This window comes from Xyrauchen texanus, chromosome 27 (assembly GCF_025860055.1).
Source record: "Xyrauchen texanus isolate HMW12.3.18 chromosome 27, RBS_HiC_50CHRs, whole genome shotgun sequence".
Taxonomy (NCBI): Eukaryota; Metazoa; Chordata; class Actinopteri; order Cypriniformes; family Catostomidae; genus Xyrauchen; species Xyrauchen texanus.
Window position 1 is genome coordinate 29,959,175 of NC_068302.1, and position 72,089 is coordinate 30,031,263.

Here is a 72,089-nt window from a genome sequence, read left to right on the forward strand (position 1 = left end):
AGCATTCATTCAGTCCAACCAAACCACAAAGGTCAACAAAATCAAAAGAGTTTTGGCAATACCCAGGCATTTGTTTAATAAATACAATACTACTTTCTAGCTAGAAATGGAATCAAAAGTTGGAAAAAGTGGGAAAAAACTGCCTCTTCAGTCGACATTTTCTTTTTCATTTCATCGCTGTGTATCCGCATGCACAAGATTGTGGGACTAGATAGACAGCAAAGGATACATCTATGTTGAATTCAAAAACTGATCAGATGAAGGTATCTCTATATGCTTGCTTAAGTTGGTTACATTTTTGATTTGTTAAAAATGCATATGCACAAAATACAATGGAAACACACTTACCTAGTATATCCCATAGAAAAAGTTTACCTCGACATGCCATGCGAATACATAATTCACTCAGAGAATATCCTCAGAACCAAAGCCTGTCATGAAAATCTTAGGCTACAACTTCCCAGAACTGTCTTGCATGCTTTCATTCCCAGACATAAGGCATCTATCACTGAATGCTAGCAAACATTAAGTTCATCTGAGCGTTTTGTCTGCTCAAAACTGCAAGAAATGTATTACATTTAAAAAGACTTCAACTTCCATTGTCATTTGTATTTTGCACCAATTTCCCCAGAAGTGACGATATTGTTCTTGTAAATGCTGCTTTATGTGCAAATTGTTTTTGCGATATTCAGATTTTTCACAAAAATTAAATTAGTTACATTGATGGAAACTAATGATTAATGACATACCAAGGCCTATAACATCCATTTTTATGTCCCCAAATATTTTCCAGATCTGGAAATAGAACCTAATGATAAAAAACCTTATGGCTACTTGGATTTGATAAAAATCCTTCCTGTCTGAAGAGCGATGTCCTCGGGCAAGACAGTAAGGAGTTTCTATCATGCTGGCCACACCTCATTACCTGTGATTATTCAACTCTCTGAGAGCCCCCTCTGCCCCAACACTTTCAGCCCCAAAATAATATCTCATATATGCAATATCTAGCCCCCACGGCACCCCCCTCATTACTACAGATAATTCCAGAATTAGATTCCGTCCTTCCAATATTGGTTCCGAGAGCTGGTTCCTTTGTACTGTAGTCAAAGGTTAAAATACCAATCATGATAGCCTCGACTGATGTAGCCAGACATTTTAATATTCGCTTAGCTTGGTAATTGTGGAGGGACATAATATTGCTCTTTCTCCTTTTCTGTGTCCTAAAGGTAACATATCGTACAATGAGAGAACAGAAGTGAGGACCAGTATGTCTGTAGGGCTTTAGAAGGCATGAATATGTGAGGTTCTCAGGTGAAAAACACAGCATAATGACTTTTTCTTGTACGGTTCTCCTTCATTTGTGTTATTAAGCAATATAGTCACACATTTTACATCTTGTGCATTTTTATTTGTAGTCCCACCTGTAACAGTATCATATGCTCTATAAACACAATAACACTATGTAAGAAATTTGATCATGGGGGGAATCAATTATTAATGGCATATATGTGTTTTATGTTGGACAATCTTAAGCTTTCCTAAAATCTTTGGTACTTTTGGTGCATTACACTTAAAACCTTAGACCATTCTTTGGTAGTTCCTCTGTAGTGATGCTAGGGTCTTTGCTAATCACTGTTGACACAGTGAGGAGAAGAGACGACCGTTTGCGCTCAGGCTAAGAGTGTTTGTTGATAATTATTTTGGGAGTGTCATGTCAATGTCAGCCCTGTGGCGAGGAGAGACAGAGCTTACAGATGGAGCCATGGAGGAGGAGAAGGGTTGAAGGAGGAGGGAGTGGGTTGTGGTCTCAGCCTGTCATTGCTTCTCACTGTTACTCACTTCACAGCCCATACACTCCTGCTCAGCCCCCTAAGCTCTGTGTGCCCAGACTATTTTCCTTGACCAAACAGACACAAGAGGTTTTGCTATATGTCTTTGTCCTTTGAGAAACCGATATTGTTGATGTTATTCAAATGAGCAACATAGAAATCTATATAACAAAATGTTTGTTATATGTTCAAATGTTACTCGTAAATCCTTATCTGACGAGGGCGGCAACCATATAACAACCTGAGAAACATTTTCCCTGACAGTATTTTAGCAGTTATGTTGTGCATCCCATGTTTCGGTCGGTTGTTTATAATCAGAACTGGTGATATCTGATTTACAAATGAATCACTGTTTTGAGTCAGTTCTTTTCATTGAATTGGATTAGCTAAACCTGAGTTGGTGACTTGAACTGAATAGTCTGAATTGGTTTGCTGTTTAGTATAAATCATTCGGACAGTTGAATGATGCACTGAATCGTTTGGAATGTTATCTTACTCTGTAAAATAGTAACGGGATACTTCAGAACACAGAGAACAAAGTGCAAAAGTGCTTGATGATGTGATATATTTACCTGAGATCATTTAAAACAACTTCTAAGATAACTTCTAAATGCATTTTGCAGTTTGTCAGTGATGAAGAAGCACTTTATTCTACTCATGGAGCTTTTGAATAACTCTTTTGAAGACATTTTAAAATGAAAATACACTAACAGGTACATGAAAGCACCTAATTTTTTGGACATGTTCATACAAGTACCATGTAAATACCATATTAAAATCAAAAATGTCCCACTTTATATTAGGTGTCTTTAACTACAATGTACTAACATTAAAATACAAACAATACAATGTATTTATTGTGAAACTACGTGTTGTTCTGCAAAATTCTCACAAGATTCAAATTTGCTGCTACTGAGTTTGAGGTACGGGTAGGTTTAGGAATAGAGGTAGGGTTTAGATAAGGGTTAGCACACTGAAACAGCAATGTGATATTGTGAGCAGACATATAAAGCATTGGCTTACATGTGATTGGCTAGGAGTTACCTAGCTAATGGTATGATGATGTATAGCTGCTAGTCTTCCTGCTAGAACTACGCTGCACTTACATATCCAGGCATTGAAATGTTTGGTTTCAATGGGTTAAGACAGGTGTGGTTGCGGTCTGCCCTGAGTAAAAGAGAAAGCACAGTGAATTTGTAAACAGTGATGATACTGGGACACTGAGGAGGAGAGAACTTGGGAGTATCGTGTTTTAACCTTATGTTTCCTGGTAGCAGGCGCCAAGACTCCTGGGAGGAAGCGATCAATGATGGACACCATAATGTGTCTCGCTGTATTCCTTGTCACACTCATGCCTTCTGTCTGTGTTGGGAGTTCTCTATTTCACACTCTCTCTCTCTCTCTCTACACACACACACACACACACACACACACACACACACACACACACACACACACACACACATATGCATACAGATGGTGAGGCAGTGCAGACAGCTCATCACTTTAACACTCACTAAAGTTCTCCATCCTCTCCATCAATCTCTCTCTCTCTCTCTCTCTCTCTCTCTCTCTCTCTCTCTCTCTCTCTCTCTCTCTCTCTCTCTCTAAGTCTTTTGTGTTTTGAGTTCTCTTTGTATATATATATATACACAATATATACTCTACACATATTTACTCTAGAACTGAATATACAAAATGGAAATAAAGCTGCTTGTCATTGCATGACATTAAATGATGCATATTTACCCACCATGAAAGACTTCCTGCTTGTCCTGAAAACTTGAAAACAGCAATTAAACTCCAATTAAATTTTTGCCTTTTCAGAATTAACTCAAGTAATTTGATTTGCCACTGAAGGAATGAATTTCAAAAAGAAGGGTAAGACTCAGTATTCAAAAACATGCCTTCTAGCATTCAGATTTATTTATTTATTTTCATTTAAGGACTCCGATTATGAAGCAGACTTAAAATACTTTGTTAATCATCTTGGAAGTAATAATTAGCGAGTCAGGGACCTCTATTAAACTATGATTTAATTTACTTGAGCTAATATCTTAGTTCTTCATTAGAGAGTAACTTTATGGAGTTCCCTTTCCATATGAACAGTTTTACATGAGTCTTCAGTAAATGTATGTATGTGTAGGTGTATATTTGTCCTATATTGTCCTATTTAAATTATTTTTGTATTAGTAATACATACTGTATGTATATGAGAAAGAGATAGAAACGTGATATTACAATTTATCTAAAATTTGTCTCAATGTATTTATTATTCATAGACCACTGAATTCCAAATCAACAAGTGCACATTTTATATGAGGACTGAATGCTGTATGATAAAGATTTTGCTTGCGTTTGTGCGTTGTCTTATTTAAACACTGGATTTGTATACATGATTCATTTTTAACCAGAGCACAAGACTGTGCATCACGTCAAGAAAACCCTACCACCAAAGGTGCTATTTGATTTTTAGCCAGTAGATGGACACCGGTAGTAGCGTACATACCAAGCCTGTCCCAAGAAACACTAATACAGAGCGCCCGGCATCGTAAACATTAGGCACGTTTTTGGTTTTCGTTTAAATGCTGATCAACTAATATTATTTACTGTTGAGCCGCAGAATGTAAATTTAAAAGTGTTTGATAAAATATCTAAGTCGGATGGTAGGTGGAAGATGATAAATGTAAAGGTAACAGAGCGGGAAGCTAAGGAGAGAGAGAGAGAGAGAGAGAGAGAGAGAGAGAGAGAGAGAGAGAGAGAGAGAGAGAGAGAGAGAGAGAGAGAGAGAGAGAGAGAGAGAGAGAGAGAGAGAGAGAGAGAGAATGGCTGTAGCTACAGTAAGTGGCTCGCGCGCTCTAACAGATGTGCGCACGGATCGGATCTTGGCACACCACGCGCTTCTGCACAACCCCACAACACAAATCTTTAAACCTTCACGATTGTCTTCACAAAAAGCTTATTTTTTCGTCTTCAGTCTTCTGCTAACTCTTTTGACTGGCATCATCTGAGCTGCATGTGAACTCGTTCATGGATAAAACAAAAAGCAGTTTGACCTCCAATTTAGATGTTTGTTTGCGAAACTTTTGTAAGTATTACAATGTGTTTTTCTTTCTTATATTTTACGTATGTGTTTTTTTTTTATTGCATGTCTTCGTAAGTGCACGCTTTTCTAAACCGATTTTATGCTAGATGTGTACGTTTATCTAGGCTACTACGTTTTGTTGTTGTTTTAGTTTAAGTATTATGCGTTTACTTTTATGAGTTAAACGTTGAATGTAAGATGCTTAAAGGCAGTTTTCTGACATTAAACGACTTTTCTGCCAAAAATATCCCATTCAACTTGATAATTAATAACATAGCTTCTCACGTAAATTGAACATCTTGCAGACACTAAAATAAAAGATTTATTTAATTTTTGAACGACTTGCTACTCTGAATTTAGTCAAAGACTAACTTAGTTAATATTATGTCTTAAAAATAGCACGTGCCCTAGCACCACTTTTTCTCTCTCTCTCTCTCTCTCTCTCTCTCTCTCTCTCTCGTTTTTGCGCATATTTACGAACTGTCAAGAAATAACCTTGAAGTGATTCAGGCAATATTTTCGTAATAAGACTATATTAATTATGAGTATGATGTACACTGGAAATTTAATTTATTTTTATTTTTATAATTTGTATTTGAGTTCACGTAATCCAAAAGTCCATCTAGACCATTATTATTATTTGCCTATTCTTCTTCTTCTTCTTCTTCTTCTTCTTCTTCTTCTTCTTCTTCTTCTTCTTCTTATTATTATTATTATTATTATTTATTAATTAATTATAATGATTACTAACGTAATAAATACGTAATTATTTAATTTAGTTCCTCTTTAAAATATATTTAGCCTATTACATTTTTTAATTATTGCCGTAGTAACAACTAGTTATTTTTATGTGTAACCTAATGAAAACTGGCCGATAATAAGACCATTGCCCTTCAATCAAATTGTTTACAAACGCCAGAAAAATAAACTTAAACGAAACTTAAACAGAAAGAGTACATTTTTGAAGTGAATGGCTGAGAGCGAATTGTAGGCCAGTTTTAAATTGATGAACAGCAGTATTCACCTTTATGCCACATGAGAAACTTCAATAAAAATAAACGAAACATTTTATATGCTAGGTTAGAGTCAACGTCATTTTTGTACTTGAAAATAAATTTAGCAAATACGGAGGTAATTATTTTATTTGCGTTAAGCCCAACCTTAATTTTAATCCGTTTAATTTTCTACTTCATGGCAATATAATAGTCTATATGTGTTGTTGATATGTCCTATCACATACAATTTTGTATGCACTCACACTAGACATATCATGGGCTCGCGCCCTTTATTACGCATTTGTTAAGGACACGCATGTGGTCGAATTAATCAATCAACAACATGCTGTACCGTTTTAGTCATGTGACAATTATAAAGTAGGATTGAAATACAAACTATTAGGGGCTTTTTGTTATTTTGACCAACTACATTTTTGTTTTCAGACTCAGAATATTTACTTAATGTTTTTATTTTAACAGATTTCCATCAGAGAATGACTGGTCTCTAAGGCTTAAGCCTATAAGTATTTAGTCCAGCGCCCTTCAGGCCTTTTCAAAACATTACACAGAGTTTGGGTGGACACTACATTGCTCAAATGGACCTCCATCGGACTGCCTTTAAGATAGAAAACTCCTCCTACATGCCCAATCCGCTGACGTCCCCTGCTCTCATGGTCCTGGCCTCAACAGCTGAGGCTGGACGCAATGCCTCTGTACCTTGTCAGCCTCCCAGGCCCTTTGGAGTTCCAGTCACTCTGGAAAAAGACATGCACCTCCCGTTCCCCAGTGGTTCCTACACTTTCGCCTCCATGTACCACCGCCAAGGAGGTTTCCCTTCTCGAGACTTTCCCACCCCTCTTCTCCACCTTCACCCACAGTTTGCTCCACCCAATCTTGACTGTTCTCCACTCGGTATGCTCAACCATGGAAGGGTGGGGGCCTTTCGGCCGTTCTCCTCTCCACACGAGGAGCGTGACGGTGGGGGATACCAGTCTGCCTTCCTCCCTGCCAATTGCTTTAAGGGCTGTCTGGAACCAGAGGCAGCACCCCACCTCCGCTACACTGATGTGGAGGGGAAAGAATTTGACTTTGGGGGCACTCATGGTTCTCCAAGTGCCCTGAAGGTAACTGAGGATGTTGGGAAGAAGCTCTTTGGCTTGTCTGGGCTGTTGGCAGATGTGCAGGCTTCATCTGGCCCAGAGGAGCACAGAGAACCATGTAAGTTTCTCACAGTATCTTTGTCTCTTTATTCAAGCCAACAACATGATTGAATATCTGAATAAACTGTTATTTTACTGCACAGTGCATCGTTACATTCATATGATACAAACAATCAACCATACAAACCTTTGGCCTTCGAGATGAGGGAGGGTGTTCTATTTTCTTATTGAATAATTAACTGTGTTTTGAAGAGTTTAAAGCTTAAAATGTAAAAAAATAAATCAAGAGGCAGGTCAGCCAAAAAGGACACTAAGCACGACTCAACATAAAGATTTTTTTTCTGCTAGCTCAGTGAGGCCAGTAGTTCAGATTTTTACCTGCCCTATCATTATCCCCACCACAAATATGCTAAATTTTTTGTGATGTTTTTCAATATTTCCCATAAAAAAATTATAAAAAGAAAATATATATATTTTTCCATGAAAAAAAAGGAGACATTATGTAGCTCCATAATAGCTATAAATCCATAATTTTTTGCTTGAAAATGACGATACAGTGTGAAACATTACTGAAATTTTATACTGATGCTTCCAATACGTCAAGTCATTCTCGCAATTTCGGCAAGTCCTTGTCAATGTTACCCAGCTAGATAATGCTTCTATGGTGACATTTAAATCAGCATAATTTATCAGCGATTTTCAATACATTACAAAAAAGCACAACAATTCAAATGTCCTAAATTCTCTTACACATGCCATGGGCCATCATTATTATTGAGCCCTGCCAACTACCAAAACATAAAACTAAGTTATGTGTATCTTAAATCTAACTTACAGCCACTGATTTTGTTATATAAGTCTTGTTCACATGCAGTCCACAGACAAATGCCAAGAGTAGGCCTAGTCTTCCTGAGTAGGCTATAACAGTTAGGCTATGCATGGAATAAGTACCAAATCAGGAACCACTGATCATGAGATGACAAAGGCGGAGGATTCGCAAATCTCTCAGTGCCAGACAACTTGTCAGTGATAACGAGCAGGAGATGCTGCTCGGCAACCACGTCTCTGAGTGCGACACCTCCGGCTCAATATCGCCCCCCTGCCATCTATCCTGATTTGTTGACAAATGAGTGGGTGAGAGTGTCAATCTTGGCTGTAAGGAGAACGTGGCTGCTCATTACCTTGCTCTGTAATTGGCCGCCCAGGCGAAGGACCTACATTCGTGCACCTCGGCGGGGCGGGAAAAGAGGTGCTTGAGCTTAAATTCAGAGGACATCAGAACTTACCGAGGGGGCGTAGCAGAGAACCTGTGACATGAAAGACGCGACAGAGGTGCTGAAGAGCCACGCTATATCAGAGACGAATGTCAGCTGGAAAAATAATGACTGACTTTGACAAGTAGAGGAGAGATTGTAAGGAAAAAGAGTCCCACATCAAGGTTGTTTAAGAAAAGTTTGCGTTTCCGTTTTTGCCTCATCTAGGAGTGGGTTGTTGTCATGCTTCTTTGAGAGTGGCAAAGGATAGGCCGCATATCCATTCACCTCAAAACACCAAAGTATGTCTGGTTGTGTATGTGAGTGTGTGAATGTGTTTGCAGTTGGAGGCTGTGACAATTGTCCTTGTGGTTTAAAGATTGGATCTTAATTACAGTATATAAGAAAAACTATTGTTTTATTTTGGGTTATAGAGGGGTGTTTATGGCTGTGCTTGTAACATAATTAACACGTTAGTGTATTGAGCTTGAACAACCAAAAGTCTGGCTACACCTACTCATTCACTATTATCAAAAATGTTCACATTGTAGAATTGTAATTAAGTGTTCACAAATCTAAACTATCTCATATTTTTGATTCAACCAAGTCGCCTTTACAGTTCTCCACACTCTGGACATTCTCTCAGCCAACTTCATGAGGTGTCCACCTGGGATGCTTTTTTAAACAGTATGAAAGGAGCTCCCATGTATGCTGGGCACTTGTCAGCTTCTTTTCTATCACTATCTGGTCCAACTCATCCCAGAAACCTTTGACTGGTAATGTATAATTGAACTAAATGTGAAAATCAAAGTTCAGGTTCACATGGCATGATAACCTGTAAACAACCTCACACACATGCTGTTGTGTCATCAGAAAGAGATTTGTCATTTGTCTAATATCTGACCCTTGGGCCGTGACTCCAAGCACTGTGTTATTTCTGTGCTTGTCTCTCAAAATGTTCAAAAGCACAGAGTATCCTCACAGCTGTTTAAACAGTTAGATCTTTTATATTCGTTTCGAGGGACAGATGCCTTCACTGGGCCGAGTCATGTTTATTTTCCTTTGGGAGGCATTTTAAGTTTTTGGTCAAGACATGATGAGAAAGAAAGCTTAACAGTAACTATGGCTAAATGTCTTGTGTCCTGCTGCTTTCTGGGCTTATGCTGTGTGTGCTTGGCATAATCTTCCTCAGACAGCGTAATTGTTGAAATCTGCCAGTTCACACAACATTGTCAGGCTCAGACTGTAAAGGAACGTTCCAATTCACTGTTTACAAAGTTGTGCTTGGGTTTCCACAATGCTTTTCCATATGAACAATGTGTCTATGCTGGATTTTGTGGAAACTACAGGAAGAAAGCAGGTATTTTAAAATTGAGAAACACACTCTGCAACATGAGCCATGTTCCTACCTTATTACCATAATAATAAAATGAAAAGCCAGAAAATAAGACAAGGCAAGATCAACAGGAGGAAGAAAACTGTAAAGACAGGAATGGGAGCAGTTTTGATAGGCTGCCATGTATTACGGATAAACACTTGCTACCTGATAGATTGGGCTAACAAGCCAACAAACTCCAGAGAGTGAAAAGTGATAGTGGAAAACTTCTGTGATCATATGGAATCAATAGCACACAAATTCCTCCGTAGGTATTCAGAAGAAACCTTTGGTATTATAGGCTTGAAAAAGTGACTTTCACGTTCTTGCTATCAATTACCCCAAAGTTCAACATGTGTGGACGTTATGGGTTGATCTGATCCAGTCATATAGTTTAGAACAGGGCTATTCAGCTTCATTGACAAGTGGGCCAGATGGAAAAAATCTTTGGGCCATGCGATCTAAGCCAGAATATTTTGTTAATGAAAAATTTCTTTCAGATATCATGTTATAGTAGGCCTATTTATAGGCCTATAAAAACATCTGTGTTTATAGCTTTTATTTATTTATCATGAGAAAACATTTCCAGCATGATATTTTGAAAATAATTATAATAATAATAACACAGATAACCTGAGAAAAAATCAATGAATAAATCATCTAAAAAGTTTTGATGATTTAGTATTTAAATTTTCCCATTCTGTCGAAATGACGGATAATGATTATTTGTAGCGTAACATCTGAAAGTGTCTAAAAATGCTTTGCACAACACTGTAACATCGAGATGTGGCACAACGTCCATCCAGTGCAAGTTTACATAGGAAAACAATTGAAAAACAGTGCAAACAGACACAAAATACATTCAGTAAACAGCCACTAAGACAACTGACAACCTCAAGCGGGCCACTGAATAGGCCTGGTTTAGAATGTAATATATTATAATATATTGTTGGTCCTGTGGACATGAACACAATTACATCTAACACATATAGAAAATTATAGTTCTTTATTCAGTAATCTTGATTGCATCAGGGCATATGAAGCAAAACGGAATGTCCCTTCTTGCCAGTTGTCTACAGTTGCTCCACAATCTTCCTCCCAAGATGAATTTTCCTCTTCCACATGGCAAAAAAAGCAACCCACTTAAGTTGAAAATTTGCATTTAATTGCTGCCTTAAATTTGTAATAAAAGTTGAGGTGGTGCCAAATTTACAGGCTGTAGTTTGTTTGCACTTTCAACCATTTTAAATGTAATTACTGTAAAAAACATCAAGTAGAAAGTCTGAAATCTAAAAAAAAAATTAAAAAATATTTGTAATTATTAAAGGGGTCATGACATGAGAAACCAAATTTGCCTTGATCTTTTGGTATATAAGAGGTCTTTGTATCATTAAAACGTCCTGCAAGTTTAATATTTTAAGACGTCCTCCCCATTCTAAACGAATCATTTATTTAATCAAGCTCAAAATACAGCTCGTTCTGGATTCATGGTTAGAAGTGACGTGAGGGTTAGAAGTGACGTACCAGCGTTTGCATATGACCGCCTCCAGCACAAGATAACTACGCTTTAAGCGCCAAGACAACTACGCTCATTTCAGTATCGCCGTGCGCCTCACAAGTGTTCAGTCGATGGACAGCGAGCTCTGACAGAGACTACTTGTGCACAGGAAAATTACGATGCCACACAGATGTGCTGTTCCTGGCTGTGGTCAAACAAAACCTCTGAATAAGTTGCCGAAAGATCCAGACGTCAGGGAAAAATGGATGCAGTTTATTTTTTGCGGACGTCCCAGTCACGGCAGTGTTAACTTTGAAGCGTTTGTTCTGTACATTTTAAGGATGACTGTTTTGAGAACAAATCTCAATATGATGCTGGCTTTGCCAGAAAACTGTTGCTCAAAGATAAGTCCGTGCCGACTATTCTGGGAACAACGACGACGCAAACTGTAAGTAATCTATTTTAAACTTTAAACTACCTTTTAAAGCGCAATTTCATTCATTATGAATAATCACAGTGTTTTTACTTAGTTTACTTGCATATTGTTCTGGCTGGGGCGTCAATAATTGATACATAGGCACTGACGTTAGCCAATCATAACAGTGGGCGTTAACACTGAAGTCTTAAATGGAAAACGCTCCCAAAACAGACTGTTTGAATCAGAGGATGAGAAACAGGGTGGGAAAAGGTCATAAATCACTAGATTTTAAAAGTTTTTCTTAAAAAAAAATATATTAATACTATAATTGCACCTAAGGGAACATAATAATACAATAAAAAAACCCATGTCATGACCCCTTTAAACATTGATAACCATCTTTACAGTATATTCAACATGAAATAAGCAAACATGTTTGCTGACACAATGCCTTCAAAACTGTAAAAAATTATTTTGCATTTTTAGTTATCATAACTAAATGTAAAATAACGTAAAACATTTAAAGAAATTTGAGTTAGAATAACTGCCCTGGGTTAATCTTATTGAGAAAACTCAATTTTCCAAGTTTTTGTTGGTTGAACTTGAAATTAGTTATTCAACTAAAGAAATATAAGTCAAGAGTCAACTATAAGCCAACTATGCACATCACACTCACGTATTCAGATTCCCAGCATGCACTGCTGCATGAATATTATGCAAATTGCTGTATTACTGTCTACTTATTTTTTTATTTATTTTTTTTTTTACTGTTTGCAGTTTTTAATTATGCTGTTGGTGGTTGTTTAAATGAAAATATCAGAACTTGTAATTGAAATTCGCTAATCACTTAAAGTGAATTAAGTTGATTAAACTAAGAAAGTTACTTTACTTAAAGGAATAGTTCACCCAGATATGAAAATTCTCTCGTCATTTATTCACCCTCATGCAATCCCGAATGTTTATGACTTTCTTTCTTCTGCTAAACACAAATTAAGATTTTTAGAAGAATTCTCTGCCCTGTAGGTCCACACAATGCAAGTGAATGGTGGCCAGAACTCCGAAGATATAAAAAGCATATAAAGACAGCATTAAAGTACTACATATGACTCTAAATCCACACTCCCAGAAATGATATAATAGGTGTTGGGGAGAAACAGATATATATATATATTTTTTTTTTTTTACCATAAATATCCATCTTTGACAAGTCTTTCATTCATAGAGAGAGACAGAGGCAAACAAAAGTCAGAAGATATAAAGCTTATCAGTAAGACAGTGGCAGCTCTCCTGACTGGTGGTTAACAAGAGAATAATGTATCACAAGATAAATGGCTCCCTTTATTGCTGCTTATTACTAGACAAGCCAGAATAAGCCATCTAATCTACAGCCAAGTTAAAACTGAAAAAAAAAAGAAAAACAAAAAACGATTTTTATGTACATCACCCTTGTTGGCCTTACCCTGTTGTGGTTGACTTTATTGCTTTTGGTGTGTGTTGAATTTGCCATTGAAAATATCAAGTCTTTTGTTTCTTATCATAGAGCAGGTACTATCTCTGATCCCCATGGGGCGAGTAAAATTATAAATCTCTGTCCACAGCCTTAAAATGTTATCACTGCTTTGCCTGCTATCCTCTGTGTGTGTACCAAGATATGTTGATTGTTTTCTTTATGGCAGTAAGGTCTTTATGAAGCAAACTGACTGGGAATCATGGGCGGCCTAATTAAGGGGGGCTTGAGGGGACAAAATGAGCATATGTATGAGCTACAGCTGGCAGATGCTATAAAATGTGGCTCATTGTGAGAACTGCAGACGGACTGTATTTACCATAGAGATCATAAATCTGGGAAGATTGTCCAGCTGGCAACAGTCTTGTATTGATCTGCTGAATGTTCGTCTGATCCTCTCTCTGTCCTTAAGGTTAGAGGTTTGCTATGGGGCTGTTTCTGGTATTAAGTTGCGTTCTGAATAAGGACAACGTGTTTGCTAAGGGTCAAGATCAATATTTATTGGCTAGCAGGTTTTTTATGGCCTTACTGTGTGTAAACATGCATACATGCAGACACAAAGATGAATTTGAATAGACGCTCACACAAACATGCATGCATACCCCTTATTTAAACTGTAGTGGTACCTAGGAAACCCTAGAAAAAGTATAATTATAAATACTGTATATTGGGCTATACGTATAAGCTGTATGTAAATATATTTGTATTTGTTATTTATTCAAAACATCCATAAAATGTAATTTACTATCAATGATTCTATTTGATGTTAAATTAGACAAATGTGATATTTTGTCACCTGCTGCGAAAGTAGTTTACTCTCCTAATATTCTCTTAAATGGGAGAGCTTTCATCCTGGTCAGGGGGCTTGCTGTTCTTCTTTTGTTTTCCTCTTCATTCATCTTCTCTGGATGGAAGGAATGTGAATGAGAGTGGAGGTCTGTGTACCACCCATTTTGTTCATCACAGTGGACTTCAAACAAACGCCAATCAGCCCAGCTCAATTTTTCCTTAGTCACTATTTAGTTGATGTCAGCTTTCTTTGATAATACGTTTTTTTTTTAACTCAATAAATGTTATATCTAGTTTGCCGTAATGCCGTAATCCCTAAAACAACTATAAAAATTAATTTTTACAGCTCAAATAATACACAAGTTTTAACAGAAGATTTATGTAAGTGTTTTTATACAATTATTAGCTTCATACTTCTGGCTTTAAACCCTCCAAAAATGGACCCAATTCACTTCCATTGTAAGTGCCTCAATGTAACATCGATTTTTGTTTTTTAAAAGAATCGGAGAGATGAGACAAAATTATTTTTGTGGTAATCAACATTATGTATTAAGGTTCTCTTTTTTCCATTGATTGTGTATGGAAATGTAACCTGGACATGTTTCTGTTAGATTCACTCACAGCAATCTATTTTACTCAGCTAATTGTGTTAATCAGTGGCATCAATGGCAAACACACATTTTTATAGCTTACCACAAATTCTCATTCAGTCATAGTTGTATCCTTTTAAACCTTTGGCATAAAGAAATCTCACTTTGAGCTGTTGACTGTAGATTAGATGCATTAACAAGGGTCTTGTAGGCCCATTACTGGCAGGATCAGCATGCATGTCGTCTGAGGGCTTCACAGGCTATGGGGGCTCTCGTTAAAACAGCACTACTCCACCCTAGGCTTTTATGTGTTATTGGAAACGTGAGTCAAATAAAATAGGTTCTTTTCCCCTGGGGGCTCAACCAGATTTACGATAACAGTTTCTTGCACACCATTATGCAGAAATAAGTTTCAGAGTTTTTTTTCCCACTTTTCTATATAAGTAATCTGTACTCCAAACCAGATCAAATAAAGTTTCATTATGCTGTCATTGCAGTATATTTTTATGATATAATCCAATGGTTTGGCAGGAGAAATTAGAAATATGAAAAATTCTGTCATCATTCCATCACCCTCATTTTATTCCAAACTTGTATGACTTTCTTTCTTCCATAAAACACACAATTAGATGTTTAGCGGAATGACAGCCTTACTCAACATTTACTTGTATTGAAAAAAGATGCAATGAAAGTGAATGTTGACTGAGGCTAACACTGAGGTTTAGTGGATGATGATAAAATTTTCCTTTTTGGGTGAACTATTTCTTTAACCCTTAAACGCATGGTAATTTTTCCAAACCCTCTTACATATTAGGGTCTTTAGAGACCCAGAATTCACACCTATCAAAAATGGATTTACAAAATGTCCATATTTTTTCACATTTTCAAAATATTTTCAAGACAATTAGAAATGAATAAAAAAAGAAAATGATACAAGTGTGTTCACACTTGTAGTTTGGTTATCGTGGTCCTCTTGGTCCGGACCAAAAAAGAAAATGTTACATTTAGTCCTGGTTTGCTTACCATTCACACTGGCATTTTTAACACTGAACCTAAAGATACAAAACAAAAGGCATAAGGATAAGGTCACAACCTGATTGGACAGCTTTTATGACGTATATTTTGTGACAGAACTTGCCGAACATCCAAAACAATGCTGGTTGCTGGGCTAAATACGCTCATTGGATTTATGTATATATGGTGGTATTTTTACCAGCTAAGAACAAAGAAGGAGTCAAAACAGTGCCAGGAATTCCTCCGTTGCATACACAAATGAAGATATGCTGCAAGGAGGCAGTGGTTCGGATGTCTGTACCAAACAGTAATTGGCAACATAGCTCCTATGATGAGAAGAACCAGGTATGTTTGAGATCAGTATTAGGCAAATTACTTCCTGTTATTGGTCCGTTTAGATGTCTTTGGTCCATGCTGTGTTCATGTATCAGTCGAACCACACCAGAGTTCGTATGGAAGTGGACCAAGACCCTCTATTCAGAGGGTCTCGGTCTGCTTGTTGGTGCGCAGCAAGGTTCAGTTGGCAGTGTTCACACTTGTTCAAATGAACCGCACTAACAGAGCAATCGCACCAGAGTTCGTTTTATTCAAACTAAACCTGCCAAGTGTGAACACACTCTAAGCGTTAAATGCTACATAAAAGCAGTTTGGACATTTAGGCAATAGAAAGGTCTGAAGTACAATAGTACTGCACCTGATCGACCGGCATGGTGTGTTCCAAAACAGCCCTCTCTGATCTTTCATCAAATACAGCAGGAAAGAGACTGGAAACATGTGGGGTATGCCATGGTGGAGAGGGAGCAGTGGTGTCTCAGGGTTATTATTTAGTGTCGGGCACAAACAGTCACTTAACTATCAATTATTTGACGATCTTTGAAACATTGACAAATAATTCCAAATTCTGTCACATATGTGCTTCTTGTGTTTCACTTTATGTTCACATCAGGGACTATGAAGTTCTGTGAACTTGTGCATGTGTGTATGTGCTTTAACCGGCAAAGTTTAAAAACTTTGTTTTAGCACAGCGGTTGATTGACAGGTAGAAGTTTCACACTAGAACTCATAGGTTTCACAGGACTCAAACAAAGGGAGCCAAAACATCGCATAAAAGCCTATCTAGTGTCATTTATGTGTCATTATAATTGATGCTATGTCCCTCAATACCCTAGTACTTATAAAATGAAAACAAGTATGACTGATAAAAAAAATTATTTAGCTTGGTATTATTTAAAATTTCACAACTTAGTCCCGCTGTACACATATATGGACATACATTTTAAAGAAAACTCTTTGTCCTAGATTTGTATTTATTTTATTTATTTATTTTTGCATGTTTATTAGGTGCTACTACTTACAAATCAAAAAAGGAAATGGAAAATGCACACAGCAGTCACGCTCAGGTATCAGGAGGATAAGCTTACACTTTATATAACATAAATTAAATTGAGGAAAATGTTTTCATGCAATTAAATTAAGCTTTTTTTTACAAAAAGTTATTTGTTTGAATGGATTTGTTTTAGTCTTGTGGTATGAACTTGATTATGCAATGAAAATAAATACGACTGACAGATTCGAACTTGGGTCATACATATGCACCACCATGTAACATATCAGACCACTATAGAATCTTTTATGAAGTTTTTTTTTTCTTCTGGCATACATCAGAATTAAGGAAATGCAAATGGTCAAAAAAGTCAATTTAAGTTTTACACATTTAAATTTACTTCATGCAATGAAATCAATTTGTCTAAAAAATTAATAATTGTGTTGCATAAGCTCATTTTAATGAATTAAATCGAACAAGTAGCAAAAATCTCTTCTTTTTTTATTTGCACTGTGCATATAGCACCACAGCCTTGCATTCTGAGAGCAATTGAAAACATATTGTTAAATGTATTTAAAAAGGCAATTGGATTTTAATTGATACAACATCAGGTCTTTATTAAAATGTTTTATATTTGTTCATGACTGACTGACATGTTTCTGTTTAGAGAGGTCTGTAGAGAGCAACGATTTGGGCACAGTGGTGTTTCTGCGAATGACCCTTGAAACTTAGTCCACCTGTAGGGCCTCTAACATCTGGGACTGTCATTAGTGACTGATGCTTGGCTGATGTTTGCTTGTAATAATCTCCAAATGGCTATTCAGTCTTTTTGCACAAGTCACACTTAACACCTTGCTGTCTTACCACAAACCAAAGTTGATCTGGGGTTTAAAAGATTTTAGCTGGTGTTGAGAGCAGATGACCTATCATGAATGTATTTATCAGCACTTTTTCTGTGTGTATGTGTGTACTGGTTTCACTTGGTACGAGAGCATAAAAACATATAAAACAGCATAAAGTGATGTAGCCAAAGAGCCATAAGTATTTAGCATTGCAGGTTTTGAAGCTTAACTCATTTGATAGAAGAATACAATTATAGTTTTTATTTCCTATGGATGTTTTCAAGTACTTTGATTAAACATTGAATAAAAATCAATTTAGTCCAGTGTATCTTCCATTTGTGTTTTTATTGTATTGATTTTTTTAGTGGATTTCTTTCCCCCTTTTCATCCAATTTGGAATACCCAATTCCCAATGTGCTTTTAAGTCCTCATGGTCGCGTGGTGACTCGCCTCAATCCGGGTGGGTGGTGGAGGACAAATTCAAGCTGCCTCTGTGTCTGAGACCGTCAACCCACGCGTCTTATCATGTGGCCTGTTGAGCGCGTTGCCATGGAGACATAGAGCGTTATTGCCACAGAGACATATAGGCTTCACGCCATCCACCGCGGCATTCACGCTCAACTCACCACGTGCCCCACTGAGAAAGAACCACATTATTGCAACCACGAGGAGGTTACCCCATGTGACTCTACCCTCCCTAGCAACCAGGTCAATTTGGTTGCTTAGGAGATCTGGCTGGAGTCACTCAGCACACCCTGGGATTCAAACTAGCAAACTTCTGGGGTGGTAGCCAGCATCTTTACCACTGAGCATAATACCAATTTGTATTATGTATTTTACTGTACTCCAAAATCCATGTCAGAATATCATCAATTACATTCTGAAACACTCTGTTTTCAAAGTCATCTTAACATCAAATGCTTATTTCTGTGTTTTACAAAGTCTGCTCTGATATGGTTAATGTGACTTAAGATCAGGATCTGACCCTTCTGTGCCTTGTTTGTATTGGAGCGTGAAAGATCCTGGGGAAATGTAGTTCAAATCCTATTGGGAATAAATGTCATAACCATAAATCAATCTTTTGGTAATTGGTGGGACAACAACAGTCACACAGTATATAACGTTTTATGTGCCTCTTATGTTTTTTATTGCAGTATTAACGAGGGGCTGTATGTCACAGAGTGGACAGGGAATTTGCCCGAAAGATGGCTGCTGTCCATAAGCTTCAGTGTGTGGATGTGATTCAGCTTCTCTTGGTTGAGATCCCCTCATTTGCATGTGACAATTAGTATGCTAATTGCTCCTTATTAGCCCATGGGACCACACAAGCACTGTAGCATTAAAAGGTTCAGTCTTATTATGACTCAACAATTCCCACGAGTTTCCGTAATCAAAACACCATCAAACCCATCAGAGCATATCTGTGGTTTCTCCCACTAAAGATATTTTTTCCCCAAACTCTTGTAAATTACCCTTACAAAAATCGAGAGATCTGGCAAACTTGCCGCAATTTCACATGCAAATGAGCTTTGCGGCAAACACTTCATTGTCTCCAAAGGTGTGCTGCTTGTTCACCACTACCAGTAAAGAGCTGCAAACTTCTTGCAAACATTTGCAGCAAATCACAGGCTCATTGTATGTTAAAATAATGAGTGGGAAATTTGCAGCAAGTTTGTAGCAGGTTTGAGGGAAGTTTGTCAGAACTTTATTTATTTTTTGTTAAATCTGTGCCAGATTGATAAGTGTAGCCATAAATTCTGCTGGTCTGAAATGCATTTGAAAGTCTGAATTGAATAATGCACCCAAAAATGATAATTTTGTCATTATTAACCTATATATAAATAAATATATTAGGGCTGTCGATTTAATGGTGCTGTAAGCAATTTAATTTTTTTATGGAAACGTATGCAAAAAAATGTCCTACTCCCTGAGAGATATTACTGAAATAAGTGTTGTAAGATATCTCACCAGTCTCTTTGACAGCTACTCTGTAAACAGCAAACAAAAATGTGTCCATGGACAATGACGCTTTTGACCTGTCAGTCATTTTACACGTTCTCATTGTGGCAGCAAATTATTGAGACATGCTGCCATTTTTAAGCCATGATGTTCATAACAGTTGTCAGTTGAGGGCGCTATTTTAATGCATGATGTCTGTCTCAATAAAGCTCATTTGTTATCTTTGGAGTACAAGTTTTTGGAAAGATTGGGTGTGGTTAATCCAACGGTTCAGTCTTATGTAAATACAATGGCTAAAATTGCTGATAGAACCTTTATTAATGTGTTAATTTAATGAGTGAATAATTATATTTAAAAAAATGTGCGTAAAAAAAATTATAAAATAATTATGTCTCCAGACCATAATAAGGAATATTCCTACCATCTGAGCAATTCAAGCTTGAAGTACCACTTGTTTTTTCCAGGGGGCAGAAAGCGAAACTTTATAGGCAATGCGCAGCTTATACAGAGAACAACAAACCCACACTCATATACAGCATACAGCACAAGATGAGAACATGTCTTGTGTTCAAACACAGCTTTATGGAATGCAAATCTGAACAATTAGATCTCAAGACATGTTTTTCTAAGATTCAAACTACATTTAACTTGACACAGTAACCTTAAAACGGTATGTTGACAATGTGACGCAAACAAAGTGAGACGCTTTAAAAGCATCCATCTGACAAAGGTGTAAATTGATGCATCCTTAGACAAGACCTTAAAATAAATCTCGCACTGATTGACGAATTCAGTTGCAAAATGGATTGCTGTGAAATGTAGGCCAATGATTGGCTTATGTTCAATACTGTAATGTGGAAATAATCAAAACATTGACAATTTTTTTATTGAATATACATTCATTACTCATCTGCCACAGTAATGTAATGCATTTTAATTATGAATATATATATATATATATATATATATATATATATATATATATATATATATATATATATATATATATATATATATATATATTATTTATAATTATTTAAATAATACTATATATCATTATTTAATCATTGTTGAAGTATTGATATTTGAGGGGATATCACATCAAAATTTATATATGCAATTATTTAAGATAATTTTTGTAAATGTATAGCTTTTGATACTTTTTGTGAGGAACAGAGTGAAAACTTTGAGCCGTTTATCACTAATAATCTTTCCCACCACTGATTTACATTTAAGCATTTGGCAGACACTTTTATCCAAAGCGACTTAACAGTGCACTTATTACAGGGACAATCCCCCTGGAGCAACCTGGAGTTAAGTGCCTTGCTCAAGGACACAATGGTGGTGGCTGTGGGGATCGAACCGACAAACATCTGCTTAACAGTTTAGTGCTTTAGCCCACTATGCCATCACCACTCTGCTGATGCTCGCATCTAGCCTGTTTTTGCAGATTGTCAAATTGGTTTTTACATGTATAATAACCAAACATGATGTGCCATTACAATTTTGGACAGCAATGATACTGTATGTTGTCACAGAAAAACATACAGGTTAGAAACCACTCCTTTAAAAGTATATTATGCTCTGTTAATTTAGGCATCTGGGGAAGACCTTGTCCAAAAGGAGAGGAATTTAGCCTCATTAGCGAATGCTAAGCGGGCCTTCAAAAGCTGTGTCCTGAGCAGATGGGGAGACTGAACTTTTAGCTCAAAGTGCCCTTACTGCTGATTTGTTTTATGACCTAATTGAACAAGAATAGAGACCTGTGGATCTATATCAGCTCAGCCTCCAGTGGCCTTTGTTCCTCTATGCTTTCAGACATGGTGTATTGGCTCAAGGGATTGCTGGTGTATTGATTGGGAAATGATGAGGTGCGCACACACGTACACACCCAGAGAATGACTTTGGCAGGCTTGGCAGATGAGGAGCATCAACTATTGTATTTATCCAGGTCCGTGTGAAGGCTCTGTATGTTTGGTTATCCTTGGCTTTCTGGCCATGACCTGAAATAATGTCATCCATTGTCCAATATTTAAATAGAAGACAAACTGGATGCATAGTAAAATGACACAAATTTGCACACGTTACCATATATTAATAGTAAAATGTTTTATAATATATGCATTAGATCTCACCTGACTGCATCTGTAGCTTGTCAGTCTCTTTCACCTCAAACTTTTGGTGGTCCACATTTTTTGCTCCCTCCACGGCAAAGCACTGTGGCAGAAATCCCTGATTTTGTTGACTTTGGGTGAGAACACCCTCCCCACTTAGCGCTACTACCCTCCACTCATTAGCTGTGTAATTAGACTTTAGCTACTTAATGAGCTGAACAATGCAACGTAAGTGGAGCAAAAAGCTCAGGGCTTGTTAGAGGGCTGGGGTTACGGATGTTTGGATGTTGTGCTGAGCTGGTTGCCTAGTGGCTGTCTTTCCATTGGTAGCTTGAGTTATGTCTTGTTCTATGGTTTGTCTCAGAATTAAGTTTTATAGGGTGATGGTTTGTTACTCCTGAATTTGCTTTTGTCTGAGTTAAAATGGACACAAAAAGATTTGAACTGGCTTTTTAGACAATCCAAAGGCACACACACACATTCTAGTGATAAAAAGTCAGTTTCTTGTTATGAGAAAGGTTTCAGCATTAAATCTGGTCTAATTTTCACCTTATGTTGGCATTAATCACCTACTTAGACAGGAAGAGACTACTAGACCAAGATGTAAAGCAACCAACCTCAATTCCATTCGTTTTCAGTCATTGATGCCTAAAACTTTGTTTTCAGTTTTGTGGCTCTAGGATGACAATCTGCCAAAGCAGTGCCGACCTATAATGTCTTACGTAAACTGTCTGTTTGAGTTAAGAATCAAATTCCCAAGCACACATGGATGAACGCTGTCCAAAACACAGACACTATTTCAGCCAAGAATCATTTGCTAGACGTTCAAGATGAAGTCATGTTTTTCTGTGCTGCAGGAGTTCGTCTGTGTTAAACTCTCTTCAGACTGGGTGGCCCAGTTCTCCCACAGCTCCCACAGCAGGTGGAAACTGTGAATTGCTATTAAAGGGAGGTCAGAGGACTGTCATTAATAACAAAGTGTTTTTGTTTTATCTTGGTCATGAAAAAAGGCACACTCTACAGATTTAGCCAATGTGAGGTTCCGGGAATTACAGAACTGATGTTTGGTGGAATGCTGTTAAAGACCAAGACTGCTTTGCTTCTCTGGCATATGCTCATTATCTTACACAAACTTTGGTGGAAATGTACTAAGTTATGCCCGCTGATAGCATCATTTATTTGCATGTGCTGTGTGCATCGTTTTAGCAAGTCATTAAAATAATTGTGAAAATCAGGTCATTTCCAGGTGCATTTCCCCATCTTGCAGGCAGGCCCTGAGTGCTAGGTTGTAGAGGATGCAGCAGACTATCACGATTTGGCATACTTACTGTATAGCATCACTCCACCACTGTGATCCAAGCCCCCAAATTGTCTCTTTAAAATGCAGAGAGTTTGCTCGACTACATGTATCTGGATGAATGCCACGTTATAACAATCATCTCTATAATTTGATTACCATAACTACCATGATTGCTAAAAAAATTAAACAAACATCTGTTTTAAACAAAATATATATACATTTATAAAAAATATCACCTTCTTTCTGTGGGTGCCAATAGTGCAGCATTAATATAGTGCAACAGTTGGGGTTCCAGAAGAAAAAAGTCCCATTCATTTTTTTCGTAGTGTTATAGACACTAAGGGTTAGAACTGATTTTTAAAGCGAACTTATAAACCTTTAAAGACAGATCTACCATGAGCTCTGAGGTTGTTCATCTATGGTACAGTATATGTTGAAGCCATCTGTCCACATTATTTCAACATTATTTTTTTTAAACGCTCTTTGATTAATAGTGGAATTCCTGGTTAACAGCTACCGGTACACTACCCATGGTCCTGCAGAAAAAGATTCACCAATCAGGGAACCTCGGCCAACAAAGCCCGCCGAATGATCCCAGCACCAACCACCCATTTCCATAATGCACTCTCAATGAATCGGTCTCCCTTCACCATCAAACTACTTATACTAATTCTGCTCACTGCTATTGTGGTTATCAGTTATCAGGATATCAGAGTTACCATTGCCAGTCTGTCTGCTCGAACTAGTCTGGCTATTCTCCTTTGACCTCTTTTTTTGTTTTTGCCACCATTCTTAGTAAATTAGAGAATGTTGTGTGTGAAAATCCCAGAAGATCAGCAGTTACAGAAATACTCAACCAGCCCGTCTGGCACCAACAATCATGCCACGGTCAAAATCACTGAGATCACTTTTTTTTTTTCATTCTGATGGTTGAACATTATCTGAAGGTCCTGACCCATATCTGCATGATTTTATGCATTGCACTGCTGCCACACAATTGGCTGAATAGATAATCGCAAAAATCTAGGTGTGCCAATAATTTTTTGCTTAAATTGTTTATGACCATACCGATAAATGAAACCCGTTTAAACCGTTTACATGAATTACACAATTACGGCTTATTATAATTTGTGTAAAATTGTGCATGTAAACACACTCAATTACTTTAATTTATTTACACAAGGTGCAGTGCTTTACCAGCGCAAATTATTGAACTGAATAGCCGGTGATTATGTTGATTGTGTAAATGTTATATAATTTCTCAGTTTTTTTTTTACTAATATTAAATGGAGCAAAATTAAAGTCAAGTTATTCCATAATGTTTCGGAATCTAAAAAAATCCAACCAATCATCTAATTTCAAAATAAGAGGTGGAAACAAAAGTTCAGCAGTTGGTATCAACTATTTTCTCTGTGGAGGGCAACCAAAGAACCATCTTGTCAAAAGTTAGACATACCCTCTCATTCTATCTCATTCTCTCTCTCTCTCTCTCTCTCTCTCTCTCTCTCTCTCTCTCTCTCTCTCTCTCTCTCTGTGTGTTTGACATTGGTAGAGACTCCAGCGAGGCAGTTGTGTGCTTAGGCAGACTGTGTCTCGCTGGCTGGCTCTGAACAAGAACAACCTGTTCTTCCCCGGTGGCCAATAAAATGAGAAAATCCACCACTGTGCCACCATACACAGGCCAGTCCGATAGATGCACTTGTCTCTGTGTGAATGAGTGTAAGCATGGCTATGTACAGTAGATCCAAATATGTCCAAAAACTGGCACAGGAAATCTTAACCAATTCATAAATCCACAACTTTTTTTTAAGATCCTTTGTGCAGGTACTGTAACTTGCAGGTGTGCTCAATCAGGGTAATCAATTCTGCTCTTTCATCATTGGCTTATTATTAATTTTCTTGGTCAGACAGTGCTTCCTGTGTTCGTGAAAGCCCTGTTGCCCTGTTTGAGGATCTTCTTAATCACATCCTCCAAAGCTTGAAAGCTGTCACAAAATCTGTATTATTCCAAAACAAGATGACTTCAAAGGATCCTTTTCTTTCTTTCCTTGTCAGTGTTTCTGTATTTGAACAGCGAGTGCAAGGCCATCTGATCTTATCAGCTTGTATGTGGGAGTACATCGCGTAAGATTGAAATGGCTTATTATTGTCTGTTGGGCTCATTAGTTTGAGCTCCTCACACCTGCTCAATAAGGATGTATTGAATGAGGGCAGGCGAAACTGTTACTTAAAGGTTATTTTGATTCGGAATAATACAGAAGTGTGTGTGTGTGTGTGTGTGTGTGTGTTTGTGTGTGTGTTTTACAGTGAGGCTAAGCGCAGTTCAGCCCCTCAAGCATAGGGTTTATGAGGTGTTAGCTGTCACTTCATTGACTCCCGACTGGCCCATTACGCTCTATGCAGACAGAGCTGTCTCAGGTGCAGAGTTCACTTTTGGCCCCCCACACACACTTATAGAAGTGCACACAAATATATACATACACATACAGAATGTGCATACATAGACATTCTCACTCAATCAGTCATACATATTTTCACATTTGTAGCCATGCGTTTGCATGCACAGGTGTGTTTTAGTTAGTCCCTCTACTGTGTAGACTTTAGACAGTACTGTCTCTCTCCGATCCTCTGGTATGCAGGTGGGTCTTCATCTTGGCCAGTTTCTCTGTCACTCAGACTTAGTTTATTTGAAGTGTCTGTCTGCACAGACCCATAACTCCAACTGATGAATTCTCGGGGAGACCATAAAAACCAGCACCAACCCATCAAATAATGGGAGTTTATATCAGACTACAGTTTGAGTCATGACACAGGGTAAGATGAGGGTTCTTCAATGTCATTAGAATATCATGCTAAATACATCATATTGGCCATTTTCCAAACTACATTTTTGCACATTTGAAGGGCACTGCGGGAAGGGGACGCCATTCCAAGGGTCGTTCCAAAAGTAAGAAAAAAAGGTTTTTCTCGAAGTGCTCTACCACAAGACTGTTAGCAAAGGGTACATTCATACAGTAATGCCATGTACCTTTCATAGTGCCCACATCCAGACCTCTGTCCTTCGGAGTGAGATGATCGCGATGATCCCTTTCGAATGGAATTCACCCAATGTCGTAATGTGTATTGCACTATTTTTCCTCTATTTGTAAAAAGGCTCTTTTGTTGACTTGACCTCACACAACACATTATGTGTTTTCCTTTAACACACACACACACACACACACACACACACACACACACGCACACAGTGGTCTCTTGCTCATCACAACTATTGATCAGCTTGTCTCTGTTATTTAAGATTCCCTAAATATGCATTAATTAAGCCTGTTGAAGCCATCTAGAGAATCATTCTCATCCTCAATATCAACTGCTTTTACTTGGCTATCACAATAATACAATATCCTATTGATGAGACTCAATGCAGCCTGGTTGATGAATAACTGCCAGCTTAATTTCTGCAGCATTTTGCTTTAGCCACACTATAACCAGTTATACCGTGTGTTTAATTATGAGTAAATACTCTACAGATGCAGTCACTGTCACCTCCCAGCTCTCCTGAGTATCTTAAAAGATTCCATGCTTAAATACCTGCTTCTTTTGAAGGTCTGGACTCACTGTATTGATTTTCTGAGCTGGAGAATGTTGGTTAAAGAGGCTTATTAAAAATGTCACTCCATGGCTGGAATTGTGGAGTATTACAAACGATAATGAATGTATTGCAGGCACATGATTAAGTGTAATACTGCTACTTACAGTACATCTCTCAGCTATGTATTAGTGAAGATTAAAGCCATGCAATTGTTAATTAATGGGTGGATGACTCTATTATACTCCTCGAGAGAATACACCCAGAATAATAATGTATTGTTATACCAAAATAGGTTATCTTAAGAATACATAACATATTAGGACCGGTGCACAGTGGCAGGGAATATTTTGTCTTCTCTTACATCTATGAATCCTGGGCATTTTCAACCTTTATTCAGCTGTTTAACTCACATTGGAGGTATGTTATGCAAATTTACTCATTTAACAGACATTTAACAGACTCAAAATAAGAGCAATAAAATATATTCTTGTTGTTTCTCTGTTAAAGCATGGTGCTAGTATTCACAAGGTCACGGCTTTGAATTTAAATGAATGCATGATACAAAACTGATAAAATTGTATTGCTTAAATGCACCGTAAGTCGCTTTGAATAAAAGCATCTGCTGAATCTAAAATAAAAATACCTTTTATTTAAAATGTAGAAATTAAAAGACATTTCATAAGAGATTCGCTTGAGTCTGAGCTCAGATAATTAGTTGAATTGAAGCTGGTGTTTATTGTTTGTCCAGGACTGATCTCTCTGTTACAGTGCACTGTTAAAGGCAGCAATCAGCTCTCTCGAGTTATGAGTGCCACAGCTTTATCTGGAAGCTGTATAGATGTCTGTCCCTCATCTTTATGGGGGCATTTATGATAGAGGGATTTCAGAGACCCTGATCACTCTCTAAGCATCTGAGACCATAACGAGCAGTCATACTCAACCTAGAGGTACATGTTTTTTGTGTGTTTGAATGTGTTTGTGCGTGTCTTGTTTTTTGGGTGTAAGAATGGTCAACTGAGTTGATTTGTAAGATTCTGTATTGTTTGCTGACAAACGAACAATTGGAAAAGACATGTTTATGGGTAGTTGATAAACGGACTGTAATGGATAAGGGATGGGTAAGGAAGAGGCATGAACCAGCAGAAAGGCCACGTGTGGCAGGGCGGAGGGCGGGGCCGGGTCGTGATACTACACACCTGGTCCCGTATTAGGCTAATTATGCCTCTGTGAGGTTTAAAGGCTGACTGCAGAGGGCAGTGCGGGAGAGAGAGATCGTTAGCGGACATGTCCGTCATGTGTGTTTGTGTCTTCTTTTAAGTTTACTATTAAACTATTATTTATATTTTAAAGCCGGTTCTCGCCTCCTCCTTTCCATTGATCCCTTTACACCACGTAAGTTTAATGATGTAACTGAACTTAAAACAACATAAAACAAACATAAACACACACCACATGTGTCTCTCTCTCTCGCTCTCTCTCGAAATTGCGATCTGGCCATTCTCTGTTGACCTCTCTCATCAACAAGGCATTTCTGTCCACAGAACTGCTGCTCACTGGATGTTTTTAGTTTTTGGTACCATTCTAAATAAACTATAGAGAATGTTGGGCGTGAAAATTCCAGGAGATCAGCAGTTACACAAATTCTCAAACCAGCCCGTCTGGCACCAACAATCTACATGCTACAGTCGAAATAACTGAGATCACATTTTTCCTCATTCTAATGATTGACGTGAACATTTACTGAAGCTCCTGACCCATATATTAATTATTTTATGCATTGCACGGCTGCCAAATGATTGGCTGATTAGATAATTACATGAATAAATAGGTGTACAAGTGTTCCTAATAATGTTTTCAGTGATGCTATCAGATTATATGTTATATGTTATGTTAGATTATATGCCATAATTTTTATTCAGCAATACATTTTTCAGAGGGTTTTGATTATTCAATAAATATTCATTAATTAGACATTGACTGGCCTTGAAAAACATGCAGAGGTGGGAAAAGCACAGAATGAGCTCATTGGCTTGACAGTAAGGATTTTTATAAGAGCCATTTTCATTTAATCTAATAGACCGGATTATAGTATCGAACATGCAAGTTTGTGATGTCTCTCTTGTATATGTAGAATTTATCACAGTAATATTTCCACTCTGCCTGCTATTCCAGACATTGATTACCTTCAATAACAGTGACCTTTGATTTTTCACTCGTACCTGGTTCTGTGCCAGAGTGATTAAGAAGCTTCTAAGCTGATTAATGAAAGAAAGTCTGAATCAAGAATATACCTTTGAAAATGAAGGAAAAGACTTTCCTCCACAGATGTGTTGCTACATTGCCTATTATGTTGCCTATTAAATAGCCTTTTTCAATGGCCCATTATTTTCCTCAATAAAAACACTCACAGAGCCTTGCATACTCCCCTGCACATCAGAAAGCATATTGAAGGAACGATGAAATCCCCTTTATAAAATGAAACATTTGATGTCTTAAATACGAACCAGACGGCCACAGGCTACTTGACGGAGTTTCATGGCAGGTGTGGAGTAGGCCAATTCTCTTTTATAACTGCCAATCTCCTTAGAAAGTCTGCCAGGGAACAAGCCCCCTGCCAGTTGCCTGCCTCTTGCATGCTCTCAGATTACTGAAAGGTCACACCCATTATGGAGTTATTAAAAGGCAAAATCATGGCAGAAACTATTAAGGGACCTCCCTTACTTGGTATGAAATGTGACCTATTCTATTCTATATAATTTCTACCAAATAGTGCTGTTTTTTCTGTCTTCATAAAACCAGAATCAGATAATATCGCAAAGCCATTAATCCGTTTATTTGCGGATTAGTGAACGCAAAAAGATAGTTTCCCAATTATGAAAATGTTGTCATCATATACTCACCCTCATGTTGTTCCAAACCCTTAAGTAAATGTTTATTGTGACAAACATTCTGCCTAACACCTCTTTTGTATTCCATGGAAGAAAGAAAGTCATACAGGTTTGGAACAACTTGATGGTAAGTAAATGATGTAAGACTATTTGTATTTTGTCCTTTTAAAGGGATAGTTCACCCCCAATTTAAATTCTCTCATCATTTACTCACCCTCATACCATCTAAGATGTGTATGACTCTTTCTTCAGCAGAACACAAATTAAGATTAGAAGAATATCTCAGCTCTGTAGGTTCATACAATTCAAGTGAATGGTGATCAAACATGGAAACATGAAAGGAAAGGAAAAATAGTAACATAAAAGACGAATCATATAGATTACCTTTATGTTTCCGTTATGTGGTTTTTGGAGCTATAAAACCTGATCACCATTCACTTGCATTGAATGGACCTACAGAGCGGAGATATTCTTCTAAATATATTTCTTTGTGTTCAGCAGAAGAAGGAAGGTCAGACACATCTGGGATAGCATGAGGGTGAGTAAATAATGAGAGCATTTTAATTTTTGGTTGAACTATCCCTTAAGAAATGGATGGTCTTACCATAGAAAAGTACACAAGCATTTTCCCTTTTGGCTACCTGAATCACCCAATCAACAATGTGAATTATGACATTTTGAAAAACTCATTGCAACCAATACAGTTCATGTCAATCAGTTACGGAGAGAGCCATGTTCTTCTGGCCTCGAGTAAAATGACTGGTTACCCCTTTGTATGCATTTCTGTGAAATGCAAGCCTTTATTATTGTCTTTTTTCGGCAACTGACATATTGTCATAATGTGACAGAAAGACAGGATGAAATGTGGCATTTTGAAAAAGGTCAGTTCATGGCTGTCTCAGAATTCGTCTCCCTTCATGACGATGGAAGTTTTAATATGGATGTTGGCATGTGCAGTCATCCTATAACTTACAAATAAAGAAGGGGGCTAAGTATGATGACTGTCTGTTCTCTTGTAACATTTTGGAGTTTAAAAGAGCTTCCTGTCTGCTCTTTCCTTTTATATGTAAAATACTTTTTTGAATATCAGAACGGCTGTGATTTGGCTGTAGGTAATCACAGCCGTGCTGACATTTAGTACAACAGCACAATTGTGAATTATATTTCTGTCATACAGCAGTTCTATAAACAAATAATTAGAACATAGATTTTAGATGCAATGACAGTCGGTCCTAAACAGTGACCAGTGCTGTTATCCTAAAGATCAGCTCTCTTGTATAATTAGAAGTAAACATTTTGTGTAATAAGATGTAGGATAATATGCGTCAACAAAGATTGAAAATAGCATTTTTTACAAATGTATACACTGAAAATCGTCTTGCCAAAAAACAAAACAATTGTGAGTGTTACTTTGGCACTAAATATGCTCTTTTCTAACAGACTGGATAGATCAAAGCTGGTAGAAAAACAGTGTCTACATTTTAACCATTCAGCCTTTAGAGAGGTCAGTACTAATGAAGAAAACCAAAGGGTCTTGGAAAGCAATGATTCCATGTCTAGGTGTATTGTTATCATTTTGGCGTTTCTTTCGAAGGCCCCTGGTTAGAGCCCCCTCAGCAGGAGGAGAGAAAAAGTGTACATGCTCATCCCAGAATCAAATCAAATTCCTCTTATCATCTTGTTATTTGGCGATGTTATCTGTGCAGGTAATGTGGTTATAAATTCAATTTCGGCCATTGTTTACTGATGCTGGTTGGCTTTCGGCAGAGAAGCAAGCAGTTAATGCTTGACAGTGAATTTATTTGAGCTGTAGTGTGAGTGAAACTTGAAAAGAAAGAGGACTCGCTGGGGAACCGACCATCACTTTCTCAAGGGCATGGCTTCAAGTAGCACTTACATGCAGATCCATGTTTTATTCAGGTCTATTTGCTTTCATTTGGTCACTTGTTAGGCTGTGATGTGTTCGCTGAGGGAAAAGGAGACCGGGACTGCTGCCCTTTTCTCTGCTGTCATGTGTAGCTGTCTGTGACTGTATTGATGAGCTTTATTTGAGTAATAGATTTGCCTGAATTGTCAGCATCAACCTTGAGTAAATGAGTTTCATCATTGTAAAAATTCTCAGTCTCAAAGGTTTAGCTGAAACAAGATAGAAAGATACACTGAAATAAAAAATTTTTTAGTGAAGTAAACATTGCAGAAAAGATTAATTATTTCTACATTGAATATGTTACCTTAAGCATGAGCCTGAAAATATTAAGTAAGTTCTACATTTGTTCTCAATTCAAACATGTAAAAATGAATGCTCTAGCTTATTAGTAAATATAATTTATGATTGTTTTGTTACCTTCAATTTCCCTTGCGGGGTAAATAAAGTATATCTAATCTAATCTAATCTAATCTAATTTACAATGTGTCATCCTTAAGTAGAACCTTGTCATATTTATTCGATAATTGGATTCAATTTCAAAGTAGCTAAATAAAATAAGAATATTCCCTTAACTTTCCAGAGCTGGTGTTCCCAGCATGCACCAAGCTTGAATAATTTATGAGCTTGCATGGTTTCACTGTTTGCAAGTTGATTTAAACCATTTTTGTAAATTATGTTTTTTTGTTGTAACGTTTGATAACTTCTTGTTTTGTGACTCCTAAGTTCATTTTCTACTCAAATTTACACGTTAATGATAAAAAATAAATAAATATATATATATATATATATATATATATATATATATATATATATATATATATATATCTGTTGATTGTTACCGTCATCATGTTTTGTTCACCAAGTGTTGAGGTCTGTGTGTGCAGCTCTGAATCTTGTTTCAACTGCCAGTAATACAAAGTGTTGTTGTCTAATAGATTACATAGCATGCCTCAAACTTCCTTGTGGAATAGTTCTGTGTGTCATGTGATACAGCTGTGTGTAGCCTTTACTTGAAATTATGGTCTGTTAAATTTACTTGATGGATGGATGGATGGATGGATGGATGGATAGATAGATAGATAGATATTATGCAAATTAAAACAAGGCTGTAAGTGATCCATGTACAGTCTGTTAAATTATTGCCACACGTTTATTGGTTTTGGGAATTCTCACATTTGTCTTTTTTGTGCCCCTCCCTTAACTGTCTCTCTAGGTAAAGTGAAGGGACTGTATGACACTCAGACGCCGGTGTGTCCAATCTGTCAGACTGTGCTGCGGCCAGGAGATCTGCAGGAACACATGGAACAGGAAATGGAGCGACTTATACAGATGCACCACAGGTACTTACTCCAATTCCTACTCAACTTATCTGCAACAGTATTTCATATTTCTTTTTATTGTTTTATACTTTCTAAATGTGTTCGGTAAATGGAGACATGGTGCAACAGTTAGCAGGTGCTCCAGACACACTGGGTGTTATGTGGGTGATGTAGGTTCAAAACTGCAGGTGAATACACTGTGTGGCACTAAAAGTCAGTTAAATGTCCAACCAAACTCCCTACCCTAAGCCTTAAACAAACTGCACTGCAGACAGAAATGAACCATTATTTTGTATTATATAAACCTTGATACAATTCAAAATTTCACTTTCACTTTCTTATGGATCTGATGATGTTGATGGCCAGAACTTTAGAAGTGCTCTGAGTTAGGTGACATTTAGTTTGCTAAAACCCATGTTAAATAAACATGGCATCTTCAATAATAATAATACAAAATACATAATTGTCATATTTTTGTACATGACAATAAAATTACAAACACCAAATACTCACATGTTGAGAAATTGTAACATGTCCATCACGTTGTCTCTTTGACTTTGGAGATTTGACATATTCACACTCTTGAATAGAGTTTGATTAATCTCTTTATGTCAGTGCAGTTGGCTGAATTCAATGCTGTGATGTGCTCCTGGAAACTTGATTTCTAGATACATAGAAACTGTAATTATAACATAACCTGATATCAGGATTACTAATCAATTCACAACAGAGATTTTAGTGATTCAAGTTTGAAATTACTTCCCTCCTGGGGGAGAATATCGCAGGCCAAGACAAAACAGTTTTATCGACATTTATTCTTTGTGCTTGCTGAATTAAACATGAAAGTCATAAATAGCAAGAAGTGAAGTCAAAATAAATAAAAAATAACATCAAATGAATCAACAAGTTAATTTATATTTCTTTCTTACCAGGTAACGTCACACTAATGCTTTAAGCTCAAACGCCTTTCCGTGACAGTTAAAATTTGAAACAGGATGCTCGCACATTTTGATCACTCATGCGAGTCGAGCGTCTGCGAGCGCGTGGCTTAAAAATAACCAGTGCTATGCGCTGAAGTAGTTTGCAGTTTATGATAAACACAATGTTTTGCATCCTTTACTTAATTATGAGTCAAGAAAAGACTAAACATAGACTATATTTAATACTGAGATAAACATGTCGTCTAAAAGAGAAAGGACATTGGATCTGATCATCTGTCATTTATTCTTTTCTTATCAAACCCAAAGCTGTAGGAGTAGATTTGTTTCTGCAGTATGAAATGAAAATGCAAAAAGTAATGTAGTGCAAATTTCAAAACTATTTATAAACAAAACTTTCAATAATGTAATTTATACATACGCATACTTTACGTACAGTACATACATTAAGGAATTATCAACCCAAAGAACCCTTTTAAATAGAACCTTTCTGGCATAAAGGGTTCTTTGGAGCTGAGTAAAAAACTCTATGGTTCTATATAGAACACAAAAGCAGAAAAGTGCCGCGAAACGTTCAAGGAGCCACATCAAAATCATTTTGCAAAAATGTAGGTAGTGTAACATGATTCTATGAGACCAGGTTGAATAATTTCCTGTAACTCTCATCTGTATTTGTCTAATACCCCCCCCCCCCCCCCACCCCCCCAATATTGATTATAAATAATATAAATAAATACTAAAGTTTTAATTTGTGCCCTCCTTCACTGTGATTACTTATTATATTCTGCACCACCATTTACTCCATAGTGGTTCTTATCTGTGTTGTGCTGCAATTATAATCAAAATTCTTAATAAAATGCAAACAAATAAAAATAACAGTACAGTTTACCATATTTACACCTCCTCTTACACTCTTTTAATATTTCAATCTCCACCAGCATCTCAATCATCACCACTACCTCTTGAGAAATTACATTAACCACTATCACTTTAGATAAAAGCATCTGCTAAGTGACTAAATGTAAATAACATTCGATGTGGAGAGAAAGATGAACCTGTCATCTTCCATTCAAATGAACATGATGCAATCAACACAGCCACTATGAGACGATCAATAATCGATAAACGCTGTTCACTAAGCATCCCTCTTTTCTTCTCCTGCCTTCTCTTGTTTTTCTATCCGTCCAGTTCAATCTGAGATCATCAGTCAAGGGTTGATTTGATTGTTTTGAGCTGCCTCTGCCTCTATGTTTCGACCGGGATATGCAGACAGTAAAGTGGCGCTGACAGTCAGCATGCTCTTCTGTCACTCCAATTCAAATCTCATCCAGGCTCATGAAAATGCATCGCCACCCTTAGTAGAGAGATCAAAAAAGTAGACAAGAGAAGGAGAGATGCAAAGATGGAGGAAGGGCAGAATTAAGACAGATTGAGACAATGAACGCTCGAGAACACACACACATAAACTGCCTAAAACCCCCTCCCTCTAGCCTGTCCCTTCCATAGGCACATTAAATGCTTCCAGGTCTTGATGGCATATTTATCTACACCCTCAGGCTATCTGCACCATGCCTCCACCCCTCTCTCTGTCTCCTCCATCACTGCAACATCACAAATTACAAGCTGTTACATTGTTCGTGACATTTCACAGCCAGTCGAGCTCAAGGCAGTCCCCGTGAAAATCATAGCAAGCTAATAATGCGTTTCCTCAGTGTTTGCTATCAGCATCAGACGAGGCAGGGCGGCACATTAGCCACTCTGAACACATGAAAGATTTCTCCAATAAAGAAATTATAACTGTAATCTGCTTAGTGACAGAGCTGTGGACAGTAATTGTGTCAAATTGAACTCGGCCCTAGGGTGTGTTAGAGCCTTCCTGCTGTACAGGACTCGAGTGGAGACTTTATTTTTTTTATCTTACTGTGAAGGAAATATTGGTTGAGATCAGTTCTCTACCTGATCCCTGGTTTCAGAGCATGTCTACTTTGAGTGATTTTAAAGCAAGGGTGAGTGTTGTTTGTAATGGGCCAGTGGTGAAATATGAGTTCACGATTTGAGTCCTGTTAATAACACTATCTCCTATTTATAGTCAGGGTCCAGCTCAAAAGGAGTGTCTCGCTTCTGGGCCGCCTAAGGTACAGACACCAATGTACTTCACAACACTTGTTATATATTATTCAGTTATCTCCACAGGCAATAATAATTGTTCTCTTTCTCTCTCAGTCTCTGTTCTCCATGCACATAAAGAGAGAGGGTTTTTCCTCCGCTTCTTCTCCACGTCCCGCTGATGAGGCTGTACACTCCGACAGGTACCAGGTGAGAACAGGGCAGACAATGCATGATATTTCATGCATGACTAACAGCATTAGGTTATATTTTTCTTATTAGTCATATAAAATGATAATAAATGCAAAAATCATTAAGGCTATAATAGCAATAAATGCAACTTTCAAAACTTACAGCTAAGATCTTATTTCAGTGTAGACTAATTCAGTCCCTGATTACATGACATGTCAATCTTAGTATAGTGCTGCCACCTACTGGACTTAAAATGAATAACAAAAAGTCCTTGAACATTTATGCTCATTCTTAAAGAGATTATAAATACTGAGATTTCACTTTTTCCTAAATTAATTTAGTTCTATTTTATTGAGATTATAAATATTGAGATTTCACTTTTTCCTAAATTAATTTAGTTATATTTTTACTGTGATTATAAATATTGCGATTTCACTTTGGCAGCAGCTATTTACACTAAGTGCTAATAGGATGGATGCTATTGCACTAAGAGTAAATAGCAGCAAAAATCATCTGCTTTGCACTGGGTGCAAACATTGTTAAATGCTATTTGCGCTCCATCTTAAATACTAACATACAGTATCACTGCAGTGTGTTTATTGTGTTTATTTAGAGTCCTACAGACACCCTGCACCAACCTCTAATCCTAACTCTAACCATACCTTACAAAAATGTACCAATGTTTTACTAGATTAACCATAGTTTCACAATGGTATTTTGTAGTAAAATCATAGCAAACCAAAAAAATGTGCATGATTACTATATTAACACCATATTACTGTAGTAACACCATGGTTATAGGATATATTGAACTTTAATTTCTGATTTCACCACACTGTAAAAAAAATCTTGTTAACATTTTATTTCTGTAGCATTTTTGCAGTATTTTACTGTTAAAATTACTGACATTTATTACAGTGCAGACTATTAGAGTGCAAATAGCCCTGCCTAGTGCAAAACGTCACTCTGTTTCACTTTTTTATTATTGTTCCATATTTATTGTGATTATATATATTGATATATCACTTTTCCTGATATTGTTCTAGTTCTATTTTTACTGAGATTATAAATATTGTGATTTCACTTTTTTCCAAGATTATTCAAGCTCAGTTTTTCTGAGAATATTTAAATTGAAGTTTCATTTTTTTTCCCCCTACCCTCTTTTTTCATTTCAGACATTTTTGCGAGTGCGAGCAAACAGACAAACAAGACTCAATGGTATGTTGTAAATATTAGTATCTTACAAAATAAAATGTATCTCTTTTATTTTAAATTATTCTTTCTTGTATGGGATTTCAGAGTGGCTTGGATATGACCAAATCTATTTAAATATTTAAACAGCTTTATTTAATGTATAGACATGTATGATTAAAAGTCTCTAAATTGTATAAAAAGGGGAAGATGTTCACTCAGTATAACAAATTGTCCTTAAACAGTGATGAGTTCAGAATGGCATACTACCATACTACCCATACTATTTCTGACATAGCTGCCATAGAACTCAGCCACAATTTTGGTCACAATCAAAGCACCATCCCTGACCTTTGACCTAGCACCCTTGCGAGCAGAGGATTATTGACCTTTAACCTTTTGATATGTTAACAGTTAAGGAGCTCTGCTGGTGCAGGTGCTACGCCAAACAGAAAGTGAAATCTATTCATGACTATGGATTCCCACATGTATCTTCATGTCCATTGGCTGGTAAGATATTCTCACACAGCACACAACTGCGGATTCAGTACTGATTTTGATTATTTTCTTTAAAAAAAATAATTATGGAAAATAAATAGATTTATCAAACTTGAATAGTCTTCCAGAATAATAATCAGCATTGATTTAAAATAATGTTGTAAGGAGCAAATAAATCTAGAGTTATGGGATGGTAAAAATTACACAGGTCCTACTTAGTCGATTAACAACCAGATATTACACAGAGTATAGAATCTTTGTACTGTGAAAGATTGATATCAGGACTGTTAATTTTTATGTTGTTTCATTAACATCCAAAAAAGGTGCACTGGAGGTTTGGTCACAGCTAATTGATCAGATTCGCTTTCTAATTAATGATCCTCTCTCTGTTATGGTCAACTTCACTATAATTGTAAGGTCCCCTTCTCTCTGTATCTACTAGTCCTCTTTGACTCTATTATGAGCGGAGGCCCTTAAAGTTTAATGTTCCTTAACGTCATTAGCATCTCAGCAAACCACACAGAGATTTTAATGGAGTGTTGGATTCTGTTCCACTGTGCTGAATTTTACTTCCTGTTTGTGTGTGTGTCAGAGAGAATACTGGAAAACCTTTATTTGTCTTTATTTCATAATCAGATAAACAGATCAATTCAATTCCCATGCTATTTATTTATAGTTGTTTTTTTTAGGTCTTTCTGTCTTATCGGTTTATATCAGGCTGAGATCGTAAGTCTCTGACCTGTTTCTGTCCCGCTTTGGCATTTTGCATTATTATCTATTTCCATCAAAAAACGAATCTAATAATTTTTTTTTTTATTCATGTTTCATATTCTTAGATAAGAACAAACTTAAAACCAACAATGTTACAATCAGCACTACAATTCTATTTATCTGAGCAGCTGTTTTTATTAATGTTTTACATAAAATTCAATTTTGTTTTACAGCACGCATTGGGAAACTGAAAAGACGGAAAGTTGAGGAGGATCAGGTATGACGGCCATGCAGTCATTCAGTCGTTGTGTATTGTACATGTCAAAGTGGAAACTGTTAGGGAAGACCAACTCCCTATTAATGCCAGTTGTTTTAAAATTGTTTATCAAGCACATATAGGTGCAGTGTTTGGGTGTCCACATACTTGTGGCCATATACTGATCCTTCCCCTACTGCCCACTGTGATCCCCTTTGTCTATAGCTCTGTTTTCCACATTCAGCCCTGTTTGTGATGTCTGTTTTTGACTGGCAGGTTGGATAAGACATGCTGTTTGTTCAGGCATTTCAGTCATATAATGGATAAGATAGGTAGATGTGGGTGATAGAGGGGCCCGGAAGGACCAGGCAAACTATGAACCAGCAAGTGAAACGTCTGTTTGTTTTTATTTTCACTTCTTTCAAGAGGGCATTTAGGGCAGGTAGCAGATAAAAGCCTCAAGGCTGGCAGGGACATTTTTACCAGAGATACTGATGAGTATGTATGTATATATATATATTTGTGTGTGTATGTTTTTTAACAGAGAGACGGCATGTGTGTTGCTGAAGATGGCTCTGTGCTGTCAGCCGGCAGTGAGTTTGAATGGGCTGAACAGAAAAGACTACAGATGGTTTCGGTTCTCAGAGGTTTCAGAGGTACAAAACACACAAGTTTAGTGATACAGATTATCAGATTATAAAAACACAATAGTACTTTATTTATAATTTAATATAAATCAATACATTCATGATTCATCAATAAACAAACCAAAAAAGTTGACTCATCCCTCCTTAAAAAAAGCTAAATCCTAAAGCTAAAATGAGGCACTTATAATAGAAGTGAATGGGGCCAATCCGTAAACGTTAAAATACTCACTGTTTCAAACATATAGCCACAAGATGTAAATAATATGCATGTTAACATTATTATGATGTGATAAAATCACTTATTAAAGTTATATCCAATTTTACAGCTATGTTGCTATGATGACGTAAAGCTGTAAACGCTAAAACCCTAAAAATATCATATATTAACAACCGATTTAAACAACTGAAGAACTAGATAGATATATAGATAGAGAGAGAGAGAGAGAGAGAGAGAGAGATGGATGGATGGATGGATGGATGTGCTTTCAAAAGAGTCCTTGCTAGCCTGAGTAAATGACCCAACCAGGAAGTCTCATTATATTAACAGTCAATAATATTACAAGCAACTAACACTAAACCAAACCTTGTTACCTGGTTGCTAGGGTAACCCCATCTGGTTTCTAGGCAGTTAACAAGGTGATCCTCAACAGGCTTCTTGCTACCCTGTGTCAAATGAGCCAACCCACAAGTGTCTACAATGTTCTGGTGTGGAGATATAAAAGATTTTACTTTGTTGCTAGGGTAAACCCATCTGGTTGCTAGGCAGTTACCAGAGTGATACTCAAAAGGTTCCTTTCCAGCCTGAGTGAAATGAGCCAACCCGGAAGTCTCTACAATGTTATGGTGCAGAGATATGTATATTGCTACTTGGTTACTAGGGTGAGCTCATTTGGTTGCTAGGCAGTTGCCTGGGTGATACTAACAAGGCTCCTTGCTAGCCTGAATCAAATGATTCAACACTGAAGCCTGTATGATATTCTGATCCAAAGATGTCCCACTGAGCCAATTTGAATGGAAGTCAATTGGGTTTGGTTGCTAGGATGCGCTAAATGATTGCTAGCACGTGGTTAAGTCGTTTTCAGGGTGATACTTAAAGGTTGATTGCTAGTCTGATTCAAAAAAGCCAAATTTGAAGTCTGTACGATGTTGTGGTGCAGAGATATTGGTTTTGCAATACGGTTGCTAGGGTAAGCCAATCTTGGTGCTAGGCAGTTGCCAGGGTGATACTAACAAGGCTCCTCGCTAGCCTGAATCAAACGAGTCAACACTGAAGTCTGTATGACATTCTAATCCGGAGATACCCATCTAAGCCATTTTGAATGAAAGTTAAAAGGGGTTTTTGTTGCTATGTGCTCTAAATGGTTGCTAGGGTGTGGCTAAGTAGTTTCCAAGTGGATTCCTGAAGACTGATTGCTCACCCAAGTAAAACAAGCCAACTCTTATGTCTCTTGGACATTTTGATTTGAACATATCCCTCTTAGCCATTTTTAATTGAGGTCAGTAGTGCGTGTTGCTAGGGTGCTTTAAATAGTTTTTAGGGTGTGGCTAGCCAGTGACAAGAGTGATTGTTGTTGGCTGCTTACTAACTTGACTCAAAAGAGCCAATCTGCAAGTCTATATGACATTCTGTTCTGAAGATATCCTTCTGAGCCATTTTGAATGGAAGTCTATGAAGTGTGGTTGCTAGGGTGCCTTAAATGGTTGCTAGGGCATGACTATGCTATTTCCAAGGTGATACTTAAAAACGTATTGGTAAAATAATCCCTTCCCATAGTACACTATGGGACTTTTTGAGACAGTTTTCTGCCCCCCAGGGGAGCACCATACCCCCATCCCTTAGAAAAGCCAGAGCACAGGTGTCCTCAATAGGCCAGTCATTTTGACACCTCATTTGTGGGTCTACAACAAACGGTGCGGGACGAGTTAGGTGCCGGAGAAGTGTACGGAAGAATAAAAAATAAGTATGTGAGATCATAATAGTGATGCTTTGCTTCGCAAGCACCACTAATTATAATACGTTTAAATAGTAGATCAGTAGGTTGGCTTTTTCAAGCCAACCTAATTAATGAAAGTGCTTTTATAGAACTATAAACATAACATTTCTGCCTTTAAATCCTAAAAAAATTGGCCCCATTCACTTACATTGTAAGGGCCTAACTGTAACTTTGATTTTTGCTTTTTTTAAAGAAAAGTAGGGATGTGTCAAAATTATTTCTGTGGTAATCAATATAATGTCACAAATGCTGTCGATTGAGCTTTACTTGTATTGAACCCGAAATATTCCTTTAACAAATGTAAATGTATACAACCTTATTGTGAAGTTTTACCCAAAAAAATCTGAATCAAAATTTTAATGGAAATCAGGAAATAGTGTGCAAAAAGGATGCATCTAAATGTCACTTATCTGATAAAATCAGAGAAGAATTAAGTGTGTTTGTGTGTGTGTGTGTGTGTGTGTGTGTGTGTGTGTGTGTGTGTGTGTGTGTGTGTGTGTGTGTGTGTGTGTGTGTGTGTGTGAGCGTGTATTTATCACTTTGTGGGGACCAAATGTCCCCATAAGGATAGTAAAACCCAAAATTTTTGACCTTGTGGGGACATTTTGTCAGTCCCCATGAGGAAAACAGTTTATAAATCATACTAAATTATGTTTTTTGAAAATGTAAAAATGCAGAATGTTTTCTGTGAGGGTTAGGTTTAGGGGTAGGGTTAGGTTTAGGAGATAGAATATAAAGTTTGTACAGTATAAAAACCATTATGTCTATGGAAAGTCCCCATAAAACATGGAAACACAACATGTGTGTGTGTGTGTGTGTGTGTGTGTGTGTGTGTGTGTGTGTGTGTGTGTGTGTGTGTGTGTGTGTGTGTGTGTGACACATGAGGTAGTTGGAGTGCTAACCTTTTCAGAAGGGGATTACAGTAATAGCACTGATCCATGGGTCAAAAACAGAGGTAGAGCCGATCAAACAAGACTCAGAGGTCATTCAGAACCTTGTGTTGTTATAAGTACAACAACTTACATCTCTACCTACTGTGTTTCTGAAGTTAACCTCTAACACAATGAATGCACACTCTATAATCTATTTTGACATTTTGTGCACAGTCTTTGTGCTCTATTCTGCATAAACACATTTAAGGATTTTTGTTATTGGCCAGTATCTCTCAATTACTGCCCCCAGATTTGCCTGTGAGCATTTGTTGTTCTCTGTCTTAAGGTTTGGTGAGCAATGCATTGAAAGAGCACCATGACAGTGATGCAGATCTGGATGTGGATGGTGATGATACGTTGGATTATGGAAAAGCCCAGTATCATTATTCATGCTGTCAGTCAGCACAGTTTCCAGCACAGCTTTTATTTGTTTGCATGAATTTCAAATGTGAATAAAAGCATTTCTGATGATAAATTTCCTCAGCCAATTGTCTCAGATATACAGAGGCGGATGTGATTCCCTGTTCAGACAATAAACCCAGAGATGCAGAGGAGAGGCAAGCACTTAGAGCTGTTTTAAAATATGCACAGACACAAATGGCACACTTTTATTAGGAGTCCTACATACCATTCTCATTTCTCAAAACCATTTTTTATCCTTTTAAAGTGGGGACACAACCAACAGGTTATCTCCAGGGCAAACCAAGTTGGCAAACTCAGGTGAGCCTTGTGTGTTTTCATGTGTTTTTAACATATTCTGTATGTTTTCTACTACAGTATGTAAAGCTAATTGTTTTTGCTAGTGTTAATGCATGTATTGAATGAATAATTGTTGTCCTTTGTGTGTAGAAGCTCCAACTACAAGTAATGGAGAGTTTGACAACAACAAAAGCACAACATCTCCAAGAACCTGCACAAATAGCGAGTTAGAGATGTAAGTGTATCTTAACAAAAACACAAACAGTTTTGAATGCATAATTTGTATATATGTCACAAAATGTTTGTGCATCACAGTATTGACATTTGCCTCAGATTAACTACAACTGAGCTATCGTAACTGAAATAGTTTGAAATCTTTCATAAGTGCCACTTAAAAAACATAAATACTATTGGAGTGGTGGATGTGGCACTTATGTGGGAGAGGCAAGTTTGAATCTGGTCTGTGTTGTGTGCTGATCCCTTTCCACCCTCTTTGGCCAATGATTTATTGATTCAAGTGCCTCCACCCACCACTCTTCTTCTCTCTCTCTTCTCCTCTCCCACCCTCCTCTGCATCTCTGTCATGTTCTTGGAAATAAATATCTTCAGGATTATGATGCAGCACTTTTTAAACCTTGTTGGAAAAAGGGATTTAAACTTCTTCCCATGTGCACTTGGACAGATTTTTAAGCATTTCTAAACGTGCAGCTGAGGTCATGTTTGCACATAGGAGGGACACATGAGGAATTTTAAAGGGGCTGAGCCATTCAATAACAACGTCACTTCTTTCTCAGTGGGGTTACACTTTGGCAGGTTAAGTGAAGCGTGCGTGCCACATGTTTCGGAGTGTGTCATTAATCAGCTTGATGGATTCATTTATCAGCCAGGGAGGGTCAGGTCGCTATGAAACTCTGAAATATTTTTTAAATGATTACATTTTTTTGCTTGCATGTGATATGTACATATTTGCATGTCCACTTACAGGTTAGTGAGATTGCATCATTACAGTTATAATAACTCTCTCTCTCTTAAATGGCTCACTCTCTCACGCACACATTGAAACTTCATTTCATATATGATAGTAAATAAGGCAATATTCCATTCTTTCTCACAATGATGAACGCAGAGGGGCAATTCGGTGATTGCCATTATGTTTCTTGTTCATTGTTTATGTTGGCTAGCACATCTTGGCATTTCTAATTCTCGTGAAATGTATTATTATAAGTCAACAAGAAACCCTGTTTGCAACTCATTTTACAGGATAACAAGATAAAAAGCACAGTAGGATATTTATAAATCGGGAATTGATTGGATTGTGAAAAGTGGGTGTTCCTACTTGAATGGAGCCAGGCCCGATAGCGAGTGTCCTAAAACAATACCTAAATAGCGTAGTTTGGCTTTTAGTTAACATTATCCGATAGCTGGTATTGTCTATGTTGAAAATTAAATTTGATTGCATTTTGATCAAATATTAAATATGAATTATAAAATACTATAAAATATTAAAAATATAAATATTAAAAATCTTTATTTTGAACAACGTGCACAGATGAATCATTAGCAATAAGACCAGGAATATGCATTATATGCATAATTTGCATATGCAGAAAGTAAATTGGGTTGATAATTCTGTTTTAAACTGCTATTTTGGTTGGACATCATCCTCAATAATTTGTGTATATATTAGTTATGTACCTCTGTAACATTTCTGGTTTGGAGAAGATTTTTGCTCTCCATCACCACTCTCCAATTGGTATTTAGCCTGAGGATGAGGCCAGATATTTTACATTTCCAGACAGTCGCGAGAGAAAAAAAACAGCATTCATTATGCTTATATTTGGCGGCTATTACATGAGGCATTTTTGATGGATCACTTAAACCTCCTGCTGTCATAGTTCAATTCCTGTGAGCTGATTAAATGCTGCTGCGTTGGGCAGGATGTTCCTGTCGGGGATTAGGGGGCTCTGAGCGAGTGTTATTTAATTGTGGTAAAGTGGAAACACTCAAGTGAGGACAGTTTAGTGAGCAAAGAAGGAAGACCGTTTCTGACAAATGACAGTCTGCCGCGGGGCGCTCGCATCCCGGCCCTGTGTGGACACGCTAATAAAGCAATTACACTGGGACAATGTTTGCACACTATGGATACACCTCTATCCCTCACTTGCTGCTGCAGATGCCGCTACAAGAGTCAATCCAGTTTCTAATCCTATGTCATTTTTGTCCACACCGGTGTGAAATATTAACTTATTTTAAGGGGCAATATTTGCCCCCTGGAACTGATTTTCAGGGGGATTTTATTTTTTCTGATGATGGCATATTTTGCCTAATCACATAAAAACACAAAGTATCATGATAATTTACATTTCAAATCAATTGGAGTACATTATTAACAATTATGGCTGCAATACCAAAAAAATCAACTGAACATTCAATATAAAAGTAGCTGTAAATAATGCACAAGTTATGCAGTAGAACACAATAAACGCTCAGCTAGAATACATTTTAAACAATTGTCCATTCACTACAGTATGTTTTATGTACATATATAAAAACATATTATGTATATTTTTATATAGTTCTCTACTGTCCATCATTAAAGGAGATTTTAAGAGTTGTTGGGAATGTTTTCTTCACGTTCAGATCTATTAGTAGCTTTAAGTTGATCAAATAACATTCATTTTAGCAACACATTCAACAACACTCGCCTAAAACAGTCTTTTAGCTAGCAATCCTGGATATGCCCAGATTAATTTATGAACCTTGCCCATGCTTGCTTTGATATATAGTGTATATACTGCATTTTTTATTATTTATGGAATTATGCTGCACTTTGTCCAACACAAGATGGTTGATTGACTCTAAAGTTACTACACATTTCTGTAGGACCTTTTTTTTTGCCTTCTGATATCACTCTTTTGGCAAACCAGGCAAGATTTACATGTCAAACGTGCAGATACGCATCGTAAACTCCTTGTTTTTTACTGTTCATCAAATTTGACAACAGAATTTAGGGTGGCACATGCTCATGTATTACAATGTTAAATGTGCTTCTGAATGCATCTCATTTAATGATGCAATCTGTCTTGTGATTACTGTGCATGTGTAATTTAGAATTCATAGCATGTGGCCTTCAGCAACACAGCCTTGGGCACACTGTGACTCTCTAATCTATCTCTGATGGATTTCTTCTTTGTTTTATTTAGTGTATCGAATAACCCCTCCCTCAGCATGCTGGAGTCCCTAAAAACACGAATCAGAGATCTGGAGAAGCAGCTCACGCGAGGGGACAGATACAAGTGTCTCATCTGCATGGTAAGCTTGGCCTTGCTGTTTAAATGTCTGAGTTTAAAATCTAATCCAAGAGAAATTCATGCTCATAGAACATAGAAATGTTATCACACAATTCAAAGTACTAAACTGAACCTTTTAAGATACAAGGGCCGTCAGTGGGGTGGTACCCTCAAAGGGATATATTTTGTATCTCTAGTTAGTTATAACTCATTTAAAAAGATTGTTTATAACTTGTTTTGGGTACATAATTGTACCATATTGTGTACCTTTAAAGGTACATTTAAATGAATTGTTCCTCTGCGAACAAAAAATGTATCTGCACAGTACCTTTTAGCATTACTGTCTATTAACATATGTACTGTAATACTAATTAAGTACATGGTTTATTGTGTAATTATTTTGTGGAGCTGCTCTTAATTACATCACTGTTGTTATTACTAATCATTACAGTAACATGTAGGTGTAATTCTGTATGTGTAAAATGGTGCTTGTTATTCATGTAGAATTTCCATTGGCAGAAATGTTTAGCTGTTTGCTCTTTCATTAAGCCAAGAGTTTAAAAAAATACAAATATTTAATATATTTCCAAATGTATTTCTAAATGTGCTTCATATGGTTTATCACTTATTAAAATGTATGGCCAATGGTATGTTATTAATGAAATGTATTATTATTATTATTATTATTATTATAAAGTTATTAGTTTACATATTTGGTCTTTGCATAGGAAATTAAGTACATGCATTTTTTTTTTCTTTAGGATTCCTACACAGTACCACTCACCTCCATCCAGTGCTGGCATGTCCACTGTGAGGAATGCTGGCTTCGCACTCTGGTGAGAAGAAAGGTTTTTTAGTACAAGTGTTGAACAGCATTATATCCGTTAATAAGAAGTGAAGTAAATTGAGAAGTAAACTATTTAATAGAGGGTTATTGTCTTTGTTAAATCATTTTATTCTTTCCTGTTTTTCACAGGGAGCAAAGAAACTGTGTCCACAGTGCAACACTATCACCTCACCTGGGGACCTGAGACGAGTGTATTTGTGATAATAGCTGTGCCTGTTTGCACTCTATATAAACTGATCAATTTTACTGAGGAGACCCATTCTGTGCCAATGACATCTTGCACAACAGAGGAATGAATGCTGACATTTAATAAGTTCCTGTCAAAATGCATCCCAGTTAGATGACGACCACTGTGACCAGTTTTCATTTCTTGATGAAATGGTAAAATGTTATGGTATAAACCTTCACAATAATATGCCATAACAATAATATGAGGAAAGTAAAACTGATCACAAAATGGTGTTTCAATGAATAGAATCTTTTGATCAAGAATAAAATATTGTTTTTAAATTATTCTTACAAAGAAAGATCTAAAGCAATCTGTCCAACAGCTTTATAAATGTTTACAGCAAACACGGAAGAGTTTTTTCCCCCAAATTGCATCTAGCAGTGTTCTGATCTGAAATGGGAAAGAGTTAAAGGAATAGTTCGCCATCAATTAAAATTCTATCATCATTTCAGATGTGTATGACTTAATTTCTTCTGCAGAACAAACTAAGATTTTTAGAAGAATATCTCCGCTATGTTGGTCCATAAAATGCAAGTCAATGGTGACCAGAACTTTGAAGCTCTTAAGGCACATAAAGTAGTCCATAAAAACTCACATAAAGTAATCCATAAAACTCCAGTGGTTTAATCCATAACTTCAGAAGTGATATGATAGGTGTCGATGAGAAGCAGATCAATATTTAATTCCTTTTACAATCAATCTCCACTTTCACTTTCACACTCTTCTTCTTTTGTTTTCCTACTAGGCAGGGAGGAGAATTTAGAGTAAAAAATATTGATCTGTTATCATATCGCTTCTGAAAACTTGGATTTGACCACTGAAGTTTTGTGGATTACTTTTATGCTGCCTTTATGTGCTTTATGGAGCTTCAAAGTTCTGGCCACCATTCACTTGCATTGTTTGGACTTACAGAGCAGAGACATTCTTCTAAATATATTTGTTTGTGTCTGGCAGAAGAAAATAAAAGTCATACACATCTGGGATAGCATGAGGGTGAGTAAATTATGGGAGAATTTTTAATTCTGTGTGAACTACCCCTTAAACCTTTTAATCATTAAAAAATGTTTTTTGTGTAGAATGTGCAGAACGCATTGAATCTTGTACATTTATTTTCCATACTGTAATTTAATAGTTTACCCCTTAAGAACTATCACTTAATGGGATCTTTGAAATATGGTTTAAGATAAATTATCTTATGTTACCTTCAATGTAATATGCTATGTCTAAAATAGTGTGTTTGTTTATCTTATGCATTTAAAAAACATATTTTTGTCTCATGATCCTATTTTCTGTTACTCTTATCCTAAGCATGCTTAGAGTTACAGAGACAAAATTGCAAAGCCATTTCCCCTGCAGTTATCAACCTGTTCATAAACATAAATGAAATATTTTTTATTTCATGGTCCTCCAACAGATATTCTGACTTAAAGGACTTACATGTATATTTACAACATTTTTAGCTCTACTTCAAATTTACTTCAAAACATAGATATAGTTACATTCCTGTAATGAATAACATAATAAAATAATGCATTGACATTTAACCTCTGACAGCTGATTGCTGTATTAATACATGTCTTATGTAGAAGAGTCACAATTAGGAGCAGGTAATGTTGATACTTAGATCAGGGTAGGGATGCTACTTTCAGCTTAGTCCTCACTTCTCTCCAGTGCTAATCAGAACAAAGGCCTCCTGACACTGAGTAACTAGGCTAAGGCCTTTGTGACTTAAAGGAACTAAGATCACAACTAACAGAAGAGGAATCTCCTTTTGTGGTATTTTAGCAATAGTTTTGTTACTGTCTAGTCTCTTTAGTCAAGTTACAACGAGTAACTGAAAGTTTGTAAAGCACTTTTGATAGTTATCTGAAATAAACAGATTGAAAAATAAAACCAGATTTGTTTTATGATAATGTATTTTGTACAGACTCATTCGTTTTTCTTTGACAAAATAAACCAAATGTGTTGTCTAACAATATAAAATATATGTTGTTGTTGCACCCTAAAATTATTGACTGAACATGTCAGACTCAATAACATGACATGAGTCTGCACCAGGATGTTATAATTAGGTTGGACTTAAATATGGATATGGACCTATTGGAAGGTAAACCATGTTTAATCACAACCTCAGAAGTTGCACATACCCTGCAGTCTGTTTATCACATTGCTTGTACTGTAAGTATCTTAACACCACCTGGGCAGTTCATTTCAACTATTCTAAAGCTATCTTTAACGGATCACCTCATAAAAAGGATGTCCGATGTTGATGTCCTGACATATCTCTAATTAGCAGCAGAATACGAACACTTGTCTGTGTGGATTTAGGTTAGTGCTGGATTAACCCAGCCCTGTAAAGGTCAGGGTGACACTGGGTCACTCAATCCTCCTTCTAATGCAAAGAAAGTTACCCGCACCAGTCCTCCGCCCGAAGTCCACTCCTTATCTGAGGTTTTCACCTATAAACACATGAATGAAAAAAAAGAATAATAAACAATGTTCTCTGTTTTGGGATATTTATGCTTCCATTAACCCTTTTTTTGAGCAATTTTTGAAGTTAATGTTTTGGAAGGGATATCTTGGAAAAACATGGTGCAGAAATGCTCTACCTCTTCAGTGTCCATTTTAAATTGACCATTAATGGTTGCTTTGATCAGAGAGGACAGAGAGAAATACACAATTTAATCTGACTGCCAACTCAAAGTTGAGTGGGGAGATCCCACTCAGTCTACTGCAGTTCTTTCATTGGATTATCAAATAATTTATGTTGACAAATGTATATGTCTTAAAATATATTCCAGTTTTAGGTATTAATTGGGAAGACTGGGGCTAGTTGTCACATTTTTTCCATATATACAAAATAAAAAGCCTATTATATATTCAGTATGATGGTTAACCCCTTATCCTACCCACAATCCGATTGGCTGAGAATGAATGGAGGAGGTGGTAATTGTTGCCTGCAGTAAGCTGTGGTTGACAGTCAGTGAGTTGAACAAACACACATACTTACATATATAGACTTCTGCACTTCACAGTCTAAGCTACACAGCACAAACAAGGTAAGACATGTCTTTTTAGAGTTGCTTGGGTTTTCTGATCTTAAAGTCTTAAACATCTTAAAATGTTGTGGTTTGTTCTAATGTTAATTACATTGCAATAGGAAAGAATGTAGTGTCCTCATGGTAAGAAGGTTATGTAGTATTAATGGTGCTTGCAATGTTTCCTTTTTAAAAGAATTCCAGGAAACAAATTAAACAAATAATAAAATAATAATATATTTCTAGCTAAATCAAAAGCAGAAATGTTTGTTTTTAATCAAATTATTCGGTTTGCCTTTATGAAAAGAAAATGTAATTTACTGTTTAATGTATTGTGTCTCCAATATAATATTTGTATTTAAAATATAATGTTTATGATCCATATAAAACATTTTTGATCACATTGTCTCTTTGAATCCATTAGATGATAGATCAGAAATCAAATTGATGGTGAATTTGGCGCTTGATAATTCAGAATTTCATGAAAATGTAAGCACACTAAATATTAAAGATGAGGCGGTGGTAATAATCACAATATTACTATAATCACTACTCAGGTTGATTGGAATAGTTAATAGAATAGAATGAACAGAGAGAAACCACAACATGATTATGAAAACTCTTTGTGAACAACTGTACATTTACTTAAATTGTTCCAGATCAAAGGGTATCGGAAAGAGACCCCCAAAATACTGGGCCGGGACATAATTCTAGACACATTGTAGAAAGACATCAGGTCACTGGGCCTTTGTTATTCCATTTGGCTTCTGCTGACTAATCCTCTTCATTTGACCAGCTTGACTTCATAAAGACATTTTAATTGCCGTTTAGATGAACAAGATCCTTGCTCTGGTCTTGTAAATAATTATTTGCTACATTATTGTAAAAAAAAAAAAAACACAAAAAAAACAGAGAATCTCTAATAAAGTTTATTTTAAAAACTCAAATTTTGTATATGTTTTGAGCCCGCTTGAAAAATCATCCACACAGTTCACATTGACGAGACTTTTCAATGCAGTTTTATAAACTATGCTAAAAGAAAATATTAATAAAAGTTTCTTGAGGCCTCAGAAAGCTCTTTTTTTTTACTTCAAGTGCCTCATTCTCTATTACAAGACATAGTCCACAGACCTTAAAACAGAAGCACTAATGCCCGGATCAGTGGATTAGTTTCTGAGCTTCTCTCTTGGATTGAAGCAGCCATGCAATAGGCTCAGTGTCTAACCATGTGAGCTTATAGCACTCTCATTCTCAGGCTCGGGCTGGGCTACAAAAGCTTCCTTCTTGACCTAATCCTTGTTCAACATGGAAGGCTTTTTTGAGATTGTTAAATGGCTTTTATGTGTAACTTCAAGAAATTGTTCACATAAAAATGAAGATTCTGTTATCGTTTACTAACCTTCATGTCGGTCCAAACCTGCACTACTCTCTTTCTTCAAAGATTAAATTTCTTCTAAGGAGAAAACATGAAGAAAATACAAGTAACTCTTTTCCGTGTAATAACAGTGAATGGGGACTGTAGCTTTTGGTCTGTTTCTCACCCAAAGTTATCGTACAGCTTGGAATATAGCTCATGACTCATACTCTGAAAATCCTAATAGTTGGCTCTACCCATTTGATTGAGTAAACTCATTCCCTCCATTGAATTGAGTAATAGCGTCTCCAAAATGTATGTAATTAAGTTCAGTTAACTTGGTGTCCATATACTGTAGAATGAATTTAACTATTTAGGTTAAGTGAACTAGATGCAAGTAGACAACAAGTTCACACTTGACCACTGATTACTCTAATGGTGCCATCACATAAAACAACATAAATAATACTACAAAAAAGCTAAAACAAATTCTTAAAAATAAATTCTTAATGACAATTATTTAAATGCCCTAAGGACTTCTCTTTGACCAAGGTAACATAATTAAATAATTCAAGTGCAAAGCATTATGGGTATTCCCCATGTCCTCAATTTTGTACTCAAATGTTTGAGTTAGTAACACTTAAAATCATAAATGTGCTGCAAGCAATTTTTTTTTCATGGAAAAGTATGCAAAACATTTTCCAACTCCCTGAAAGATATGAATTAAATAAGTGTAGTAAGGTAGCTCACTGGTCTCTGTGACAGATCTAGACTTTGTAAACAGCAAACAAACATGTGCTGCGGACATTGATGCTTTTCACCTGTCAATCATTTTACTCTTTCTGATTTGAAGCAGATCATTGAGGCTATGATTCATAATAGCCACAGGAACAAACAATGCTGTTTTTGTCTCAGAATTATCTTTTTGGAATGTAGGGGCATGGCTAATTCAACAGCTCATTCACAAGACCGCTTAAGAATGCTAAAATAGATTACAGCACCTTCAAGTCTATTGATTTTTTTAGATAAATAAGTTCAATTAACTTACATATTTGTGTAATGAGCCCCAAATCGGACTATTCAAGTAAATATATCCAGTGATGACAACTTTAGGGTTTACAGTTTATTGACCACTTTTGTAAAACGTTTGTGGTGCTTTTGAGCTTGAAAATTCCAGTCCTATTCATTGTTGATTTTCTTAAAAATGTCTCCTTTTGTGTTCCACGGAAGAAAGAAAGTCATACAGATTTTGAATTTGAGCGTAATATATTATGACAGCATTTTAAAATTGTGGGTGAATTAAACCTTTAACATTTTTACAAAGGCCTACTAGCACTTTATGTCAGAATATACCACCAAGATATAACTGATCTGTCATTGTATGGCAATTTCTGAGCACTGAAGTAAAAAACAAAACAAAACAAAAATCTTTAATTTCTCTAAATGAAAACCAGTTTTCCTTTTCTCACAGAGAAATGTCAGGACCCAGGCCTGTAGTTCTCAGTGGTCCTTCGGGAGCTGGCAAAAGCACCCTGTTGAAGAGACTCATGAAGGAATATGAAGGGGTTTTTGGATTCAGTGTCTCTCGTATGTATAAGCGACAAAATAGTTAGACACAAAACAAGTATCCTAATGGGAAGTTCTAGATTGCTCTCTTTTTTATTTTTTCACAGACACCACCAGAAATACTCGACCGGGTGAAGAAAATGGAAAAGGTAGGACAGGATTTCCCACTTCACATCTATAATAATCGAGAGGTTTGCATTATCCGTAAAAAAAATTACCGATCTGATCTTACACAAATAGAAACGTCATGGTTACTGTTGTAACCTCCGTTCCCTGATGGAGGGAACGAGATGTTGTGTCGAATGTAGTGACACAAGGGGTCTTTCTTGAGAGCCTCACATACCTCTGAACTTAAGAAAAGGCCAATGAGAAATTGGCAGACAATACGGGTATAAAGGGAAGCGGGCGTGCATCTGTCAGCAATGAGAAGCCAAGAATAAGGTACGGCCATTTACAGTAGTAGGTCTAGTGTCATGGCAAGGGGGACACAACGTCTCGTTCCCTCCATCAGGGAACAGAGGTTACAACAGTAAACATGACGTTCCCCTTCTGTCACTCCCTCGACGTTGTGTTGAATGTAGTGACACAAGGGATCCCATTTCAAAGCGCCATGCACTAGACCGTGTTACGTGAACTGCTGACACAGGTGCAAGCAGGCTGCTGTGTGCTAGAAGCAACTGTATCAGCTGCACGTAACCCTCCCCAACGCCCCCCAAAAAAGGTGTCATATACAGACCTTAGGTTCCCAGCACCGCTAAGGGGGGAACAGGCGCTACATGAACATAATGGGAGCAAGCAAGCCAGCCGCTGCTTTTCTCTCTCTATGTTTCTCGCATAGAGCTTAAAGCGGCTGGGGCTTAACGCTTAACGCTATGAAATACGTCGGGGAGACCACATCATGCCCAGACTAGAGGGAGGTGATATGTGGCCAATACACCACATAGGTTGTCAAGCCACACGTGGGAGTGGCACGGTGGTAGGTCCTACCTGATGAGGGAGGAGCTCTACAAACACAGCGACTTGGGCAGAGGGACTGCCCAAGGGAGACGCGGGTTCGCCGACAGGGGGACCGTACCGCAGAAAATACATTACAGGGAGGTGCCTGAAGAGGAAATTAAGCCTATGGAGCCCTTCCCAAGTACAGAGCACTTGCGGCTCATAGTGGGTCTGGTCGCAAATTCCTTCACTGAATTCGCAGGCCAGAAAGCTAGGGAGGAAGAACATCCAGGAAGCGAGAGCTTAGTGGCTAACCTGGGAGAGAAAGTGCACTGGATCAACTTGGTCAAAGGCGCTAGTTGCAAGTGGAACACCCGGTCGGCTGTTCCGTATTACCAAGTTCTACCGGCTCGGACCTGACAAAACACGGGACGAGACTGACTCAACCCTGAGATTGTAGAATCTTGCAAAAGGTGTTGGGTGTTGCCCAGCCCGCTGCTCTGCAGATGTCTGCTTAGGGAGGTACCTTTGGCCAGTGCCCACGAGGATGCCACACTTCTCATCATGTGTGTTGAACCCACAAGGGGGCGGGCATGGCCTGAGTCTGGAAGGCCAAGGAAATGGTGTTGACGACCCAGCGGGCAGCCTCTGTTTGGAGACAGCGTTCCCTTACTGCCATCCACCGAAGCACACTTAGAGCTGCTCAGAACATCCAAAGCTCTGCGTGTGGTCCAAATAGATATGCAAAGCAAGTATTGGTCACGGTCTTAGGATGACTTGAGCATTTGCCGGACTGAACTCCAGGCAAGTGTCGCTGACAGAGAACGATTGCAGGTCCCCAACCCTCTTGATGGAAGCTAGAGCTATCAGGAGGGTCGTCTTTCAGCAGAGGGCCTTGAGCTCAACTGAGTAAAGCAGCTCAAAGGGGGGTCTCTGAAGGCCCGAGAGGACCACTGAGAGATCCCAGGAGTGGAACAGGCTTGGCCGGGGAGGATTCAGCCTCCTGGTGCCTCTAAGGAACCTGATAATCAAGTCGTGCTTACCCAAGGACTTGCCGTCCACTGCGTCGTGGTGGGCCGTGATAGTGGCTACATACAACTTCAAGGTGGAGAGGGACAGCCTCCCCTCCATCCTCTCTTGCAGGAATGAAAGCACTGACCGAACTGCACATCTCTGCGTGTCTTCAGACTGGGAAGAACACCAATTTGAGAACAAGCGCCAATTTAGGGTGTAAAGCTGCCTGGTAGAGGGAGCTCTGGCTTGGTTGATCATGTCTACGACATGGGAGGCAAATAGATCAACCTGTGCCATGCCGAACCGGCCCCAAATCAGCTGGACTGCCTGGGGGTGGAGCCTCCATTCTCTGCTGAGCGTGCCCTGTCACGACAGCGCGCCCACTGTCATGTTGAGGTTGCCAGGGATATGAATGGCGTGCAGCGACCTGAGGAGGAACCTCCGTGGGGCAAGGAATATTGCACATCAACTCTACGCAGCCGGGGCCCTGTCCAGGAGCCAGCGGCTGTGTGCCTGTTGCACATGGCTCCCCAACCCAGTTGAGAGGCGTCTGTGGTGACCACGACACGCCTGGACACCTGTTGTAGGGGGACTCCAGAAAACAGAGGTCTGTCCAAGGGTTGAAAGTCTGACGGGAGGAAGGAGTGATCAACACACGGCATGTGCCGTGGCGCCATGCCCATCTTGGGACTCGAGTCTGAAGCCAGTGCCTGAGCGGCGCGACCGATGATGCCATATGCCCAAGTGGCCTCTGGAACTGTTTTAGAGGAACCGCTGTGCCGGGCTCAAAGAGAGCGAGGCGCCGACTGCGTGCGCTCGTTATTGAGACCCTTCTTCATCTCAGCTGGAGGACAGGTTCTATTGTGTACTTGAGTAGCAGAGTTGTAATCTTTGCCCATAAGGTTGGTGGTTATGAGCGGCGCCCTGACCCGAGGAACCAATCGACTAGCCATGAGGGGTGAGGGGGGCGGAAGTTTCCAGTTCAGCCTCGTGCTCACGGCGGCCCTGGAAAGCATAGCGGACATCCGTGTGTCAGCCTCAGACTCGGTGAGCAGACCCAAAGGTGGCAGCCCAGACGAGTAATTAGCACCAGACCCCGCTGTGATGCTCTCCGATGCAGCGGCGCAATCACCATCCAGCTCGCGGGGTCCAAATGAGACAACAGACTGGCCGTGAGGTGAGCCGGTCTTGCATCGGACCCTGACGGAAGCAATCAATCTCTGGTGGGGAGTGGTATGGGTGGTTCGTGGGAATTTACCTGGCGAAACCGAGCCCATTGCGCTCCCCGAATTGCCTTCATCGCCGGCCTTAATCCCGTAGGAAGAAACCGCAGCACAGGGGTGTGGCACACTTGTTTCCATCCAGGAACTACACAGAGGCGGAAAGACATCTCTAAAAAGATGCGTTCTGTAAAGGACGTTCAACGCCTGCTGTGTATTGCTCTTTTGTGAATGAAAATACTCTCTTTTAGAGGGGAAAGATACTTCTCTTTTAAAGGGGAAAGATACTTCTCTTTTAGAGGTATACACTCTTTTACAGAAGTGCTGTCGAAGCACCCAGGGGCGTGGACTGCACTGCGTGCAGAGAGGGAGAAGCCACTGGTAACGTGCTGTAGATCCAACAGCAATGCTCTGAGGTGAGTGGAACAGTATTGAGACTCAACTTGCTGCTGCACAACTACTCCGAAGAAAAAATCTGACTGAGAGACGCACGCCCGCTTCCCTTTATACCCGTATATCCATGGGCGGGACATGCAAATTCTGTCTGCTAATTTCTCATTGGCCTTTTCTCAAGTTCAGAGGTACGCAAGGCTCTCAAGTAAGACCCCTTGTGTCACTATATTAAGTAAGACCCCTTGTGTCACAACGTGGAGTGAGTGACAGAAGGGGAACGAATATATAGAAACACCTGTGCCTACAGATTAGAAAATAAGTTCGAAAGAGAGACTATTAAAAACCTTTAAACATTTAATAAATTACTCCAAAAAATATAATCCCATAAGGTTCCCATTAGTGAATCATTTTAAGAGCTATTTAAAGATTATCTGTATCATAGAAGACTACCCTTTTCCATTAACATTCCAATCAAGTCCCTCCACCCTTTTGTTCATTGTTGTCTTACATCGCCTTGCTGCTTCTTACTCCCAAGTGAACTGTGTTGATTAATTTCCAAACATTTCGCCACTTCTCACGGGGGTAAATTTCTCTTTTTTTCCCCAATGTGCTTTGTTGTTTTCTCCGTAGGGCTGAATTGTCTCCCAATGCTTCTGGGGGCTACATTACTTCCTGTAGCAGACGTCCTATCCTCTGTGTCATCTGAAGGTGTAAATTTGGTTTCCTTATTGGTCGTAATTGGTTATCTCTGATTATTCGCATATTTAATGCGATGAGAGTGTAATGGGGGTTACTTTCATCTTTTCATCAAATCAAAAACTTTGTAAGTGAATTACATCCATAATCACACAGCTATGATTGTTTTCTCAATGATATGATTGCCAGTGTGCACTTTGGAGTAAAAAGCATTTGAAAATAGCCCCCTGTGTTCCCTTGTGGTTTTCTGTGTATTCTGAAAGGTAGACCCTCTGGGACATCATTCCCCCACAGCACAAATACTCCCAGACAAATCATTAGCACCACAACATCCTTAAATGAAAATATAAGTAAAATTACTGTAAGATCCTAAATTTTCATCAGGAAAAAATGGAAAGGAAAACAATACAACAAAAAAATCAATAAATCAATCAATCAATCAATCAATCAATCTGTTCAGGCAATTTGCAAACAATTAACTCATTTAAAGGGTTAGTTCACTCCAAAATAAAAATTCTGTCATTGTTTACTCATCCTCATGCCATCCCAGATGTGAATTACTTTTCTTCTGCTGTACATACATGAAGATTTTTAGATTTTTAGATCTCAGCTCTGTAATCCATACAATGCAACTGAATGGTGGCCAGAATGCCAAAAGTTCCAAAAGTAGATAAAGTTAGCATAGAAGTAATCCATAAGACTCCAGTGATTTCATCAATGTCTTCTGTAGTGATCCAGTTGGTTCTGGGTGAGAACAGACCAGAATGTAACTAATTTGTTTGTGTTTAGCAGAGGAAAGAGAGTCATACATATCTGGGATGGCATGCGGTAAATAATGAGAGAATTGTAATTTTTGTGTGAACTATCCCTTTAATTAGGCATATGGTTTATTTTTAAATAAATACATTAGATTGAAATGATTGGCATATTGAAGGGCTGAACACCTTTTTTAAATACAGCCTTTGGTTTACCTCTTTACCTATTGCTAACGACAGGTAGGTGATATTAGGTGATGGGCATTCTCATTCTAGACAGCAAATTATTGGACAACATTTTTTTACACGAACCTAAGTGTAAGATGAGTCATCAGTATTTTTGGGTTGTTTTTCTGGAAGACAAAGACTGTTTATATGAATTGAATGCATCTGATAAAGGTCAATTTTGTCAACTTCTAGGAGTACATTAGCACAAAACTGGCCTTGAAGCTAACAGACAGTGACACAAAACTCCAAATTTGATACATGTGGTCTTTAAATGCTAAAATACTGTATCTAAGGATTACGGGTAATTACAACCAACCTTTGTTTAATTTCACTGCTTTGAAATTGTGATGTTTTTCTCTTTTTTCTTTCTATTTTAACTATAACTGTAGCGCAGACGAACGTTATGATAATGGATGTCTACCTTTCAGTGCTGCCATGGATGATGTCAGTGCGTTGATCTCCTGTAGTTGTGATTGTGGAGTGTTTGTCTTGTGTTGTCTGCAGAACCAATTCACTTTAGAACCCCACTGATGCGGTGTTGTGGAGTTAACACAATGGTATGAATCCAGCAACATACAGTCCTTAACTGGAGCTTTCTTTTGCCATTTATACTGAAAGGTTTCTGTGAGACTGTAAATATATTTTATATTAGAAACTAACTTTCAGTATTTTATCAGATCCTTGCCCTCTCACTGTTAACAGAAACTCTGAAATGAAGATTTGACGCCCCCTACTGAGCATAATAAAATATTGTGCCGTTTAACAGTGGAAGGACTTCAGAAATCATCATTTTCTCACCCTGATGTTGTTCCAAACCCTTATGACTTTCTTCTGGAGAGCACAAAAAGAGCCTCAGTCACCATACACTTTTATTGTATCTATTTTCTATACAATAGCTATGTTTCATTCCAAGCTGCAAATGTAATTTATGCAAAAAACATAATATCGCAAAAACAATGTGCAAATAAAGCCGCGTTTCCATCCCTTGTGTTCAAAATAACTTGTAGAGAATTTTTAGCCAGTGTGACTCTTTTATGAATAAAATACTAGTGGTTTAGAGCACACAGACAAAAAAAACATGTTTCATGTCTGGGAGCAACAATAAACCTGCTCTTCGGCACAGTTCACACTTTTTTCGACTTATTTGCTCTTCAAACTCGTTGCTGGCTTTTAATTTTCTAAACACCTTTATTTAAGGATGAGCAGAGCAACATTTCAGATGCGATGATTGATCCGCTGGTTAGTCCAGTTATGAACGAGTCATTCAGTCACATCACTTTTTTGATGCACAATCTTGTATTCCTGATAAATTCAATAGGAGTTTATTTGGTTAATATTTTTCCATCATAGTTGATGCACATTTCTTCTTATTGAATAAAAATGCATTCACCTCAAGGCGAGCGTATATGTTTTTATGCACATTTTGGAGATTTTATACACATCGTGGTGTTGCCATTCAGCAGTTTTTTGATATCCAGAAAATGAGCATAAAAATACATGGATGGAAACACAACTAATGAAATTGAATAGTGACTGAGGCTGAACATTTAACTCAACATCTCCTTTTGTTTTCTGCGGAAGAAAGAAAGTCATACTGGTTTGGAATAACATGCGGATGAGTGAATTATGTCAGAATTTTCATTTTTGGGAAAACTATCCTTTCATTGTCCGTAAGTACCTGATACAGTAAAATATGTCAAAGGGAAATTTATTCTGCAACAGACTGATTTCTAAAGTATCGTTCAATAATGAATTGCTTGATTTTGATATCCATATGTTTCTGTCCTCAACTCAGATTACCATTTTGTCACCAGAGAGAAAATGCAAGATGGAATTGACAATGGCGAGTTCATTGAGAATGCTGAGTTTTCTGGGAACATGTATGGAACCAGGTAAATTCTATTCCTGGTCGAAACAATAACGATGCCCATAGAAGTTCATTTTAATTGGCAGCCACTGTGAGGCTCTAGTGTCATCCATGGAAGATCACTTTAAATTGGGGAGCTAAAATCAATCTGTTTTGGTTTGCGATAGGTCAGGATGGTACAAACTTTGTTACAGAGTCATGTTTAATCTGCTGCTCTCTCTGTACATGTATAGTACATGTCCTCAGCAAAGAAAAGAACCACTCAAACTGACATCTGGCAAACACTGTAATCCCATGAGCTTCTTAATTCAGGGTACCAGCAGTCAGCACTGCTTCTGAGCTGCTTCAACTTCATTACCACTTCATTTCAATGTCTAAAAGTAATCATTTTTAAGGACTTCTATAATAACATTATTTATATTATGTGCATATATATTAATGCTTATTGAGTATAACAGAGGTACAAGTAGTAAAACAGAAAAATAAAATGTGATTGCTCACTACAATCTACTGTCTCCTCATCCTGCAGCAAATCATCTATAGAGGACGTTCAGGCACAAAATCTTATCTGCATCTTGGATGTTGACATGCAAGGTGTGAAAAACATCAAGAAGACTGACCTGAACCCGATATATATCTCCATCCAGCCACCCTCCATGGAGATCCTGGTGAGTAAAACCAGAGATGGGAGGGTTACCTTTGAAATGTATTCCACTACAGATTACAGAATACATGCTGTAAAATGTAATTTGTAACATACTCCGTTAGATTAATCAAGGTCAGTAACATAATCTAAATACTTTGGATTACTTCTTCAGTGCTGGCAGATTCTTTTCACTTGTTTTGACTTTAAAAACTCTGTAAGACACAGTAAGACAAAATACACATGTAAAATATATTCTCTGAAAAACCTAAATATCTTAATGCAGTGTTGTTTCTGAAACAAGATCAATCAAGTTGATCTTGTTTTAAGGATTTTTAGATATTTTTACTGGAAAACAAAACAAAAATTATTATCAAGAATAAGATTTTTGCCCTAATATCGAAGGTCTTACTAGAAAAAAAGAAATTCATCAATGTGAATTTTCTTGATAACAAAATATGATCGTGCCTGGTAACATGTGCGTGTAAAATGGCTATAAATAGCATTTTAGTTTAGCGTAAAGCTGACAATTTACACAAGGTTTATTTCTATTTCTTCTGCTCCAAACTTAATTCAAACTTACTTCTCTGTCTGATCGTATGAATGTGACACATTGTAAGAAAGCGTTTCACCGCTGTTCAAATGCACTTTGGATCGCAAATTTGAATTATCTATAAATGTTTTCCATCTGAAAGTACTAAATATCAAATAAAACAAATTACAATAAAAGGTAGGGTAATCTTTTCAGTAATCAAAATACTTTTCAATGTAACTGTATTCTAAATACCAATGATTCAGATTGTAACTGCTGTGGAATACAGTTACTAATATTTAGTATTTTAAATATGTAATCCTGTTACATGTATCACGTTAATCCCCAACCCGGTGCATCTCTATATATTTCATCAAACTACACAAACATGTCTTTATGACTTCATAGATTTACAGTTTCATTTTCTGTTAATACATGATTTTCTGTAAAGCTGCTTTGAAATGATGTTTGTTGTGAAAAGCACTTTACAAGTAAAAATGACTTAACATGACTCTATATCAATTACAGTATGTATATATAATCTTAGCTATGGTAGTGTTTATTAAATGAAGTATCCTTTGGAGTATCCTTTTCTCACAGGAAAAGCGTCTGAGAGACAGGCAAACAGAAACCGAGGAAAGTCTACAGAAGCGTCTTGAGGCAGCAAGAATTGACATGGAGCTCAGTAAGTGATTGTTTTAGTAAATGACGCTCTCTCAGTCATTCGTGTTTGAGGGGAGGACTTTTATTCCACTGTAATTTTCTCCATTATAGGTAAGGAACCTGGAGTTTTTGACCTGGTAATTATTAATGATGACCTTGAAGAGGCCTATGAGAAACTCAAAAGTGTTCTTACTGAGGTAAATAGATCTTCTTTATGTTGTTACAGAAGGGTGTGCTACTGTTTTTTCCCTGGAACAAAATAGGATACATTTTAAACAATGCTCTTTTTTATATATATATCCGCATGTGTAATATACCAGTACTATAGCTTTGTGTGAGGAATAGGCCGAAAGACATTCTTTAAGTCATTATTCACTCATAATCTTCCGCTCTGCTTCACATATTCAAATTTAAAGGGATAGTTCACCCAAAAATGGAAATCATAATTTCCTTACCCCTCATGGCAATCCAGATGTGTTCGACTTTCTGTCATGTGCTGAACTCAAAGGAAGATTTTTAGAAGAAAATCTCAGCTCTATAGGTCCATACAATGCAAGTGAATGGTGATCAGAACTCCAAAAGCTCCAAAAAGGAGATAAAGTCAGCATAAAGATAATTCATATGACTCCAGTGGTTAAGTCTATATCTTCTGAAGCAATATGATGTGTGGGTGAGGAACAGATCAATCCAAATCCTTTTTTATTAGAAATACCCACTTTAATAACCACTTCACATTCTTCTTCTGTTTTTGGCAATTTGCATAATTCGTGCATATCGCCACCTACTGGGAAGGAAGGAAAATCTTTAGTTAAAAAGGACTTAAATATTGATATTTAAATTTTTGGGTGAACTATTACTTTAACCAGTTGGTTTTTGCAAACTGGCACGACATGTTTAAAGGTGCACTTGAGTTCATATTTGAATTGAATTAGATTTGAGCACTTTCATTTATGAAGTGAACTATTCCTGTAAAAGAATCGTGTATACCTGTGTCATGTTCTTTGTTGTATTTTAAAATAACATAAATACATATTAAACCCAAGTTGTTTGCTTTTGTCTAAATAGGAAATTCAGAAGGTACAAGATTCCAAGGAGTAGAAAAGGAGAAACTACACCTTTTCTGCCCAACAAAACAGGACATGACGCCTTTCTTTGCAGCCTTGTATGGTGCAATCAGAGAGGTGGTTCTCATGTCAGACACTATCAACTTTATTCATTTAAACTTTTGAGTCAAATTCTCCTGGGAGTTTGTTATAGCAAATCTATGCTTAGCCATATATGCTGAAAACATCTCACTCACAGCTGAGAACCCCCTTTAAACTCATTTAAAAGAGCATGTTTGCACCTTGAATAATGAAGGGAGGAAATTGTAATCATGAGTAAACTATTGTTGATGACAATATTAATTACAAGGCTGTTAGTTGTACAACAGGCCTATAGTGACATGATTGTTTTTAATATATGTGTTATTTCTAGAGAGAGAATTATAGAGTGTGATTGTTCAAAATCTCACACAGCCTTCCAGAGGTTTAAATCTTTTCAGCTGAACAGTTAGATGTTTGTGTTTTATCTTCTTCTTTGTGAATGAATTTATTTAAAAATGGTATTTGTTTTTGGTTTAGCAAAAATAAAATAAGACCAAAATTACATTCAGCTAATTGTCTGCTGTCTTTTTTCGGTAACACTAATTCACATCAAAGAGAGGAAACACATTTTCCATGTACTTGTTAACTATTAAGTATAACAATGAAACTTCTGACCTCAAAATATTCCCAAGCGGACACGGTAAGTGTATGTTGTCCTGGCTACCGCAAACATCACATTCAAAGAATACTGTTTTATGTCACTGAGTAAATAATTGAGTGAATAAATGATTTGTAGAATAATGATGAAATTGATAAAGATGGTTTTTGTGTGTGTGCGTGTGTGTGTGTGTGTGTGTGTGTGTGTGTGTGTGTGTGTGTGTGTGTGTGTGTGTGTGTGTGTGTGTGTGTGCTATTTTACAGAATGTCTTGGACAATATGGTGATTATTTCTTTTAATGGCTTATCTTTTAGACAGAAATGTTTTTATTCTGTCAATAGGTTCGACCGGGGCTATTTACATTAAAACGTTTTCAAAAGGACTATATTCCTGTTTTTGACATATAAGTAAAATCTTTAGGCTATTTGCACCCATAGCAGACTATGGTCAGTAGCCATCTAGAGATTAAAGAGACATAACAATAATACACAAGGATAATGTATGTTTTAAAATGACACTCTGATCATTAATCTATAGAAAATAACATTTAGCCTAAATGTGCAAGAACAAAAAAGAATAATGTGACATCAGGGTGGCTAGTTACTATTAACAGAGTAAATCCAGTAATTATATCAAACTTGCCTGATGTTCACAAAACAGAGCTGGCCATCTGCATTTGAATTCAGCAAAAGAAGGGCATATCTTGAACTACTTCATGTCGTCGCTAGGCAAACGTTTTGTCCATTTTCTGTTTAATTGTTTGATGGTTGACCTTTTTCTGGATTTCAGACAGCAGTGCCAATCTCTCGATTCTTCTCCAGCTGGACAGTCAGGATAGAAATGTACTTCTGCTTTCTTAGGCTTCTTGAACTGGATTGAATGTGTGCATTCACCCTTTGGTCTACTCCGACCAAAATGGCCGTGCATTAATCTGTAATGCTTCAATAATTGAGATCGAGTTTGCACTGTGTGATTAGTAATCCGGAGAGAGTGATCGTTGTGTGGGGGGTGGAATCAAGCTTGGTTGATCTCTGACAGACCCAAGGTTCAACTAATCCACAGGTTGCTCTAACTGCCATGTGAATCACAGACATTGGTATTTTATAATGAACATTTATGAACCTAAACCTTGGTGACAAACTGTATTGTTGTGGTGGTCATTTTCCTTTGCCCACTACCCTTTCTCAGGACCACAAAAGAAGACAACTAAGCAAGTAGGCTTCAATCCTACTGAAACAACTGCTATTCTACTTGCTTTCCTTTCTCAGTCATTTTGGTGGCCAAAAGTTTGGAATAATGTACAGATTTTGCTGTTTCGGAAAGAAATTGTCTACAAAGTATTGTCAGGACAATAATGATGTAAAAAAAATGGCACCATCACTATTTGAAAAAAGTAATTTTTGATCAAATCTAGACAGGCCACATTTCCAGCAGCCGTCACTCCAACACCTTATCCTAAATTGGTAATTTGGTACTAAATCACTTGCCATTATATCAAACACAGTTGAAAGCTATTTGGTTTGTTAAATGAAGCTTAACATTGCCTTTGTGTTTGTTTTTGAGTTGCCACAATATGCAACAGACTGGTATGTCTCAAGGTCAATATTAGATTAAAAAAAAAAACGCTTTCTCCAGAAACTCGTCAGTCAATCATTGTTTTGAAAAATAAAAGCTATACAATACTTGAAATTGACAAAAACCTGAAGATTTCATACAAAGGTGTACACTTCAGTCTTCAAAGACAAAGGACAACTGGCTCTAACAAGGACGGAAAGAGATGTGGAAGGCCCAGATGTACAACTAAACAAGAGGATAAGTACATCAGAGTCTCTAGTTTGAGAAATAGACACCTCGCATGTCCTCAGCGAAGAGCTTCATTGAATTCTACCCACTCAACACCAGTTTCATGTACAACAGTAAAGAGAAGACTCAGGGGTGCAGGCCTTATGGGAAGAATTGCAAAGAAAAAGCCACTTTTGAAACAGAAAAACGAAAATAAAATGTTAGAGTGGGCAAAGAAACACAGACATTGGACAACAGATAATTGGAAAAGGATGGATCTTAACCCCATTGAGCTTTTGTGGAGAATTCCAACTATGGGTTGTCTGAATGGAAAATGCACATCCGTACCATTTTAACACTACAGCACCATTACAGCGACACTGGGGGGCACATTTTTTCCCTTTAATTTCCACCGGACTATTTGAATGCAAATAACCACGCTGTGTGGCAGATGCTATTTACTCCTAGTGCAAAAATTCACTCCATATTAAAATGTATAAAGAAAAATTGCATTGTAAATTAAATTGTTAGTATATACCTTGGTACATCATAAAATATTTTAATGGCTTTGCAATGCAAGCATCATAACAAGTATTTCAATAAGGTTAGTCCACCCAAAAATGAAAATTCTCTCCTCATTTACTCACCCTCATGTGTGACTTACTTTCTTCTGCTGAACACAAAGAATTTCAGAAGAATATCTCATCTCTGTAGGTCCATACAATGCAAGTGAATTGTGATCGGAAATTTGAAGCTCAAAAAATAGATAAAGTCAGTATACAAGTAATCAAAATGACTCCAGTGGTTTAATCCATGCCCTCTAAAGTGATCCAGTTGGTTTTGGGTGAGAATAGACCAAAATATAACTCCTTTTTAACAGCACATGTTGACATCAGTCTCTAGGCATGATCATGATTTCAAGCTTGATTACACTTCCTATAGCTCCATCTAGCGCTCTGCACATTCGTCAAGCACTAGGAAGTGTAACTGAGCTAGAAAACATGATCGTGCTTAAAGACTGATGTCAAGCTGTACAGTGAAAAAAAAAGAGTTATTATGGTCTGTTCTCACCCAATATCAACTGGATAGCTTCAGAAGACATTAAACCACTGGAGTGTGTAGGATTACTTTTATGATGACTCCTTTTTGGAGCTTCAATGAACTAATCACCGTTCAGTTGCATTGTATGGACCTACAGAGTTGAGATATTCTTCAAAAAATATTTGTTTGTGTTCAGCAGAAGAAAGTAAGTCATGCACAACTTAAATGGGATGAGGATGGATGAGGATGATTAAACGATTAGGGAATTTTCACTTTTGGACGAAATATCCCTTTAAAATGCAACACTCAATTGCAAACAATAGTATGCATCAGTATTAGGGGGTCCCTGCTCCATCCCTATTTGCATCAAGGGGTACTTGGCCTCAATGGCCTGAAGTGAACATTTGAGTCTTGTCAGAGACACCTGGCACAATGAGCACACCAGACTTGTAAATATGCAGTGCGGAGCGCGTTCCAAAATCAGCTATTGGTTCTAACAAGCCCCGCCTCTTAGGAAGTGAAACAGAAGGCGGGAGTGCTGCTGCATGGTTGTTATTAAAACAAGATTGCGTCCCAAATGTTAGGAATACTATACGTATATAGTATGAATACTATACTGTATGATTTTAAACACACTGATGTTTAATTTTTCGTACTCTTTGAATATTTAGAATCATATGCTGAGCGGATTGTCCTTGCTTTTACATTTACATTTACATTGTATGCATGTCCGATGCAATAGCAGTTATCACGTTTCCCAACAGTCGTGTGTGAGAATTTTTTTTATTTATAAATATATACAGTTTAGCACAATGAGCAGGTTAAGATCTGCGGTGCAGAAGGGGAAACTAACAGCTTTGGAGAATACAAAGGTGATCAAATCCAGCAATAAGAAGAAACCAAAGCCTACCATTAAAGAAGGTATGCCTAAACTGATAGACGTTAGAATTTACGGCAATTCAATTTTGCTGAGCTTTTAAATGTATCTAAATGTTATATGTGGGTTTGCCTTGACTTAATCATATTTTCTCTAGAGGAACTATCTGAAATGGTACCCTCGTCATATCACATTTTCCATGACCCATCTGAAATCTCTCTTTTCCGCTCTCGCCTCCTGCACTGGTATGATCAATATAAGAGAGAGCTTCCCTGGAGGACAGTGGTAAAGTGACCTTCCATTTATAGACAATGTTGCTGAGTTCAGTTCAAGGCAAATTATGAATGCACATAAGTACTAGTAGTCTTCTATGAATGAGTGTCTTTCTTAATTATTTTTATTTAATATTTTTTCCCATTCAGGCTATGAAAGAACCAGATGTTAATATCAGGACATATGCAGGTATGTTTTAATGCAATGATCGTAATCTGAAAGAGTATGAATAAAAAAAAAAATCATTCTTTTCTTTTTTTAAATTTTCTCAGTGTGGGTCTCAGAAATCATGTTACAACAGACTCAAGTTGCCACGGTGATAGACTACTATAACAAGTGGATGAAGGTATGTAAGATCATTAGGTCTGATTTCTCCTCTCACTGTAGAACCATTTAATCTTTTATAGTCCTTTATGTTTTTGTTGTCAGAGATGGCCGAGTGTGGAAAAACTAGCTGCAGCTACACTGGAGGTAAAGTTACATTCACAGAAATGGACAACATAAACATAGAAAGGGCTCAAAATATAAAGCACCATCCTTATAATGATGTCCTGACATAGTGGTGCTTCCTCACAGGAAGTGAACCAAATGTGGGCAGGTCTTGGATACTACTCTCGGGGACGCAGGCTACATGAAGGAGCCAAGAAAGTAGGCTTAATGGGAAACCCACAACAGTGCAATGTTTATTGTTTTGTTACAGTTCTCCCAAAATGAAAGTTCGCACATTTACTCACCCTCATGCAATCCCAGATGTGTATGACTTTCTTCTGCAGAACACAAACAAAAAATTTTAGCAGAATATCTCAGCTCTGTTGGTCGTTTCAATGCAAGTGAATGGTAGCCAGACATGTGAAGGTCTTACTGTGTAAAATAACAGATAAAAAGCAGCATTAAAGTAATCCATAAGACCCCAGTGGTTAAATCTATATCTTCAGAAGCAAGATAATTGGTGTGTATAAGAAACTGATCAATATACAATTCCTTTTTTACTATAAATCTCCACTTTCACTTTCAGATGTGAAAGTACTTTTATGCTGCTTTTATCTGCTTATTGGACCTTCAGATTTCTGGCCACCATTCACTAGCATTGAAAGCACATCTGGATGGCATGAGGGTGAGTAAATGCTGAGAGAATTAAAATTTTTGGGTGAACTATCCCATTACACTTTGTTTACAAATGTGTATTATCCATAGTAGCATCCAAATTATCTGTATAATCCACAGTTAATACATGCTAATACTAATATTGACAAGATTCCTTAAACTAGGTGGTATCAGAGCTGGGTGGGCAGATGCCAAGGACCACAGAGGAACTTTTGAAACAGCTGCCTGGGGTGGGACGTTACACTGCAGGTGCAATTGGCTCGATAGCACTTGGACAGGTAACCAGTAGCAGTCGGAATCCTACACTTTCTTCATTAATCCTGCATTAGTTAGGCCTTGAATCATATTAATAAATTTTCATAAGTGATGTTTGTTGTTTCCCAGGTGACAGGTGCAGTTGACGGAAATGTGATTCGAGTTCTGTGCCGTGTTCGGGCAATAGGAGCATATAGCACCAGTCCCACTGTAACGGATGCTTTGTGGTACTACCAGCCAATTGATTTACTCTTTTAGGCAGCATGCTTTAAATCTATATCTAAATTTAAAAAGGTGAAATTAGTTTTGATTCTTATTGTGCTATTTCAGGAAAATTGCAGATAGAATCGTGGAACAAGAGAGACCTGGAGATTTTAATCAGGCTATGATGGAGTTAGGGGCCAGAGTTTGCACCCCAAAATCCCCTCTCTGCAGCCAGTGTCCAATTCAGACCAATTGCCATGCATTTAGGAAGGTACAGTCCAGCTAGCAGCTCTCACCATATATACAACTTTGTAAAGTCTTCAGAACCTCTATACCATCACATTTCATGTGTTCTTGTAGGTGAGCATTAAACAAGAGAAGGACTCAAAAAGACTTCCAAGTAATCTGGCTGCAAATCCTAATACCTTAGTTCCTGACATAGAGAATTGTTGTAAGTTCTCTATGTTGAATATAAAATATTCCTGCACAGATATTTCAATTTTATTTATAAATCAAATCATGTAGTCGCACATTCAAAATGTTTTTTGTCTGTTTACTTGACAGCGGCCACTGGCAATTGTAACTTGTGTCTGTTAGAGGAATGGGACCCCCAATTGGGGGTGCAAAATTATCCAAGAAAGCCTTTCAAAAAAGCTCCACGTGTAGAGCAAACCTTGACTTGTATAGTGGAGCGTCAGCGAGCCGGAGAGGAGATAGAGTATCTGCTCACTCAAAGGCCAAACAAAGGTAAAAAAAAAAACTAGGTGAATATGAGACAATCAAATGGCTAAGGAATATTCTGGGTTCAATATAAGTTAAGGTCATAATTTTGTTTACCACATATTTTTTGACTCGTCCCTTTGTTTTTGTTTTTTTTCTCCCAATTCTGCAACCCCAATTCCCAATGTGCTTTTAAGTCCTCGTAGTCGCGTAGTGATTCGCCTCAATCCAGGTGGGGGAGGACGAATCTCAGTTGCCTCTTGAGACCATCAACCCGTGCATCTTATCTCGTGGCTTGTTGAGCGTGTTGCCGTGGAGACGTAGCGCATGTTGAGCCCAAGCCCCCTTCATCCCTCCTTTTCCTCTGTTAAAACCCATGTTATTTGAGCTGTAAAGTTGTTTACATTTTACGGCTTTTGTTTGTTGACATTATATTGTCATGGCAAAGAAGTTGTAAATTTGGCTATATCTTTACACAGAAAAGGTTGGCAAGTGATTTTATCACAGTAAAATCATGGTAACATGCATATTGTTTACATCTTGTGCCTACACTGTTGAAACAGTATTTTAATGTTTTCAAATTGGCACCATTCACTTCCATTGTAAGTGCCTTACTGTAACCCAGATGTTTGAAAAGGAGGGGTTAGTCGAAATACATTTTTGTGATAATCATTATTATGCCACAAATGCTGGCGATTGAGCTTAACAAATACTGAACCCAGAATATTACTTTAATGCACAATAATTATTAATTTTAACTGTTTGTCTTGCAATTTTGCAGGACTCTTGGCTGGGATGTGGGAGCTACCCAGTTTTATCTTGGAGGCTGGGGTCTCAGAAAATAAACATAAAGGCTTGTTATGTAGCATGATGCAAAAATTACTTGGAACATCATTAGACACAGACTTACTTCAGTTTGTGGGAGAGGTGAGTGTTTTCTGGTTTCTCCCCAAGATAATACATGTTGTATCTTCCTGAGACTAGATAATGAATGTTTTTGAAGTCATCAACATTTTCAGAATCCCTGCTTACTCAACAAACGTTTTAGTATTGCAATATTTGGTTGCAGTTAACAGTACACATAACTTACAGTGATGGATATTAGAGCCCGACCCATAACTGTTTTTGAGGGAAATTCACAGATTACCGATATGGTGGCCGATATAGTTAATTTTTGAGCTGGAATGAAAACAGACCTTTTCTATGTGTATTGTTCCCCGATTTTGCACCGATATGACTATGCCAAGGTACACGGAATGCTGCTTTCTTAAACAAATATTTTATATCAAAGAATATTTGACATTATTATTTTACATGGTCAACAAATTCTAGAAATGAACACCTGAGAAAATAAATAAATAAAAATACAATAAATAGCGTAATGTAATACTGCATGTTCAGTATCAGTCAGTTGCTGACCATTAAAATATAAGATAAAAAAAAGAATTAAAAAAAAAATAGCTAAATAAACATCAGTACTGTTTAGTATCAGTCAAATGCTGACCATTAAAATAAATAGCTAAATAAACATCAGTACTTTATATTTAGTGTAACCAACTAGGTTACAAGTGAAATCGACAGTCAACAACACAATCCACCACAGCACCGTTGTCTGTTGAGCTTCAAAATGATGCTCTGATGTTTACCTTTTCAATCTGCAACATTACTGACTGCACTGACAAACTATAGCTTGCTAACATCAAACAGATGTAATAAACATGAGTGACATGGTTGTCAGGGACAGTGTTAATGTTATATTGAAAAGGGAAAATGGAGTCATTGTTTATTAACTAGTTAGCAACTTACAGAGAAGACACCGCTTAACTCAACACCATTTAACTCCACCCTGTCTGCAGAACCACTGTCAGCTCAGAGTCAGCT

General features: G+C 37.4%; 3 protein-coding genes across 6 annotated transcripts in view; all 3 read left to right on the forward strand.

Annotated features, from left to right (window-relative positions):
- The first annotated feature begins 6,481 nt into the window (after nucleotides 1-6,481).
- On the forward strand, nucleotides 6,482-47,277 carry LOC127620939 (E3 ubiquitin-protein ligase RNF220-like). Its single transcript, XM_052094302.1, has 15 exons — nucleotides 6,482-7,127; nucleotides 32,670-32,796; nucleotides 35,803-35,848; nucleotides 35,937-36,029; nucleotides 37,187-37,229; nucleotides 37,617-37,712; nucleotides 38,645-38,688; nucleotides 39,212-39,323; nucleotides 42,527-42,617; nucleotides 42,738-42,821; nucleotides 42,908-42,960; nucleotides 43,090-43,174; nucleotides 46,143-46,251; nucleotides 46,991-47,065; nucleotides 47,206-47,277. The coding sequence occupies exons 1-15, from the start codon at nucleotides 6,506-6,508 to the stop codon at nucleotides 47,275-47,277; spliced, it is 1,752 nt and encodes a 583-aa protein (XP_051950262.1). The 5' UTR covers nucleotides 6,482-6,505.
- A 2,996-nt stretch (nucleotides 47,278-50,273) lies between these two features.
- Nucleotides 50,274-63,836, forward strand: LOC127620942 (guanylate kinase-like). 4 transcript variants are annotated; one of them, XM_052094307.1, is made up of 9 exons: nucleotides 50,274-50,364; nucleotides 53,169-53,284; nucleotides 53,371-53,412; nucleotides 57,457-57,534; nucleotides 60,301-60,397; nucleotides 60,902-61,040; nucleotides 62,148-62,232; nucleotides 62,322-62,407; nucleotides 63,276-63,835. In XM_052094307.1, exons 2-9 carry the CDS (start codon nucleotides 53,173-53,175, stop codon nucleotides 63,306-63,308), a joined length of 672 nt encoding a protein of 223 aa, XP_051950267.1. In that variant the 5' UTR covers nucleotides 50,274-50,364; nucleotides 53,169-53,172; the 3' UTR covers nucleotides 63,309-63,835. The 4 variants fall into 4 exon arrangements, with proteins under 4 accessions (XP_051950267.1, XP_051950269.1, XP_051950271.1 ...); XM_052094309.1 differs by lacking the exon at nucleotides 57,457-57,534 and having other exon boundaries at nucleotides 63,276-63,834; XM_052094311.1 differs by lacking the exons at nucleotides 50,274-50,364; nucleotides 57,457-57,534 and adding an exon at nucleotides 59,010-60,175 and having other exon boundaries at nucleotides 53,200-53,284; nucleotides 63,276-63,836.
- A 3,751-nt stretch (nucleotides 63,837-67,587) lies between these two features.
- LOC127620940 (adenine DNA glycosylase-like) overlaps nucleotides 67,588-72,089 on the forward strand; it is a 5,495-nt gene continuing 993 nt past the window's right edge. The window contains exons 1-12 of the mRNA XM_052094303.1: nucleotides 67,588-67,696; nucleotides 67,810-67,937; nucleotides 68,075-68,114; nucleotides 68,198-68,271; nucleotides 68,355-68,396; nucleotides 68,502-68,573; nucleotides 69,194-69,307; nucleotides 69,414-69,511; nucleotides 69,615-69,759; nucleotides 69,849-69,939; nucleotides 70,053-70,235; nucleotides 70,990-71,135. Coding sequence (XP_051950263.1) covers nucleotides 67,588-67,696; nucleotides 67,810-67,937; nucleotides 68,075-68,114; nucleotides 68,198-68,271; nucleotides 68,355-68,396; nucleotides 68,502-68,573; nucleotides 69,194-69,307; nucleotides 69,414-69,511; nucleotides 69,615-69,759; nucleotides 69,849-69,939; nucleotides 70,053-70,235; nucleotides 70,990-71,135 — 1,242 coding nt within the window. The remainder of the gene's footprint in view (nucleotides 67,697-67,809; nucleotides 67,938-68,074; nucleotides 68,115-68,197; nucleotides 68,272-68,354; nucleotides 68,397-68,501; nucleotides 68,574-69,193; nucleotides 69,308-69,413; nucleotides 69,512-69,614; nucleotides 69,760-69,848; nucleotides 69,940-70,052; nucleotides 70,236-70,989; nucleotides 71,136-72,089) is intronic.

Coding starts and splice junctions, on each gene's coding strand:
- LOC127620939 (XM_052094302.1), top strand. CDS start 6,506: ATGGACCTCCATCGGACTGCCTTTAAGATAGAAAACTCCTCCTACATG. Junction 7,128..32,669: donor AGAGGAGCACAGAGAACCAT/GTAAGTTTCTCA, acceptor CTGTCTCTCTAG/GTAAAGTGAAGGGACTGTAT. Junction 46,252..46,990: donor ACAAGTGTCTCATCTGCATG/GTAAGCTTGGCC, acceptor TTTTTTCTTTAG/GATTCCTACACAGTACCACT.
- LOC127620942 (XM_052094307.1), top strand. CDS start 53,173: ATGTCAGGACCCAGGCCTGTAGTTCTCAGTGGTCCTTCGGGAGCTGGC. Junction 57,535..60,300: donor ATCCTCTGTGTCATCTGAAG/GTGTAAATTTGG, acceptor TCCTCAACTCAG/ATTACCATTTTGTCACCAGA. Junction 62,233..62,321: donor AAGAATTGACATGGAGCTCA/GTAAGTGATTGT, acceptor TCTCCATTATAG/GTAAGGAACCTGGAGTTTTT.